The sequence below is a fragment of the Mus musculus genome, chromosome 4 (assembly GCF_000001635.26).
Source record: "Mus musculus strain C57BL/6J chromosome 4, GRCm38.p6 C57BL/6J".
In the NCBI taxonomy this organism is placed as follows: Eukaryota; Metazoa; Chordata; class Mammalia; order Rodentia; family Muridae; genus Mus; species Mus musculus.
In genome coordinates this window covers 143,759,173-143,831,261 of record NC_000070.6, presented here as the reverse complement: position 1 = coordinate 143,831,261, position 72,089 = coordinate 143,759,173, and the positions used below count along the sequence as shown (strand labels likewise).

Here is a 72,089-nt window from a genome sequence, read left to right as displayed (position 1 = left end):
CAATTTGTATCTCCTTGATCTCCTTTTGTTGTCTAATTGCTCTTGCTAGGACTTCAAGTACAATGTTGAATAGGTAGGGAGAGAGTGGACAGCCTTGTCTAGTCCCTGATTTCAATGGGATTGCTTCAAGCTTCTCACCATTAATTTTGATGCTGGCTACTGGTTTGCTGTAGAATGCTTTTATCATGTTTAGGTATGGGCCTTGAATTCCTGATCTTTCCAAGACTTTTATCATGAATGGGTGTTGGATTTTGTCAAATGCTTTCTCAGCATCTAACGAGATGATCATGTGGTTTTTGTCTTTGAGTTTGTTTATATACTGGATTACATTGATGGATTTCCGTATATTGAATCATCCCTGCATCCCTGGGATGAAACCTACTTGGTCAGGATGAATGATTGTTTTGATGTGTTCTTGGATTCGGTTAGCAAGAACTTTATTGAGGATTTTTGCATCAATATTCATAAGGGATATTGGTCTAAAGTTCTCTATCTTTGTGGGGTCTTTTTGTGGTTTAGGCATCAGAGTAATTGTGGCTTCATAGAATGAGTTGGGTAGAGTACCTTCTGTTTCTATTTTCTGGAATAGTTTGTGAAGAACTGGGATTAGATCTTCTTTGAATGTCTGATAGAACTCTGCACTAAACCCATCTGGTCCTGGGCTTTTTTGGTTGGGAGACTATTAATGACTGCTTCTATTTCTTTAGGGGATATCGGGCTCTTTAGATCATTAACCTGATCTTGATTCAACTTTGGTACCTGGTATCTGTCTAGAAACTTGTCCATTTCATCCAGGTTCTCCAGTTTTGTTGAGTATAGCCTTTTGTAGAAGGATCTGATGGTGTTTTGGATTTCTTCGGGATCTGTTGTTATGTCTCCCTTTTCATTTCTGATTTTGTTAATTAGAATGCTTTCCCTGTGCTCTCTAGTGAGTCTGGCTAAGGGTTTGTCTATATTGTTGATTTTCTCAAAGAACCAGCTCCTCTATTGGTTGATTCTCTGAATAGTTCTTCTTGTTTCCACTTGGTTGATTTCGCCCCTGAGTTTGATTATTTCCTGCCGTCTACTCCTCTTGGGTGAATTTGCTTCCTTTTCTTCTAGACCTTTTAGGTGTGTTGTCAAGCTGCTAATGTATGCTCTCTCTAGTTTCTTTTTGGAGGCACTCGGAGCTATGAGTTTTCCTCTTAGAAATGCTTTCATTGTGTCCCATAAGTTTGGGTATGAAGTGGCTTCATTTTCATTGAACTCTAAGAAGTCCTTAATTTCTTTCTTATTCCTTCCTTGACCAAGGTATCATTGAGAAGAGTGTTGTTCAGTTTCCACGTGAATGTTGGCTTTCTATTATTTATTTTGTTATTGAAGATCAGCCTTAGTGCATGGTGATCTGATAGGATTCCTGGGACAATTTCAATATTTTTGAATCTGTTGAGGCCTGTTTTGTGACCTATTATGTGGTCAATTTTGGAGAAGGTACCATGAGGTGCTGAGAAGAAGGTATATCCTTTTGTTTTAGGATAAAATATTCTGTCGATATCTGTCAGATCCATTTGTTTCATAACTTCTGTTAGTTTCACTGTGTCCCTGTTTAGTTTCTGTTTCCATGATCTGTCAATTGGTGAAAGTGGTGTGTTGAAGTCTCCCACTATTATTGTGTGAGGTGCAATGTGTGCTTTGAGATTTACTAAAGTTTCTTTAATGAATGTGGCTGCCCTTGTATTTGGAGCATAGATATTCAGAATTGATAGTTCCTCTTGGAGGATTTTACCTTTGATGAGTATGAAGTGTCCCTCCTTGTCTTTTTTGATGACTTTGAGTTGGAAGTCAATCTTATCAGATATTAAGATGGCTACTCCAGCTTGTTTCTTCATACCATTTGCTTGGAAAATTGTTTTCCAGCCTTTCATTCTGAGGTAGTGTCTATCTTTTTCTCTGAGATGAGTTTCCTGTAAGCAGCAAAATGTTGGGTCTTGTTTGTGTAGCCAGTTTGTTAGTCTATGTCTTTTTATTGGGGAGTTGAGACCATTGATATTAAGAGATATTAAGGAAAAGTAATTGTTGCTTCCTGTTATTTTTGTTGTTAAATTTGGCATTCTGTTCTTGTGGCTGTCTTCTTTTAGGTTTGGTGAGGGATTACCTTCTTGTTTTTTCTAGGGCTTTGTTCCCGTTCTTGGATTGGTTTTTTCTGTTATTATCCTTTGAAGGGCTGGATTCATGGAGAGATAATGTGTGAATTTGGTTTTGTCATGGAATACTTTGGTGTCTCCATCTATTGTAATTGAGAGTTTGCTGGGTATAGTAGCCTGGGCTGGAATTTGTGTTCTCTTAGTGTCTGTATAACATCTGTCCAGGCTCTTCTGGCTTTCATAGTCTCTGGTGAAAAATCTGGTGTAATTCTGATAGGCTTGCCTTTATATGTTACTTGACCTTTTTCCCTTACTGCTTTAGTATTCTATCTTTATTTAGTGCATTTGTTTTTCTGATTATTATGTGTCGGGAGGAATTTCTTTTCTGGTCCAGTCTATTTCGAGTTCTGTAGGCTTCTTGTATGTTCATGGGCATCTCTTTCTTTAGATTTGGGAAGTTTTCTTCAATAATTTTGTTGAAGATGTTTGCTGGTCCTTTGAGTTGAAAATTTTCATTCTTATCCACTCCTATTATCCGTAGGTTTGGTCTTCTCATTGTGTCCTGGATTTCCTGGATATTTTGAGTTAGGATCTTTTTGCCTTTTGTATTATCTTTGATTGTTGTGCCAATGTTCTCTATGGAATCTTCTGCACCTGAGATTCTCTCTTCCATCTCTTGTATTCTGTTGCTGATGCTCAAATCTATGGTTCCAGATTTCTTTCCTAGGGTTTCTATCTCCATTGTTGCCTCACTTTGAGTTTTCTTTATTGTGTCTACTTCCCTTTTTAGGTCTAGTATGGCTTTGTTCATTTCCATCACCTGTTTGGATGTGTTTTCCTCTTTTTATGTAAGGCCTTCTACCTGTTTGGTTGTGTTTTCCTGTTTTTCTTTAAGGACTTGTAACTCTTTAGCAGTGTTCTCCTGTATTTCTTTAAGTGAGTTATTAAAGTCCTTCTTGATGTCCTCTACCATCATCATGAGATATGCTTTTAAATCTGGGTCTAGGTTTTGGGGTGTGTTGGGGTGCCCTGGACTGGGCAAGGTGGGAGTGCTGGGTTCTGATGATGGTGAGTGGTCTTGGTTCCTGTTAGTAAGATTCCTACATTTACCTTTTGCCATCTGGTAATCTCTGGAGTTAGTAGTTATAGTTGACTCTGTTTAGAGATTGTTCTTCTGGTGATTCTGTTACCGTATATCAGCAGACCTGGGAGACAGATTCTCTCCTCTGAGTTTCAGTGCTCAGAGCACTCTCTGCTGGCAAGCTCTCTTACAGGGAAGGTGCGCAGATATCTTGTGTTTGGACCTCCTCCTGGCCGAAGAAGAAGGCCCAAAACAGGGCCTTTCTCAGAAGCTGTGTTGCTTTGGCAGGTCCCAGAAGCTGTCAGCTTCTGTGGTGCAGACTCTCACCTGTGCAGACTAAATTCCTAAGTTCGGTGGAGTCCCGGAACCAAGGTGGCGCTCGCTGCTCCTGAGGCTGAGGCCTTCCGAGCCAGGAGGACACCTGTCCTCTGGTCCAGACGGTGGCCAGCAAAGGGTGCTGCCTCAGCGGCTCTGTGCCTCCGCCTGTCCCAGAAGCTGTCCGGTTCTGTGGCGCACCCTCTCACCTGTTCAGACTAATTTCCTAAGTTCGGCGGAGTCCTGGAACCCAATTTGTGTTCTTCTACATGATAACTGCCAGTTGTTCCAGCACCATTTGTTGAAAATGCTGTCTTTTTCCCTTGCCAAAGATCAAGTGACCATAGGTGTGTGGGTTCATTTCTGGGTCTTCAATTCTATTCCATTGGCCTACCTGTCTGTCGCTACACCAGTACCATGCAGTTTTTATCACAATTGTTCTGTAGTACAGCTTTATATCAGACATGGTAATTCCACCAGAGATTCCTTTATCGATGAGAAGAGTTTTTGCTATCCTAGGTTTTTTTGATATTTCAGATTAATTTGTCAATTGTCCTTTCTAATTCCTTGAAGAAATGAGTTGGAATTTTGATGGGGATTGCATTGAATTTGTAGATTGCTTTCGGCAAGATAGCCATTTTTACTATATTGATCCTGCCAATACATGAGCATGGGAGATCTTTGCATCTTCTGAGATCTTTGATTTCTTTCTTCAGAGACTTGATGTTCTTATCATACAGATCTTTCACTTCCTTAGTTAGAGTCACACCAAGGTGTTTTAAATTATTTGTGGCTATTGTGAAGGGAGTTACTTCCCAAATTTCTTCTTCAGCCTGTTTATGCTTTCTGTAGAGAAAGGCCATTTATTTATTTATTTATTTATTTATTTATTTATTTATTTATTTATTTGAGTTAATTTTATATCCAGTTACTGCACTGAAGCTGTTTATCAGGTTTAGGAGTTCTCTTGTGGAATTTTTAGGGTCACTTATATATGCTATCATATCATTGGCAAATAGTGACTTTTTCCTTTCCAATTTGTATCCCCTTGACCTCCTTTTGTTGTCGAATTGCTCTAGCTAGGACTTCAAGTACTATATTGAACAGGTAGGGAGAAAGTGGGCAGCCTGTCTCGTCCCTGATTTTAGTGGAATTGCTCCAGCTTCTCTCCATTTACTTTGATTTGGGCTACTGGGTAGCTGTAGATTGATTTTATTATTTTTAGGTATGGGTTTTGAATTCCTGATCTTTTCAAGACTTTTATCATGAAGGGGAGTTGGATTTTGTCAAATGCTTTCTCACCATCTAAGGAGATGATCATGTGGGTTTTGTCTTTGAATTTGTTTCTATAGTGTATTACGCTGATGGATTTACATATATTAAACCATCCCTGCATTCCTGGAATGAAGCCCACTGGGTCATAATGGATGATTGTTTTGACATGTTCTGGGATTGCTTCTATTTCTTTAGGGGATATAGGACTGCTTATGTCATTAATCTGATTCTAGTTTAATTTTGGTACCTGGTATCTGACTAGAAATTTGTCCATTTCATCCAGATTTTCCAGTTTTGTAGAGTATAGCCTTCGTTGTAGTATCTGATGGTGTTTTGGATTTCCTCAGGATCTGTTGTTATGTCTCCCTTTTCATTTCTGATTTTGTTAATTAGGATGCTGTTCCCGTGCCTTCTAGTGAGTCTGGCTAAGGGTTTAGCTATCTTGTTGATTTTCTCAAAGAACCAGCTACTGATTTGGTTGATTCTTTGAATAGTTCTTTTTGTTTCCACTTTGTTTATTTTGCCCAGTGTTTGATTATTTCCTGCCTTCTACTCCTCTGGGTGAATTTACTTCCTTTTGTTCTAGAACTTTTAAGCGTACTGTCAAGCTGCTTGTGTAAGCTCTGTCTAGTTTCTTTTTGGAGGCATTCAGGGCTATGAGTTTTCCTCTTAGGACTGCTTTCATTGTGTCCCATAAGTGTTGGTATATTGTGGCTTCATTTTCATTAAACTGTGAGTTCTTTATTGTTTTTACTTCCATTTTTAGATCCTTGATGATTTTGTCCAATTTCATCACCTGTTTGGTAGTGTTTTCCTGTAGCTCTCTAAGGGATTTTTGTGTTTCCTCTTTAAAGGCTTCTAGCTGTTTACCTGTGATTTCCTGTATTTCCTTTTTAAGTCCTCCATCATCATCATGAGAAGTGACTTTACATCCATGTCTTGCTTTTCTGGAGCGATGGTGTATCCAAGACTTCCTATGGTGGGTGAGTTTGGTTCTGATGATGCCAAGTAACCTTGGTTTCTGTTGTTTCTGTTCTTATGCTTGCTTCCTGCCATCTGATTATCTCAAGTGCTTGCTGCCCACAATATATCTGATTGGAGCCTGTCCTTCATATAATCCCAGTTGATTCAGGACTCTTCAGAGTCCAGCTTTCTCTGTGATCTTTTAATTGTGGGCTCCTGTGAACCTGAGATTCTGGGTGTGTTAGAGTTCTTGGCAGTCAAGCTCCTCTGGGACCCTGAAATGCTAGTGTGACCTAGTGCCTGTTATCCTGAGATCCTGTTGTCCTAAGATCCTGGGTGTGTTACTGTGCCTGGAGATGGTGTCTCATTTGCGGATCATGGAGCTGTCTGGTCTGTTCAAAACCGAGGTAAACCAGAACTCATCAAAAGGAACCTGAGCCTCTGGCCACAAAGGGCTCTAGTGTCCTTGTTCCTGCTGTCACAGGCCCCTCACAATTGGATTGGAACTGATGTTGTGTTCTGCTCACCAGTGATCCTAAGATGCTGTGCAGAGTCTTGTAGGGACCATGGGGGTGTCGGCAGACTCTGTGCCCAAGGTGACTCAGTGCTGGAGCTGACCAGAAGGGACTTGTGCCCCTAGTCCTGCCAGTTTTCTGCTTCCCTAATGCTGTGTCAGGTCCCAAGCAATTAGATTGGAACCGACATTGTGTTCCGCTCACCAGTGATCCTAATATCACGTGGAGAGTCCTCTAGGGACCATGGGGGTGTCTGCTGAATCAGTTCCCAAGGTGACCCAGTGCTAGTGCCGACCGGAAGGGCTCCTTTTCTTTCCAGTGTCTTGGCTGATCCTTTCCCTTAATTTATGGTGAACCAAGGGCAGATTCAACTCAAAACCACCCTTATTTGTCTTGGTGTGGTTTGACCTAAGAATAGAAGAAATGATATTCCTTAGCTACACCTATCCTCAAGCTTGCTGTGTAGCTGAGGATAACTTTGAACTGATCCTTCATCATCCTCCCACTTCAGCCTTCGAAGAGCTGCTACAGCTAATGACTGACAGCATACACAGCTCAGCTGTGAACTTCAGAACAGCCACAGTCCAGACAAAATATTTCAGCTGTCTTGTCTTAGATTTCCTTTTTTCTTTTTTTGTCTATTATCAGGCACAGATTAAATCCTGAACTGACTCATACCTAGATCAATACTAGGCACAAATGTATAAAATTTAGGCAGCTCTATGTTTCTTTACAATAGTCATCCTTCTTTCTGGGAAGACAAACTAGGAGGATTGCTGAGAGTCAAAATCAAGATTATATATAGAGTAAGACTCTGTCACAAAATAAAATATGAAGCCAAGTGCATAAGTAAGAAAATAAATGTAAATAAACAACAAAGTGAGCCTGACAGTTGTAGCACAGGCCTTTAATCCCGACACTTGGGGTGGGGCAGAAACAGGTAGATATTTGAGCTCTTGTCCAGACTGGTGAGTGTGTTCCAGTATGTCCAGAACAACACAGAGGAACCCTGTCTTGAAAACAAAAATATAAATAAAAAACAAAAAAACAAAACGCAAAATGAAAGTTAAAATTCAATAAACGAACTCTATAACTCTGCATAGATGGACTCTGGATATTCATTTGGGTTTTGGGATGATTGCCTGTTTGCTACTTCTTCCATGAATGTTTAGTTTAATGAGTATTGAGAAAGATGACTCACATAAGATCAAAGGATTTGAGAAAAGTCATTAGGTGTGCTGAATTTTTTTGATGCTGGTACAGCTGCTAAAGATGACAGGAAAAAGGTTTGCAAAAGTGTTCTAGGAGCTACATTCAGGGCTTTGTATCCATAGGGACTGCCTAGACCTTCTGGGAATAGGAATCTGTCACCAGTGTCCAGACCAGATAAGTCCTTCACCTTCATCAGGACATTACAATTGATTCAGAGACAGTTTAGACACAAGACAGCACAGCAATCCTTATCTAATCTAATGTGAAGTAACAGGAAAGAGAAGAGGACAAGGCATAGGGAGTACATAGATCTGTATAGTTGCCCAGGTATTTTCTGTTTTCAGATCTGAGAGAAGTGACACCAGTCTGCTCTGATTCCTATAAGTAAAATGTTCATTTTTGAGCCTATGAGCTGAGTGGATGGGAAATGTTGAAAACTGGGCATGAGATTCAGGGTCTGGGTGACTAAGGAAGAGCTGCAGAGGGTGTGACAGAGAGTAAATGACAATGCAGGAGGCACCTGACATACAGTCATGTGGGTCTCATATTGCTTCTTCTTGAGTGCCCACTTAGCCTAATGGGCATCTCTGGGTCCCTGCTTTGTACTGAAGAGTGGTCATGGTCATTATGTCATAACCTGGTTCCACCCTGATGGAATAGTCAATAATGGTGTGACTTGAATAATCAGACTTTATCAAAACAACTTCCCAGGACCAGCAGAAAGGCCAAGCTTCTGTAATGGAGTAGCCAGAACAGAGCATAGAACATTCCATATGAACTACCTCAGGAGTGCTGGCATCCCAGTTGTGTCCCACCATAACTGTTGTACTTGTTTTCCTGAAAAAGGGCCTTCCAGCTAGTTCACAATATTCCAGACTAAGTACCAGATTGAAAGAGAGCTCAAACGTGAGCAGGTGAGGTAGAGTTCTTAATTATGGGATCATAAGGCTCTCTATTGTCTCTACTGAGGATGTTTGTTGTTGCTGTAGAATCTCTTCTGTCCCAGTCTAGATATGGACATTCTATGGAGCAAAACTAACCTTGGTCTTCTGATTATCCAACCTCCTCTTCTCAAATGCAGGAATTAGAGGGGTATGCTGCTGAAGACCCCCATATTGAGATTTGGGATGAACTTTGTGACCACAGTTCACCTGTCAAAAGTAGCCTGGAGGTATCACAGTGCCTCTTGCACTCTAACTACCTACCTCAGACAGGGACATTAGACAGATCCAAACAAATAGTTTCACTGTTGGATGTGAGGAATCCACTCCTAGCCACACTCAAGCGTTCATAGCTTGAGGATGAAATGTTCAAGACTAGTTTCAGCTGGGTGGCTCTCCATCAGACTTTGCTCTAATAATTTATAAAAAAGAAGAACACATGGGTGGGAGATCAGGCTGCACTACTGTAATCTGCCTTAGTAGATTACAGTATCAGAGATCTGGATTCACAGTCTCAGGCCCATGCCAGATAGACTTGGGGGTGGGGTAAAATAGAAGATGCAGGAGGAGGTGCTTTCTATGGACAACTTCCTCATCTCTGTGGTTAGGTTACTCTTTGAGTCACACCATAATCTGTAAGCAACTGGGAGTTATAGGAAGATAAGAAGTACCTGCCTAGCATGATGAACCTGGTTAATGTCCCCTCCTCTATAAATAAATGGACACTGCAATGCAAAAGACATTAAAGGCATGCTCATGAAATTGACTTCACTTCCTATGAACCATTTGTTCTATGTGACCTGACCTCAATTAAGTGACATATGAAAGTACTTTGATGGTAGGGAAAAATATCTTATCAGGCATGAGGACCTGCTACATCCATTCCAGTAGTGACTCGTGTGACAGCCCTAAAAATCTGGATGCAGTCCTGAGGCAAAAAGTTAACAGAAATGTAGTGTCCTGGAACCTTGGCATTCCCATAGCACAAATGCTCCAAATTTGTCCCTGTGATAATGTGGAGGATCTTGCATGCTTTTTTTTTTAATTTTTATTTTTTTATATTTTTTATTACATATTTTCCTCAATTACATTTCCAATGCTATCCCAAAAGTCCCCCATACCCTCCCCCCTACTTCCCTACCCACCCATTCCCATTTTTTTGGCCTTGGCGATCCCCTGTACTGGGGCATATACAGTTTGCATGTCCAGTGGGCCTCTCTTTCCACTGATGGCCGACTAGGCCATCTTTTGATACATATGCAGCTAGAGTCAAGAACTCCGGGGTACTGGCTAGTTCATAATGTTGTTCCACCTATAGGGTTGCAGATCCCTTTAGCTCCTTGGGTACTTTCTCTAGCTCCTCCATTGGGAGCCCTGTGATCCATCCAATAGCTGACTGTGAGCATCCGCTTCTGTGTTTGCTAGGCCCCAGCATAGTCTCACAAGAAACAGCTACATCTGGGTTCTTTTCGATAAAATCTTGCTAGTGTATGCAATGGTGTCAGCCTTTGGAAGCTGATTATGGGGTGGATCCCTGGATATCGCAGTCTCTAGATGGTCCATCCTTTGTCACAGCTCCAAACTTTGTCTCTGTAACTCCTTCCATGGGTGTTTTGTTCCCAATTCTAAGGAGGGGCATAGTGTCCACACTTCAGTCTTCATTTTTCTTGAGTTTCATGTGTTTAGCAAATTGAATCTTATATCTTGGGTATCCTAGGTTTTGGGCTAATACCCACTTATCAGTGAGTACATATTGTGTGAGTTCCTTTGTGAATGTGTTACCTCATTCAGGATGATGCCCTCCTGGTCCATCCATTTGGCTAGGAATTTCATAAATTCATTCTTTTTAATAGCTGAGTAGTACTCAATTGTGTAAATGTACCACATTTTCTGTATCCATTCCTCTGTTGAGGAGCATCTGGGTTCTTTCCAGCTTCTGGCTATTATAAATAAGGCTGCTATGAACATAGTGGAGCATGTGTTCTTCTTACCGGTTGGGACATCTTCTGGATATATGCCCAGGAGAGGTATTGCTTGATCCTCCAGTAGTACTATGTCCAATTTTCTGAGGAACCACCAGACTGATTTCCAGAGTGGTTGTACAAGCCTGCAATCCCACCAACAATGGAGGAGTGTTCCTCTTTCTCCACATCCTCGCCAGCATCTGCTGTCACCTGAATTTTTGATCTTAGCCATTCTGACTGGTGTGAGGTGGAATCTCAGGGTTGTTTTGAATTGCATTTCCCTGATGATTAAGGATGTTGAACATTTTTTCAGGTGCTTCTCTGCCATTTGGTATTCCTCAGGTGAGAATTCTTTGTTCAGTTCTGAGCCCCATTTTTTAATGGAGTTATTTGATTTTCTGAAGTCCACCTTCTTGAGTTCTTTATATATGTTGGATATTAGTCCCCTATCTGATTTAGGATAGGTAAAGATCCTTTCCCAATTTGTTGGTGGTCTTTTTGTCTTATTGACAGTGTCTTTTGCCTTTGCATGCTTTTTAAAAGTATTTTACTGAATAAGAGTTAGAAATCTCAGGGCAAGCTACTCCCATATGCAAGAATTTACCATGGCCTAGGAAGAAGGAAGGTTGTGGTCTAAGAAGGAACTAGAGTAAATACTTAGAACTATACATAGCTGAGCCACTACCATACATAGGGATTTACAGTGGCCTAGTGGGAAGGTGGACTATACAATAGACTAGAATTGGAACTATAGCATTGCCCCTGGCTTCTAAAATTAAGCTGACCTTAGGTGGGGCTGCTTTTGATCCCAGTTGTTAACATTGATTTTATCCCAGTTGGTTCCTGTTAGCTTTTAGTACACTGTCATCTGTTTGGTTGTAAAGGTAATTTTGTATCAGATAACGTCAATGTACCTTGGATGGTCTTAATGCATCACTTAACTTCTTTGTTTTCTCTAATATATAAGACTGATGCTCACTTTGACAAAAATTGCATTCAGATACAGCTCACTCCCTTGTGTCCTTGTGTGTTTGTCACCTTTCTCATTGCCAACTCCTGTCCACATGTCTGGAGCCCTGATTTCTCCTGAGGATTGAGGGGGGCCGACTGAGGCTGGTCCACAGCAGGGACTAGTGCCCTCAATCTCAGAAAAACAGAAGCAGAGAACAGCAGATTACTATGACTTCTTATGCCGACTGGTCATCAAAGCATATTGCAGAGAAGCCAAGACTACATAGTAAAACATTGTCTCAACAGAAATATGGAGATAGAGGTTGTGCTAATTGATGATTCATCCTTAACGAGCTTGTCTGCTCTTTCAACTGCCCCTGTATCCCATGCCAGCTTCAATTGTATGGTTAGAGAATTCTATAACACCAGTGACAGTTACCTTTTTCTGGTCTCCACTGGTATTGTGGAGATAGGAAACAAAGGATAAGTGAAGGCAAAACTCTCAAACACATGCAGAAAAAGTTATGTGTTTTCATTTATTTCTTCCTGAGAAATAAATACAGCCTATGGATATGCATGTGATGTAGATAATATCAAATTCTGATATCTAGTTGATATCAACTTCAAGTGGACTCTGATTCAAGTGGTCCTATACCAGCTGTCACTTCTATTTAGGGCATTCCTACTGAATATTTCCTACAAAGAACTGTTTCATAGTCACCAGATAACAACAGTGACCTTGAAGCAATGGAGCCACTAGTCTATATTTTCATAAACATACCAATGATGATCAAGAAGTATGTATTAATTGTTTTGTTACTACTGGTGATGGCTACAAATGGAGTGCAGAGGTTAGCTTGGCAAAATGTTACCAAAACAAAGACAGAAGTCCCAAAAGAATAGTGACAACTCAGGTTTGAACAGAGTAAAGGCTGTAGAAAAGGAAAAAGAAATTTTTCATCTACTAGTGTCCTTTGAATACAAGATGATCTCTGAAGAAATATGGCCCCATAAGCATGTGCTGAGCATGCTGGGGATGGTAGTAGAACACTCAGTGACAGAAAGTGGATGAATGGGGATCTCAAGTCCCATCTGGGACACAGGAGAGAATTTTTGAAAAGCAATTTAAAGTGTAAAAGAAGCAGTAACACTCTCTGCTTTGTTCTATTGAATCTTTCTCTGAGATGTTGAGTCGTTCAAAGGACCAAATTGAAATTCCAAGTCATATCAGCTCACAATCATCTAAAACTACATACCCACAGGGTTCTACTACTTTAGCTTCTGGAATTTCCATCTATGTTAACCTTTCTCATTAAAGACACACACATACACATATTTAAATATGAGAAAAAATTAAAGTGTGACAAATGACCTTATCACCCCCAAAATTGAAAATTGAATGAATATATATATATTTATTTATATTTATATTTGTATTCATAAAATTGAATGAATATATATATATTCATTTACATTTATATTTATATTCATAAAATTGAATGAATATATACTCAAATATATATATATATATATATATATATACACATATATATATGATTTATGTCTAGCATACTGGAGTGATCATGTGATTAAATATTCACAAATGCTTTTCATTTAAAAGGTTTTTTTTTCTTATTTTGGCTAACTTGGTTTTGGCCTTCTTTGTTTCTTTCCTTTTTTAAATTTTTTTTATTTGTTAGTGTAGTGCTGGCTGTACTTGAAATTGCTCTGCAGAAAATGCTGGCCTGAAACTCAGAGATCTCCCTGCATCACCTCCTTACTGAAGTAGAGACTTGTAGTTTCTTTGGAAATTTAGTTATAACATATGATGTTTTCCTGGGGTATACAGCTGAAAGGATGCCTCAGACAAGAAAGACTGTTTTCCTGAAGCAGACACAGGTGAAAGGATGCTTCAAAATACTGGACAAGTAAAGGATGCTTGATAAAGGAGTAAATATGGCCACACAGATAGTTGGAGACCAGCAGTGCGCTTTGGTTTGTATTGCTCTAGCCCACTACTTTTCACTAACTGCACCCATGTACTGGTTTGATTTGAGCTAGACTTGTGATAATGCTGCTATTAAGATTAACTTGTCAAGAACAACTTGTGAATTTCCTATGACAGCTTGCCGCTTCTGTGGCGTCTCCTGAATCCAATTGGCAACCCTAATGGATTCTACAGGATTGAATACAGCTGCAGATTCCTGCCTAATGTCTTCCTTCTGAGAGGACTGGACTGGAGCTGATTGTTGCTGTACCTTGGGCTGCCTTTAGTTTCTGTGTATCCAGGAGCTCAGGACGTCATTCAGCACACCTATCCACAGGGACATGACTGAGTCAGAAAAGGTCTGATAAAGCACTAAGTTGCCATATATTCATGCATTGTCCTAGGAACTGTAAATCTTCCCCATTCCAGAAACCACCAGAAAGCCAGAGTCCCTGATCTGCAATGCAGGAGAACTCATGGTACCTTGTTGTATTCTCTAGGGGTCTCAAGTCCAAACACTCAGCAATCTCAGTATATAGAGGCTCTCATACGGAACCGAGATATAATTAACTTTTTTCTCACGAGGTAACAAAACATGTTCCTCTGAATCTCATTTCCCGTTAGAAAGGTTATTCAGGAGAAAGCAATGTGACCAGCCTCTTGTCATGGCAAAATGACACTGATTATCTATTAAGGCCCTCAAAAGAGGCAACACTACTGTCATATGCCTAACAACATAGGTTCTGCCTTCCACAGATTGAGTCTGCCAAGGACAGACTGAGGAGAATCTGTGAAATATATGGCATTACTCTTTAATTTGAAGTTATTATAATATCCTGTGTGGCAGTGGGCTTTATTATACTAAATTAGAAAATAAGGTAGGTCTGTGAACTGGTGACCACCTGGCTGCAGATCCAGGCTGTGTCTGAAATTTAAAAGTGATCCAAGACATTCAAATTTTCTCTATGCAGTTCTGGAGCCATGTAACGACATAAGACTACCCTGAGAGACTGTGAATCTGAGATAGAAATGCCACTGAATCCTTCACCTTGTATTGCTTTCCCTCCTGCCCTTTCTCCTCTCATATCCTTTCTGTGGAAGCTGTGGAATTTCCACACTGAGACAGAATACTCTACACTTCAAGACAAGTCTGGGCTGTATGGTGAACTCAGTATCAGAAATCAAAGAAGAAGTCTTCCAAACCAAATGAATGTTGAGAATAACAACTTGGTCTTTTCCATCTCATTTTCCATGAAGTGCTGGAGAATGGAGGAGGAAACCCAGGAATCACTGAGCTGAGACTGGGACAAGGATGAGAGTTTATGTGGGATGCAAGAGACCTTCTTGCACCATGTTGATCTTGTACGGCCATTGCTGTGGTTTCCTGCCATGCCCTGAATCCTGTCCATGCTGATACTCACAGGCCTCAGACTAGCATGCTATGAATAGTGTGGGCAAAAACTAGAAATTCATGTCCTGGGTGTTGACCTCAATATATAGTGAGTATGAGTTTGGATAAGAGCTATATGCTTGGAGTCTAACCATGGTTTTGAATTCTGAGATCCACCTGTCTCTGCTTTATTTGTTCATCATAATTGCTGTGATGACAGGCATGATGCAAACTACTTTGCTTCAATAGACCAGTTCTTGACTCTGTCTGGCCTAAGAATCTTCCTGTGTATGGATCTGATTCAATGTACCTACACCATCCAAATCTGAAAATGAGCAAGAGGGTAGAGACTCAACTATTGATCCAGAGGCTTCTTTTGACTCAGAGGGTGTGGCTACAAAGGGATGGTTCAGCTGAAAACTATATAAAGAGTCAAAGCAGGCATAGAAACGATCAGTTTTTGAAACCGGGAGTTGCAGCTTTCCCCTGCCTGAATATGATGATGTGTAACCATTGTCCAGATCAAGTAAGTCCCTCAGCTCCATAAGGATGCTTATCTCACACAACCTAGTCTAGCCTTGTCCTCACTTGAAATTTGCTCATATAATGCATTACTTGGTTCTTTTTTAAAATGAGTTCCCTCTAAGAAAGTTTGCCTGACCTGTATCCTAGGTATTTTGTACTCTTTGACTTATATCTACTTAACAATAGGTACATGACATGCATGATATTTTGGGTCTGCATTACCTCACTCAGGATGGTATTTTCTAGTTCTGTCCAATTGCCATCAAATTTTTTGATGTCCTCATTTTTTGTTACCTGGATTGTTTTCCATTGTGTAAATGAACTATATTTTCTGTATCCACTCTTCAATTGAGCGCTATCTACATTGTTTCTAGCCAGCACGTGGCTATTACAAATAAGGCTGTTATGAACATAGAGGAGCAAGTGTCCTTGTGGTATGATGGGGTGTAATCTGGGTATAAAACCAGGAGTGATATAGCTGGTTTGTCAGGTAAAAGTGTATCCAGTTTTCAAAGAAACAACTAGATTGATTTCCAGAGTGGTTGCATCTGTTTGCAATCCCACCAGAAATGGAGGAGTGTTTTCTTCCTGCACATCCTTACGGTCATGCACAGTCAATGGAGATTTTTTTTATCTTAGCCATTCTGATTGTTGCAAGGTGGAATCTTAAGGTCATTTTGATTTGTGTTTCCCTTTGAACATTTCTTTAAGTGCCTCCTGTTCATTCAAGGTTTTTTTCTAGGTTTGAATTAGGGGAAGGGTTGAAGAAGCTGAAGGGGAGGGTGACCAAATAGTGATTCTACCAATCTCAACAACCTGGATGCCTGGGAGCTCCCAGAGACTGCGCATACACAGGCTTGTGTAAAGCACCAAGTCCATGTATAGCAGAGGACTGCCTGGTCTAGCTTCAGAGGGAAAGACTTGAGGACCTCAAGAAGGCAGATGCTGGAAGGGTTGGTGGGGGAAGGAAAGCACCCTATTGGAGGAAAGGGGGAGTAGAAATTATATTAGGAACTATGGAAGGGGCAGTGCCTGGAATGTAAACTAAAAAGAAAAAAAATTGCTGGGCTTTAAAATAACAAAGATTCTCCTACCACAAACACCTGAGGGCTGCTTACCCAGAATATCCAAGTGTGTTCTCAATTACATCTGATTATTAATTAGGTCATAGTGGTTTCTGTAGGATATTTTAGTTTTGTTTTTTGTTTTTTGAGACAATCTCATTAAGAATGTCAGGGTGACCTTCAATTCTAGGCACTCTTGGCCGAGTGTCAGATGTAAGTTACTCGAGTGTCTTGAGTACTGATGTTTATGTCACTTTAAGCCTGGTATTATTTGGTGGGCTTTTAATCCCAGCAACAGGAAGGCAGAGGGAGGCTGTGAGTATCAAAATATCCAGATATTATATATGTCTTTTAGAAAGGCAAAACAAGGGGATAGAGAGATGGCTCAGTGTTTAAGAACATTGAGTGTACTTAAAAAGGTACTGTGCTCAATTCCCAGTAATTACATGGTTGCTCAAAACCGTTCATGATGGGCTCTGTTGCCCTCTTCAGGAGTGTCTGAGGACAGGGACAGTGTACTCATATATATTAAATAAATAAACAAACCAATAGATACATCACTAAATAAATAATGAAAAACTAGCAAACAAACACAAAATACCAAAAAAGAAATGGTATTTGCATCTGCTCAGTAATAGTCTCTTATTTAGTGAACTCAGAATGTCCTCAAATTTGGAGGAAGAAAGCCGTATATACATTCATACGAATGTTTGTATATATAGTATATGTACATCTATATGTATATATGTGTGTGTGTGTGTATAAAAGACATTATATCACAATCACAGTCTCACTCCCTCCTCTCCTCCTGTACTCATACTTGACTCCAACAGGAAGGGGTGTGTAGTCTCTAAGTTGGGTGGCAGCCTAATTTAAATAGTAAGTTTCAAAGAACTGTGGGTAAGATCATGTATCAATGAAGCAAAACAAAACAAACCAACAAACAAAAGCAAGCAAGGCATTTCTATATGCTGAAGGATACATGGCCTATTCTTTATAGGGAACCTATCATGTGTTTGAAAATTCAGGAAGAAGCTAGCATGTTTTTATTAAGTATTCAATGAAAAATCTTATTATAACCTAAACTTAAAATTTATGCCCTCTTTTCATTTATTTTTTGGCTGTCCTTTTGTTTCTGCAGGTCTTAGGCTAGATTTCCTAGTACAGTTGAAGTAACCAATTATGTTATTGAACTAATGAGTCTCCTGACTTTAGCATGTGAATTGTAATCTAAACCTAATAGCCTCTTCTTTAAGGATGCTTTATAAAGAGTTAGAGACCATGTTAATGGCTACTGAAGGATTACTGACTTTAGTGTTTTACCACTCTATTTAGCTTTGTAGTTTGCAGACCTCAAGCTTGGAACTTTGTGAACACCTTCTCCAAATGATTTGTATGGTCACAATCAAAGATTGATGTCAATAACTAATTATGGGAATGTCAAAGGTGCTGTGACTTATTCCATGCAGGGTAGCTGGATAAATAGAGATTGTAGTTAACTTGTAAATTGATTTTCTTTCTTTTCTTTGAGGGACAGTAGAGCTAAACACAGTCTCTTCATCATCCAACACCTGACTGAGGCTTCAGAGTTTCTGGTGATCCCTTCCCAGTGGGATGTATTCACCCCAGCTGTGGCTACAATTGGATGTGTTCTTTGGGAACTAGGATATTTTGGAGATACATCTTAATGCAAGAAAGAAGTATAGCTTTAAAAACAGCACAGGCCAGATCAAACAGTTCTGGATTAGACATATTATGGTGGCACAGACTGAGTAGTGATGGAACACACATGTAATCTCAGCACTTGGCAGGCACAGGCAGGCAGTTCTCTGTGGAGTCCAGGCCAGTGTGTTCTATAAGTAAGTTTCAGGACAGCCAAGGATATAGGTAGTTGTGTAAAGACATTATCTCAAAGAACAAAGAAAAAACAACTGAGTGTACTCAAATTGGTAAACCGAGTATTCCATCTTCATCACTAGTGATCCAAGCCCCATATTTACCTGTCTGGGATAAAAGACTTGCTAAATTTCTTGTCATTAATGATATTTTTCCTGGCTTCCCTAGCATGACTCTTTAGAAGAAGACAGAATGAATTTCTACTCGCCACCCACTCTGATGGAGCTAGCAATACAGCGTCTACTGAGGGATGAGTACTTGGCCATTTCTGCTCTCAAGGACCTGCCCAATATGATGTTCCCAGTGATGTTTAAGGAGGCATTTATTGATGGACGTACAAAGATCTTGACCGCCATGATACCTGTGTGGCCCTTCCCATACCTTTCTGTAGGAACGATGCTGAAGAACCTCAACTTAGACACTTTGAAGGCTGTTCTTGAGGGGATAGATATACTGATTTCAAAACCAGTTCTTTCCAGGTAGGGAGGATCACTTGGGGTTGGTGGAAGTTTACCTGAGTGCTGAGAATGAACAATTAGGGACAGAGAATATTTGGACAATTGTGGATCAGAGGCTTCTGATTTCAATTTTTTCTTCACTCCATATTCAGGATTATTCTTCACTGTATGTAGAGGGTTAGAGGGGTACAGAGGCTTGAGAACAGTCTTGGCTATCTGGGCAAATAATGGATAATGCAGAAGACAGAAAAGAATAGGCAAACTCAGTGAGGAATGGACATTTTCCTGCATCCCAAAAAGGTTCAAGTGAAATGAAAATGGAATTAAAGGGCTTGGAATGAAGGGAAGTATGACAGGGCTAAAGATGGCCTTTGTGCAAAGAATATTATTAATTTACTCAGTGTGAGGCTCATGGTTTCATTCTAGGCACAGGAATAAGCAAAGTTTTGGAAGAAAAAGCTGAAGTGTGAAATGTGAAAGGTAATCAAACGATCAAATGTGTTGTCCTTTACCTTCTCAGAATTATACTCATTTCTCCCACAGTAGGTGCAAGCTCAGAGAGATCACTTTGAGCCATGATTTGGTTGTGGTATGGGCTGGATCCCATGAAGTCGAAGGCTTACCAGAGTTCATGGAACAGGAGAAGCCAGTTGAGAATAGTCCTGGCTATGGGACAAAGAACAAATTGAAAGTGACAACAGAACTCCAATTCATGGAGGGCCACCTTGATGAATGTTCCACTTACTTGTTGCAGTGGGCCTACCAGAGAGAAGATTCCATTCATCTACACTGTAGAAAGCTGAAAATTTATGGCTTAACCAAAGCCACAGTCATAGAAATGTTCAAAATTGTACATGCAGAATATATAGAAGATCTGGAACTATCTTGTCTTTGCCTAGAAGATTTGGATTTTCTTAATCCCTACCTGAAACAGATGAGCAATCTACTCTCACTCACACTAGATGAGATCATATATACCCTCAATATAGATGATTATAGAAATATTAATGAGGAAAAAGTGATTACAGTGATTTCTCATCTTCCTACATTCCACCATCTCCAGGAACTCTATGTACATGGTGTCATTTTTATAGAATGTCTCAGGTAAGGAAGGATTGAAAGAGTCCAATAGACAAGAGAAGACACCTCTCTTCTCTTTGCTTTTCTATTTTCTAGTTGTTTTTCTTTTGCTTTGTTTTACAATCTTGGTAGTCCACGATGGTCTGGTCACCATAAACCTAGCAGTAATAGAGACATAGCATATATGAGCAAATGAACTATGTGATAAGATATATATGGCCGGATATAAGCGTGGTTCTTATTGTTCATGTTTAGAGCTCAGAAATAGGTTGAGTAGATGAGAAATATGTAACACTGAGGTTCATGGTGAAGAAAGGATCATGGACCTTGGAGGCACAAAACCTCTGAGAACTTTTAAAAATAGCAATAGGAAGTTGTTTAATTTTATTTGAGTTAGGTATTTCTTCCTACATACACCAAGTTGGCCTGATATATCCATTGGTGTGCTTTCTTGCCAGGTCCTGAATCATGTTGCTATAGACAGGACTCAGACTAGAATGATCTGAGTTGTGTGAACAGACAACAGAAGGCAATGTCCTGGGTGGGGTTTGACTTCAATGTATTGACAGACTGAGTCTGTGAGAAGTGTCATCTGCTTGTCTGCAAATCTATCAACCGTGATTGTCACAATTTTCCAGAAAGCAATCATTTCTTCTCTTTCCAGGTGCCTAAGGAAGCCCTTGGAGGTACTTTCGTTCACTGACTGTGACCTCTCACAGTCAGACTTGGATTACCTCCCCTATTGCCTGAATATTTTTGAGCTCAGATCTCTCCACCTGACTGATGTACGTTTAAGTAATTTACTTCTTGAGCCCCTTGGGTTTCTCCTTGAGAGAGTTAGACATACCCTGAAATCCCTGCAATTAATGTCATGTGAAATGGGGGAAACTCACTTCAATGCCCTGCTGCCTGCCCTAAGTCAATGTTACCAGCTCACAGTAGTTAATTTCTATGGTAATGAACTCTCTCTGCTTTTCCTGAAAAAACTTCTACACCACACAGCCAAGCTTAGCCAGCTAGCTGATGAGCTGTACCCTGCCCCTCAGGAGTGCTATGATAACAGGGATGTAGTACTATCACACAGATTAGAACATTTTTGTTCTGAGCTCCTGGATATACTCAGGGCCATAAGAGAGCCCAAGAAAGTCACCTTTGGTACAATCAAATGCTCCAAGTGTGGTGGGTCCTATGTTTATGATCTGGAGACCCAATGTTGCTTTTTTGAAAAGAACCCTCCCTGGGCTTGATTTTGGAAGAGAAAAATGGTAGCATACTATTGGGAATTGATATCCTAAGTGAATGTCCCTTGCTGGAAGGAGCATAGATGTGTCAACCACCTAAATGTCTGAGACACACTGAAAAGAAAGGAATGTCCTCAGAGCTGGTAAAGAGTATTGCATCTATAAAAGATGTTAAGCACTATTTTATTCTCTAGGATTATTGTAGTTTGTGTGTGTTACAATACAGGCATCCTTGCATGAAAATGTTGTTCCCGTCTGTTGACTGCATACAATAAATGTGTTGACTTTCTGGGGTGCTGGTATGTCTCTATCAGAGCACAGAGCCTAATCATTCCCAGGATCTATAGCTCTGTCTTGTTTCTTCATTCCTCATAATCATAATTAGTTCAACCTCAGATATGTGCAGCTTCTTGAATCTCAGGAACAGTTCTCATGAATTGGACCCAAAGCACAGGGCTTCACAAAGTGTTCAACATTTGGGAAACAGATTTGTATGTAGTACATTCAGATAACAAGTGACTTAGATATGGAGAAAAATGGGGTGAACAGGGTTTTTCAAAAGTCAAGAAAATGAGGACCAAGTGAATACCAAGCAGGCATAAGTCAGGAACTATTTTCTCCTATTTGTCATTTGCGGGAAGATATTATATGCAACATATGAACAATCAGAGACCTGATATCAAAATGAGAAGGACATGATGATGTGACCTTAAGCTATCTAATGCTTTATTCTTCCAGAACAGTTTATATGTTGTATAAGAAGAGTTTCTAACACCATCCCCTGATTTCCTGTGACTGGTTCTCTTGGGGGTCTCCAAAACTTCATGTGTAGTACAGCTTCTTTAAGATAATGAGGTGATTAAACAGCAGGCTGCTAAGATTTCTCTATGGAACGTATCTCAATCTCCTTACTCACTTTAGTTCATCTCTTTAACATCCAGGCTGGCCACTGGACCTGTACCTAATTCCATGGAGCTCTGCCTCACTTGCTTGTTATGGGGCTTATTGTTCTCTGTAGAGTCCCTGGTGAGCTGAGATTAAATATGTGCACATCCACGAGAGGCAATTTTCTTTTTTAAAGAAAATGTACCAAGATTTTCTTCATGAGAGTCTATGAATAGCCTTACACAATTTAAAACTGTGAGTTTTTGGGAAGGATGCCCATAGAGAATGAAAGATGTTTCTGGCTAGAGTTAGGAATGAACAATAATGTAGGTATACTCAGAGTCAGCCCAAAACACCATCAGACCATGTTCTCAGCACAAAGGAGATCTATGTGCTTCAGAGGGACAAAGGCCAAGGGATAAAAGACAATGACAGGAGATAGAAGACAAAGTAGAGGGGAAGAGAACAAGGGAGAGGGTAAAGTGGTATTCGTGTTTGGGGACATGGCAGGATCAAAGGACTACCTCTGGATAGAAAGAGAATACCTAGCCTATAGGTCAAAGGCATGTTATAGAGGTGAAAGGTAAACCCCATGTGAGCATAAAGTATTTAATTTTAATTGGAGTAGGTAATTACATAAGCCAAAAGAGACTTTTCATTGCTAGACTTGAAAGCTTAGTCTTGGTAGTGACTCTCAAGAAGAGGAAATATTCAAATAAAGGAAGGGACTTTGGGGTCTACCTTGAGAAATGAAATATAATGGTTTTTTAGGAAGGCACAAGGATAGGGAATAAGGACCAGGCCTGCCAGGACCATGTTTGCTGTTGTCAGGCTGGCAATGGTCACATCACTGGGGCAGAGGATTTGAGAAAGTAGGAGTTTCAAATTAATCTGCATATCAAGACCATGCATCAAAAATTATTCAAAAAAACAAAAAAATCTAACCCCAGAACAAACTACATACATAGCACCTCACTCAATTTACTAGTACATGACTAAATAAATAAGACTCTGCTGTGGGAAATAATACACTGAATGGGCGTCCAGAATTTCATGCTTGTGTGAATTCTTTAGCTTTCACAAAGAGAACTGCAACAATAAAGATAATGAAAATAGTCCCTGACAACATCTGTTTTGGACACAAGCAACCAATCAGAAGGCAAGTTTTGGTTTTAAGGTGGAACAAAGAGGGAGAACAGTGAGGGTTTAATGAGCCTGGTTCTCATTTTTCATACACATTGCACTGTGTTAAAACCTAAGATACTATGAGTGAGTTTTTTGTAAAATTTTACTACTTTCCATAGAGAGATGGGTGCAGAGGATTTATTTTTACAGAAATAATGTGAAATACTGTAAAAATTAGGTTGAGAGTACTTTATACATACAGGGAAGAAAAGGAAGTTATTTTCCATTATGAAACACACATGAATGTTTAGGTATAAGGTGAACAGAAAGAAAGATTTATGTCAAAAAAGACAAGAAAAAAGAATGAAAATTGATCAGAAGGATTTGAAACTGTCTTACATTCTAGGAGGGGTAGCACATGCCATTAGTTCCATTATTGTTCAGGAAGAAGCATGGAGATTTCAGTGGGTTGGGAGTCAGCCTAATCTAAGTAGTGAGTTCTGGCCAGGGATATTTCAGTGAGGTCTTTTCTGAAATGACAGCAGCAATAACAACAACAACAACAAATACAAAACACTGCAATTACAATCAAAACCATGTCTTCATCCAGTTCTTCTTAAAAGTCTGAACTTATGCTCTTCTGTCCCATCTCCTTTCTAATGATTCTAGATCTGATGGAGCACCCCAGTGGAGGAAGGTGATCTACAGGCAGTGAGGGCTGATTGGGAGAAACTAAACCCAGGACCCGGCAGTGAGTCTCATATTCTCTCCTTCCAGAGTCTTCTCTGATTCTGAAGCAGTGAGACACCTGTCCCTCATAAATCTCCCTTCCAGATCTACCTGCAAAGTTAAAACTGCCAGTTTATTGGATGCCTGAGTCCTACCAAATAATACATATATTTCATTTACTGTCTAAATGGATGATGTTCCCTCTATGAAATACCAAGTACCTGAGAATTGCTTGAACTTCCAGAGCCCAATTATTAAATCCCTGCACAACACTGGTTTATTTTACTTACTTAGTTGCTACTTTGTTTCTTAGTCTTAGATGTATCTTTGAGACAAAGTCCATTTTTTAGGCTTAGATCGATTTCAAGTCTCCGGAATTCTCCTACCTCAGCCTTTTTCCTGCGAGGACGACAGTTTAGAATAAACCCACCAGGCTGAGTTCTATTTGCCTGTGTCCCACATAATTCTGAGTGTAAGGCAAGTTGGTGTTACTTTATCTTTGATAGTAGGGACATCCACAGCAAACCTCCTGGAAAACATCTTCAGAGAACCTTGTAGAAACATCTTGTTGCAACAGTGAAATCTGTTCTGAAATATAGAATACCTAATTGGGAGCTCTGTCCGTCATCTGCTATGTTAGTGACTGAAAAGTTTGAGACAGGAGGATGGCTTACATCTATTAATACTAGGCAATGGTTCTAAATATGTAGCAAAGAAGGAAGAGTTTTTCAAAAACAATTATAAGCTCAAGGGTCACTTTCTCCAAATTGGATATGTTTAAATATGCCTGTCAACCCAGAAAAGAACTGAAGTGAGTAGTAGACAGTGATAATTTCCATAGAGAACATCCTCTTCTCTGCAACCTGCTGTGAGTTAACTCAGTACCTTAAAGAAGCTGCACTACACATGAACGTTGGAAGTCCCATGGGAAGGAACTGTCAGAGGGAACTAGATGACATTATTAGGACTATTTCTCTGTCTACAAAGTGAAGTTCTTCTTAACCAACATATAAACGGTTCTGGAAGTATAAGAATTAAGCACCTTAAGGTCACATAATGTACTTCTCATTTTGATATCAGGTCTCTGAGTATTAAAATGTTGCAATTATTGTCTTCCAGCACAGGTTAAATACAGAGATATAGTTCCTGAAGTGTGCCTGTCTTGGTATTCACTTGGTCTCATTTTCTTTATTTTTTTTAATTAGGTAATTTCTTCATTTACCTTTCCAATGCTGTGCCAGAAGCCCCCATACCACTCCCACTCTCCTACCCTCCCACTCCCACTTCTTGGCCCTGGCAGTCCCCTGTACTGAGGCATAAATAGTTTGCAAGACCAATGGGCCTCTCTTTCCAATGATGGCCAACTAGGCCATCTTCTGATACATATCCAGCTAGAGACATAAGCTCCAGGGAATACTGGCTACTTCATATTGTTGTTCCACCTATAGGGTTACAGATCTCTTTAGCTCCTTGGGTACTTTCTCTAGCTCCTCCATTGGGGGCCCTGTGATCCATCCAATACCTGACTGTGAGCATCCACTTCTGTGTTTGCTAGGCCCCGGCATAGTCTCACAAGAGACAGCTATATCAGGGTCCTTTCTTCTAGTGTATGCAACGCTGTCAGCGTTTGGAGGCTGATGATGGGCCAGGTATGGCAGTATCTAGATGGCCCATCCTTTTGTTTCAGCTCCAAACTTTGTCTCTGTAACTCCTGTTATGGGTGTTTTGTTCCCAATTCTAAGAAGGGGCAAAGTGTCCAAACTTTGGTCTTTGTTCTTCTTGATTTTCATGTGTTTTGCAAATTGTATATTGTATCTTGGGTGTTCTAAGTTTCTGGACTAATATCCACTTATCAGTGAATACATATCATGTGAGTTCTTTGTGATTGGGCTACCTCACTCAGGATGATATCCTCCCGTTCCATCCATTTGCCTAGGAATTTCATAAATTCATTCATTTAACAACTGAGTAGTACGCCATTGTGTAAATGTACCATATTTTCTGTATCCATTCCTGTGTTGAGGGGCATCTGGGTTCTTTCCAGCTTCTGGCTATTATAAATAAGGCTGCTATGATCATAGTGGAGCATATTTCCATTTTACCAGTTGGAACATCTTCTGGATATATGCCCAGGAGAGGTATTGCAGGATCCTCCTGTAGTACTATGTCCAATTTTTGGAGGTACTGCCAGACTGATTTCCAGAGTGGTTGTACAAGCTTGCAATCCCATCAACAATGGAGGAGTGTTCCTCTTTCTCCACATCCTCGCCAGCATCTGCTGTCACCTGAATTTATGATCTTAGCCATTCTGACTGCTGTGAGGTGGAATCTCAGGGTTGTTTTGAGTTGCATTTCCCTGATGATTAAATATTCTGAACATATTTTCAGGTGCTTCTCAGCCATTCAGTATTCCTCAGGTGAGAATTCTTTGTTTAGCTCTGAGCCCCATTTATTAATGGGGTTATTTGATTTTTTGGAGTCCACCTTCTTGAGTTCTTTATATATATATTGGATATTAGTCCCCTATCTGATTTAGAATAGGTAAATATCCTTTCCCAATTTGTTTGTGGCCTTTTTGTCTCATTGATGGTGTCTTTTGCCTTACAGAAGCTTTACAATTTTATGAGGTCCCATTTCCGATTCTCGATATTACAGCACAAGCCATTGCTGTTCTATTCAGGAATTTTTCCCCTGTGCCCATATTGTCGAGGCTTTTCCCCACTTTGTCCTCTATAAGTTTCACTGTCTCTGGTTTTATGTGGAGTTCCTTAATCCACTTATATTTGACCTTAGTACAAGGAGATAAGAATGGATCAATTTTTATTCTTCTACATGATAACTGCCAGTTATGCCAGCACCATTTGTTGAAGATGCTGTCTTTTTTCCACTGGATGGTTTTTGCTCCCTTGTCAAAGTTCAAGTGATCATAGGTGTGTGGGTTCATTTCTGGGTCTTCATTTCTATTCCATTGGTCTACTTGTCTGTCACTATACCAGTACCATGCAGTTTTTATCACAATTGCTCTGTAGTAAAGCTTTAGGTCAGGCATGGTGATTCCACAAGAGGTTCTTTTACTCTGGAAAAGAGTTTTTGCTATCCTAGGTTTTTTTGTTATTCCAGATGAATTTGCAGATTGCTCTTTCTAATTCATTGAAGAATTAATTTGGAATTTTGATGGGGATTGCATTAAATCTGTAGATAGCTTTTGGCAAGATAGCCATTTTTATTATATTGATCCTGCCAATACATGAGCATGGGAGATCTTTCCATCTTCTGAGATCTTCTTTAATTTCTTTCTTCAGAGACTTGAAGTTCTTATCATACAGATCTTTCACTTCCTTTGTTAGAGTCACACCAAGGTGTTTTATATCATTTGTGATGATTGAGAAGGGAGTTGTTTCCCTAATTTCTTTCTCAACCTGTTTATCCTTTGTGTAGAGAAAGGCCATTGACTAGTTTGAATTAATTTTATATCCCGCTACTTCATTGAAGTTGTTAATCTGGTTTAGGAGTTCTCTGGTGGAATTTTTAGGGTCACTTATATATACTATCATATCATGTACAAATAGTAATATTTTGACTTCTTCCTTTCCAATTTGTATCCCCTTGATGTCCTTTTGTTGTCGAATTGCTCTGGCTAGGACTTAAAGTACTATGTTGAATAGGTATGGAGAAAGTGGGCAGCCTTGTCTAGTTCCTGACTTTACTGGGATTCCTTCCAGCTTCTCACCATTTACTTTGATGTTGGCTACTGGTTTGCTGTATATTGCTTTTATCATGTTTAAGTATGGGCCTTGAATTCCTGATCTTTCCAAGACTTTTATCACGAATGAGTGTTGGATATTGTCAAATGCTTTCTCTGCATCTAAGGAGATGATCATGTGGTTTTTGTCTTTGAGTTTGTTTGTTTTTTCTTTTTTTTTTATTACGTATTTTCTTCAATTACATTTCCAATGCTATCCCAAAAGTTCCCCCCCCCTCCCCCCCACACTCCCCTACCCACCCATTCCCATTTTTTGGCCCTGGTGTTCCCCTGTACTGGGGCATATAACGTTTGCCTGACCAATGGGCCTCTCTTTCCAGTGATGGCCGACTAGGTCATCTTTTGATACATATGCAGCTAGAGTCAAGAGCTCTGGGGTACTGGTTAGTTCATAATGTTGTTCCTCCGATAAGGTTGCAGATCTCTTTAGCTCCTTGGATACTTTCTCTAGCTCCTCCATTGGGGGCCCTGTGATCCATCCAATAGTTGACTGTGAGCATCCACTTCTGTGTTTGGTAGGCCCCGGCCTAGTCTCACAAGGGACACCTATATCACCGTCCTTGCAACAAAGGCTTGCTAGTGTATGCAATGGTGTCATCGCTTGGAGGCTAATTATGGGATGGATCCCTGGATATGGCAGTCTCTAGATGGACCATCCTTTTGTCTCAGCTCCAAACTTTGTCTCTGTAACTCCTTCCATGGGTGATTGTTTCCAATTCTAAGAATGAGCAAAGTTTCCACACTTTGGTCTTCGTTCTTCTTCAGTTTCATATGTTTTGCATATTGTACCTTATATCTCGCTATACTAAGTTTCTGGGTTAATATCTACTTATCAGTGAGTACATTTTATTTGAGTTCTTTTGTGATTGGGTCACCTCACTCAGGATGATGCCCTCCAGGACCAAACATTTGCCTAGGAATTTCATAAATTCATTCTTTTTATTAGCTGAGTAGTACTCAATTGTGTAAATGTACCACATTTTTTGTATCCATTCCTCTGTTGAGGGGCATCTGGGTTCTTTCCAGCTTCTGGTTATTATGAATAAGGCTGCTATGAACATAGTGGAGCATATGTCCTTCTTACCGGTTGGGACATCTTCTGGATATATGGCCAGGAGAGGTATTTCGGGATCCTCCAGTAGTACTATGTCCAATTTTCTGAGGAACCGCCAGACTGATTTCCAGAGTGGTTGTACAAGCTTGCAATCCCACCAACAATGGAGGAGTGTTCCTCTTTCTCCACATCCTCGCCAGCATCTGTTGTCACCTGAATTTTTGATCTTAGCCATTCTGACTGGTGTGAGATGGAATCTCAGGGTTGTTTTGATTTGCATTTCTCTGATGATTAAGGATGTTGAACATTTTTTCAGGTGTTTCTCAGCCTTTCGGTATTCCTTGGGTGAGAATTCTTTCTTCAGCTCTGAGCCCCATCTTCTAAGGGGGCTATTTGATTTTCTGGAGTCCACCCTCTTGAGTTCTTTATATATATTGGATATTAGTCCCCTATCTGATTTAAGATACGTAAAGATCCTTTCCCAATCTGTTGGTGGTCTTTTTGTCTTATTGACGGTGTCTTTTGCCTTGCAGAAGCTTTGCAGTTTCATGAGGTCCCATTTGTCAATCCTCGATCTTAAAGCCCAAGCCATTGCTGTTCTATTCAGGAATTTTTTCCCTGTGCCCATATCTTTGAGACTTTTCCCCACTTTCTCCTCTATAAGTTTCAGTGTCTCTGGTTTTACGTGAAGTTCCTTGATCCACTTAGATTTGACCTTAGTACAAGGTGAGAGAAATGGGTCGATTCGCATTCTTCTACATGATAACAACCAGTTGTGCCAGCACCATTTGTTGAAAATGCTGTCTTTTTTCCACTGGATGGTTTTAGCTCCCTTGTTGAAGATCAAGTGACCATAGGTGTGTGGGTTCATTTCTGGGTCTTCAATTCTATTCCATTGGTCTACTTGTCTGTCTCTATACCAGTACCATGCAGTTTTTATCACAATTGCTCTGTAGTAAAGCTTTAGGTCAGGCATGGTGATTCCTCCAGAGGTACTTTTATGCTTGAGAAGAGCTTTTGCTATCCTAGGTTTTTTGTTATTCCAGATGAATTTGCAGATTGCTCTTTCTAATTCATTGAAGAATTAATTTGGAATTTTGATGGGGATTGCATTAAATCTGTAGATTGCTTTTGGCAAGATAGCCATTTTTACAATGTTGATCCTGCCAATCCATGAGCATGGGAGATCTTTCCATCTTCTGAGATCTTCTTTAATTTCTTTCTTCAGGGACTTGAATTTTTTATCATACAGATCTTTCACTTCCTTAGTTAGAGTCACGCCAAGATATTTTATATTATTTGTGACTATTGAGAAGGGTGTTGTTTCCCTAAATTCTTTCTCAGCCTGTTTATTCTTTGTGTAGAGAAAGGCTATTGACTTGTTTGAGTTAATTTTATATCCAGCTACTTCACCGAAGCTCTTTATCAGGTTTAGGAGTTCTCTGGTGGAATTTTTAGGGTCACGTATATATACTATCATATCATCTGCAAAAAGTGTTATTTTGACTTCATCTTTTCCAATTTGTATCCCCTTCATGTCCTTTTGTTGTCGAATTGCTCTGGCTAGGACTTCAAGTACTATTTTGAAGAGATAGGGAGAAAGTGGGCAGCCTTGTCTAGTCCCTGATTTTAGTGGGATTGCTTCCAGCTTCTCACCATTTACTTTGATGTTGGCTACTGGTTTGCTGTAGATTGTTTTTATCATGTTTAGGTATGGGCCTTGAATTCCTGATCTTTCCAAGACTTTTATCATGAATGAATGTTGGATCTTGTCGAATGCTTTTTCCGCATCTAACGAGATGATCATGTGGTTTTTGTCTTTGAGTTTGTTTATGTAGTGGATTACATTGATGGATTTTTGTATATTAAACCATCCCTGAATCAGTGGAATTAAATTTACTTGGTCAGGATGGATGATTCTTTTGATGTGTTCTTGTATTCGATTAGCAGTAATTTTATTGAGTATTTTTGCATCAATATTCATAAGGGAAATTGGTCTGAAATCTCTATCATTGTTGCGTGTTTCTGTCGTTCAGGTATCAGAGTAATTGTGGCTTCATGAAAAGAATTGGTTAGAGTACCTTCTCCTTCTATATTGTGGAATAGTTTTTGAAGAACTGGAATTAGATATTGTTTGAAGGTTGATAGAACTCTGCACTAAACCCATTGGTTTCTTGGCTTTTGTTTTGGTTGGGAGACTATTAATGACTGCTTCTATTCCTTTAGTGGATATAGGACTGTTTAGATCATTAACCTGATCCTGATTTAACTTTGGTACCTGGCATATGTCTAGGAATTTGTCCATTTCATTGATGTTTTCAAGTTTTGTTGAGTATAGCCTTTTGTAGAAGATCTGATGTTGTTTTGGATTTCTTCAGGATCTGTTGTTATGTCTCCCTTTTCATTTCTGACTTTGTTAATTTGGATGCTGTCCCTTTGCCCTCTAGTGAGTCTGGCCAAGGGTTTATCTATCTTGTTGATTTTCTCAAATAACCAGCTCCTGGTTTGGTTGATTCTTTGAATAATTCTTCTTGTTTCCACTTGGTTGATTTCGCCCCTGAATTTGATTATTTCCTGCCATTTACTTTTCTTGGGTGAATTTGCTTCCTTTTGTTCTAAAGCTTTTAAGTCTGTTGTCAAGCCGCTAGTGTGTGCTCTCTCTAGTTTATTATTGGAGGCATGAATTTTCCTCTTAGAAATGCTCTCATTATGTCCCATAAATTTGGGTATGTTGTGGCTTCATTTTCATTAAACTCAAAAAAGTCTTTAATTTCTTTCCTTATTCCTTCCTTGACCAAGTTATAATTGGGAAGAGTGTTGTTCAGTTTCCATGTGAATATTGGCTTTATATTATTTATGTTGTTATTGAAGATCAGTCTTAGTCCATGGTGATCTGATAGGATGCATGGGATAATTTCAATATTTTTGTATCTGTTGAGGCCTGTTTTGTGACCAATTACATGGTCAATTTTGGAGAAGGTTCCTTGAGGTGCTGAGAAGAAGGTATATCCTTTTGTTTTAGGATAAAATGTTCTGTAGATTCTTTCCAGCTTCTGGCTATTATAAATAAGGCTGCTATGAACATAGTGGAGCATGTGTTCTTCTTACCGGTTGGGACATCTTCTGGATATATGCCCAGGAGAGGTATTTCGGGATCCTCCGGTAGTACTATGTCCAATTTTCTGAGGAACCGCCAGACTGATTTCCAGAGTGGTTGTACAAGCTTGCAATCCCACCAACAATGGAGGAGTGTTCCCCTTTCTCCACATCCTCACCAGCATCTGCTGTCACTTGAGTTTTTGATCTTAGCCATTCTGACTGGAGTGAAGTGGAATCTCAGTGTTGTTTTGATTTGCATTTCCCTGATGATTAAGGATGTTGAACATTTTTTCAGGTGCTTCTCTGCCATTCGGTATTCCTCAGGTGAGAATTCTTTGTTCAGCTCTGAGCCCCATTTTTAATGGGGTTATTTGATTTTCTGGAGTCCACCTTCTTGAGTTCTTTATATATATTGGATATTAGTCCCCTATCTGATTTGGGATAGGTAAAGATCCTTTCCCAATCTGTTGGTGGCCTTTTTGTCTTATTGACGGTGTCTTTTGCTTTGAAGAAGCTTTGCAATTTTATGAGGTCCCATTTATTGATTCTTGATCTTACAGCACAAGCCATTGCTGTTCTATTCAGGAATTTTTCCCCTGTACCCATATCTTCGAGGCTTTTCCCTACTTTCTCCTCTATAAGTTTCAGTGTCTCTGGTTTTATGTGGACCCAGATGCCCGTCAACAGAGGAATGGATACAGAAAATGTGGTACATTTACACAATGGAATACTACTCTGCTATTAAAAAAAATGAATTTATGAAATTCCTAGGCAAATGGATGGACCTGGAGGGTATCATCCTGAGTGAAGTAACCCAATCACAAAGGAACTCGCACAATATGTACTCATTGATAAGTTGATATTAGCCCAGAAACTTAGGATACCCAAGATATAAGATACAACTTGCCAAACGCATGAAATTCAAGAAGAACGAAGACCAAAGTGTGGACACTTTACCCTTTCTTAGAAATGGGAACAAAACACCCATGGAAGGAGTTACAGAGACAAAATTTGGAGCTGTGACGAAAGGATGGACCATCTAGTGATTGCCATATGCAGGGATCCATCCCATAATCAGCTTCCAAATGCTGACACCATTGCATACACTAGCAAGATTTTTCTGAAAGGACCCAGATATAGCTCTCTCTTGTGAGACTATGCCGGGGCCTAGCAAACACAGAAGTGGATGATCACAGTCAGCTATTGGATGGGTCACACGGCCCCTAATGGAGGAGCTAGAGAAATTACCCAAGGAGCTAAAGGGAACTGCAACCCTATAGGTGGAACAACAATATGAACTAACCAGTACCCGGGAGCTCTTGTCTTTAGCTGCATATGTATCAAAAGATGGCCTAGTCGGTCATCACTGCAAAGAGAGGACCATTGGACTTGCAAACTTTATATGCCCCAGTACAGGGGAACGCCAGGGCCAAAAAGGGGCAGTGGGTAGGTAGGGGATTGGGGGGGGTATGGGGGACCTTTGGGATAGCATTGAAAATGTAAACGAGAAAAATACCTAATTAAAAAAAAAAGAAAAAAATCTTCTGTAGATAGCTGTTAAATCCATTTCTTTCATAACTTCTGTTAGTTTTATTGTGTCTCTGTTTAGTTTCTGTTTCCACGATCTGTCCATTGATGAAAGTGGTGTGTTGAAGTCTCACACTATTATTGTGTGAGGTGCAATGTGTGCTTTGAGCTCTACCAAAGTTTCTTTAATGAATGTGACTGCCCTTGCATTTTTAGCATAGGTATTCAGAATTGAGAGTTCCTCTTGGAAGATTTTACATTTGATGAGTATAAAGTGTCCCTCCTTGTCTTTTTTGATAACTTTGGGTTGGAAGTCGATTTTATTCGATATTAGAATGGCTATTCCAGTTTGTTTCTTCAGACCATTTGCTTGCAAAATTGTTTTGCAGCCTTTCATTCTGAGGTGGTGTCTGTCTTTTCCCCTGAGCTGGGTTTCCTGTAAGTAGCAAAATGTTGGATCCTGTTTGCAAAGTCAGTCTGTTAGTGTATGTCTTTTTATTGGGGAATTGAATCCGTTGATATAAAGAGATATTAAGGGAAAGTATTTTTGCTTCCTATTATTTTGGTTGATAGAGTTGTCATTCTGTTCTTGTGACTGTCTTCTTTTATGTTTGTTGATGGATTACTTTCTTGCTTTTTCTAGGGCATGGTTTCAGTTCTTGTGGTGTTTTGGTTTTTGTTTGTTTGTTTTTTCTGTTATTATCCTTTGAAGGGCTGGATTCGTGGAAAGATAATGTGTGAATTTGGTTTTGTCGTGCAATACTTTGGTTTCTCCATCTATGGTAATTGAGACTTTGGCTAGGTATAGTAGCCTGGGCTGGCATTTGTGTTCTCTTAGTGTCTGTATAACATCTGTCCAGGATCTTCTGACTTTCATAGTCTCTGGTGAAAAGTCTGGCATAATTTTTATAGGCCTGCCTTTATATTTTACTTGACCTTTTTTCCTTACTGCTTTTAATATTCTGTCTTTATTTAGTGCACTTATTGTTCTGATTATTATGTGTTGGGAGGAATTTCTTTTCTGGTCCAGTCTATTTGGAGTTCTGTAGGCTTCTTGTATGTTCATGGGCATCTCTTTCTTTAGGTTTGGGAAGTTTTCTTCTATAATTTTGTTGAAGATATTTACTGGCCCTTTAAGTTAAAAATCTTCGTCCTCATCTACTCCTATTATCCGTAGGTTTGGTCTTCTCATTGTGTCATGGATTTCCTGGATGTTTTGACTTAGGATATTTTTGCGTTTTGCATTTTCTTTCATTGTTGTGCAGATGCTCTCTATGCAATCTTCTGCACCTGAGATTTTCCCTTCCATCCCTTTTATTCTGTTGCTGATGCTCACGTCTATGATTCCTGATTTCTTTCCTAGGCTTTCTATCTCCAGCGTTGCCTCACTTTGTTTTTTCTTTATTGTGGCTACTTCCCTTTTTAGGTCTAGTATGATTTTGTTCATTTCCATCACCTGTTTGGATGTGTTTTCCTGTTTTTCTTTAAGGACTTCTACCTGTTTGGTTGTGTTTTCCTGTTTTTTGAGGACTTGTAACTCTTTAGCAGTGTTCTGTATTTCTTTATGTGAGTTATTATAGTCCTTCTTGATGTCCTCATCATAATATATGATTTTAAATCTGGGTCAAGCTTTCGGGTGTGTTGGGGTGCCTAGGATTAGCTGAGGTGGGAGTGCTGGGTTCTGATGATTCTGGATGGTCTTGGTTTCTGTTAGTAGTTTTCTTTTCGCTATCTGGTAATCTCTGTAGTTAGTTCTTTTAGTTGTCTCTGGTTAGAGCTTATTCCTCTCATGATTCTGTTAGCCTCCATCAGCAGACCTGAGAGATTAGCTCTCTCCTGAGTTTCAGTGGTCAGAGCACTCTCTGCAGTCAAGCTCTCCTCTTGCAGGGAAGCTACACAGATATCTGGCATTCGGACCTGCCTCCTGGCAGAAGATAAAGGTCCAAAACTGGGCCTGTCCCAGAAGCTGTTAGCTTCTGTAGTCCGTGTCTCACCTGTGCAGACTAGTCTCAGAGGGATCCAGGAACCAAGTTGGCTCCCCCAAGTGCTCTGGCAATCCCCCCTCCCAGGCGGGGCAAACACCTCTCCTCTGGCAGGGAAGATGCCCAGATGTCTAGAGACAGAAATGGGGTCTGCCTCAGAAGCTGTTTTGCTTCTGCCTGTCCAAGAAGCTGTTAGCTTCTGTAGCCCACACTCTTACCTGCGCAGACTAGTCTCGAAGGGTGCTCTCATTTTCTTGCCTGCAGATTAAACCAATCCCTTCATCCCATATTTATCCATATCTAATTCAATTGCTGTAATCTAAATATAATACACATGAATTTCTTTTGCAAACATTGAGCTGTATGGGAAGCCATGATCTTTGTGTCCCATTAATGAGGCCTTTTCCTGGGATGAAATGAAATGCACAAATCTAACATTGACCTAATTATGGTGATGAAGAAAGAAGAAACAAGACACAGGTACAGAAATGTTGGGAAAGATTAGGCTCTGTAGTCTGATAGGGACATATATGCAACTCAGAAAGTCAACACATTTATTGTACACAGAAAACAGATTGGGCCAGTTTCATAAAATGGTGCCTCTATTGTAACACACACAAACTACAAGTGCTTGATACTTTCTGCAGATGCAACATCCATTCACCAGCTCTGAGGAAGGTATTGACTTTCCTATGTATCTCAGACTTTTAGGTGATTGACATTTTCATGCTCCATTTAGCAGTGGACGTTTACTTAGGATTTCATCAGTCCCCAATACTAAGTTTCCATTTCTCGGTTTCGCAATCAAGCTAATAGTAGTTCCACAAAATGACAACATTGGGTCTCCTGGTCATAAATGTAGCACCCACCACATTTAGAGCATTGGGTTGTTTCAAAGGAGACACTTTGGAGCTGTCTTTTGGCTTTGAGTATATCCAGGAGCTCAGGACAAAAACTTTCTAATCTGTGTGTTAGTATTACACCACTGTCATCATAGCACTCCAGAGGGGCAGGGTAACACTCACTGATCAGCTGACTCAGCAGGGCTGTGTGGTGTAGAAGTTGTTTCAAGAAAGGCAGAGAGAAATTATTATCATAGAAAGTGACCTCTCTGAGGTGAGAACATTGGCTTAGGGCAGGCAGCAAGGCACTGAACTGAAAGTCCACTATACAACATGACTCCAATTCCAGGATTTTCAGGGTATCTCCAACTCTCTCAAGGAGAAACCCAAGAGGCTCAAGGAGTAAATCACGTAGACATATATCACTAAGATGCAGATGTTTGAGTTCACAAATATTCAGGCAATAGGGCAGGTAATCCAAGTCTGACTGTGAGAGGTCACAGTTACTGATGCAAAGTGTCTCCAAGGGCTTTTTCAGGCACCTGGGGAGAGAAGAAATGATTGCTTTTTGACAAATGTTGAAAGGGTTGATATAATTGACAGCTAAGCAGATGGCACTTCTCCCAAACTCATTCTGGCTACACTTTGAGGTCAATTCTAGGATACGGCCTTGTGTTATCTGCTCTCACAACTCACAGTATTCTAGTCTGAGGTCTGTAGTTATCACTATAGGCATGATTCAGGGCATGGCTGGAAAACACAGCAATGGATATATCAGGCCAGCATGGTGCATGTAGGAAGAACTACCTACCTCAAACAAAATTTAACACCTACTAGGGCTGTTGTTAAGAGTTCTCAGAAGTTTTATTCCTCCAAAGGCCATGATCCTGTCTTCATCTTGAAACCCAGTGTTGCATATAGCACATCTGCTCAACCTGTTTCTGAACTGAAAACCTTTCACACATGAGAAATAAGAGGCATGCTTATGCCTCATCATACATATCTTAGCACACAGCTCATTTGCTCAGATATGCTGTTTCTAACAGTGCTAGGTTTATTGTGGCCAGATTATCAAGGACTCCCTAGCTTAATAAAACAAAAGAAGAAAAAAGCAAAAGAAAAGTGATGTGTTTTCTCTGGTCTTACTGGACCCTCTCAGTCCTTCCTTACCTGAGGTATTCTTTCAGGTTGCCTTTTATAAAAGGGACATCATTTACATAGAGTTTCTGGAGACAGTGGAGTGTGGGAAGTTGAGAAATCAAGCTGAATATTATCTCCTCATCAAGCTTTTCAGAATCACCAAAACTGAAGGTACCTATGATGTGATCTAGTGTGAGTGTGAAAAGTCTTTTCATCAGTTTCAGGTAGGGATTAAGAAAAGCCAACTCTTCTATGCAGATACGTCTTAGGATAAGCTCCTGTATACAGTCTGCGTGTACAGTTTTGAAGATTTCTATCACTGAGGCTTTGGTTAAGCCTTCAATTACTAGCTTTCTGCAGAATAAATTAATAGAATCTGTTCTCTGCTGGGCCCACTGCAACAAGTATGTGGTAGATTCATCAAGTCTGCCCTTCATGCGAAGGACTTCAGTCATCACCTTCAATTCTTTCTTCACCTCACAGCCAGGACTGTTCTCAATTGGCTGCTTCTCTGTAGTGAATTCTGATAAGCCTTCACCTTCATGGGATCCAGCCCATAAGTTCAAGTCATGATCTCTCCAATTAATTACTCTGAGTTTGCACCTACTGTGAGAGAAAATAGTATAATTATCAGAAGATAAAAGAAGACACATCTTACACTCTGATTCTCTTCACATCTCATACATCAGCTCTTTCTTCCAAAACTTTGCCTTTTCCTTTGCCTAGAATTAAACCCCAAGTGTCACATGCTCAGTAAATGCATAACATTCTTTGCAAGAGGGGCATCTTTAGCCCTGCCTTCCTTCCCTTGATCCCAGGCTCCTTAATCACAAGCTCTTGTACCTTTGAGGGATGCAGGAAAGACCCATTTCTCACTGGCTATGTCTACTCTTCTTCTGTCTTCTGCATTAGCCATTATTTGCCCAGAGAGCTGAGACTGAGCTTAAACCGCTACACCCTTATAAGCTTCTATACCCAGTGAAGAACAATCTTGAATGTGGGGCAGAGAGAAAATTGAATATCAGAAGTCTCTGATCCATGGTTGGCTAAATATTCTCTGTCACTAGTTGCTTCTTCTCAGCACTTAGAGAACCTTCCTCCAATCCCAGTTGCTTTTGCCTACCTGGTTTGAACCTTTTGTGCAAGCAGTATATCTAGTCCCTCAAGGATAGCCTTCAAAGTCTCCAGGTTGCAATTATTTATCTGCTTTCCTAAAGAAAGGTATGGGAAGGGCCATTCAGGTATCATGGCCTTCAAGATCCCTATATGTCCATCAGTGAAGGCCTCCTCAAAAATTACTGGGAACAGACTCTGGGGCAGGTCCGTGAGAGCAGAAATGGCCAAGGCCTCATCCCTCAGTAGACTCTGAATTGCCAGATTCTGGAGGGTGGGTGGGGAATAGCATTCCTCTGTGACTTCTTCTAAAGACTCATCCTAGGGAAGCAGGTAAAAAATACACCATTAATGAAAAGCAATTTAGGGAGCCCTTCTGCCCACACAGGGAAGTGTGAGGGCTAGATCACTACCAATTAGGATAGAGAACTCAGTTTACCAATTTGATCACCCTCAAATTTCTTTTTTTGGTTTTAGAGACAGGGTCTTTATAGAACTACCTGTATTCTGAGCAGTGTTGCAATTTGCTTTATAGACCACACTGGCCTAGACCTCAGTGAGACTTGCCTGCCTGGGCCTCCAAATTGCTAAGATTATTTGTGCGTTCCACCACTGCTCAGCAGATGCCACCATAATATATCTAAACCAGAACTGCTTGGTCTGCCCTTTGCTGGTTTTAAAGCCACAATTCTCTCTGGTGATATGAAAATTCTCCCATGTATCCTAGTTCCCAAAGGCCACATCCAAGTTTAGCCACAGTTTGGATGAATACATCCCACTGGGAAGGGATCACCAGGAACTCTGAAGGCTCGGGCAGTTGTTTGATGATAAATAGACTATGCTTACATTTATAGGTCTTCAAAGAAAACAAAGGAAAACAGTTTCCAAACTTCCACAATCCCTATTCAGCTACACTGCACAGAACATGTCTTTGAAATTTCTATCACTAATTATTGACATTAATCTTTGATTATTACTCATGATGGCCTTTTGGGGAAAGTGTTGGGGAGGCTCCAAGCTTGAGTACTGCAAGCTACAGAGCTAAAGAGATTAGGAAAAACTACACTACTATAATTAAACCTTCAGTAGTCATTGGCACAGTATGTAACTCTTTAGAAAGAATCCAGAAAGAATAAACGATGAAGTGGAATTTAAAATCCACATGCTGAAGGCAGGAGGTTCACAACCTCAATGCCATAATTTGTACCTTCTACAGCACCATAACAGCTTTTCTTGACCTGCAAAAACTAATTAAAGACCAAAAATGTAAGAAAAAGGAGTGGAAATTTTAATTTCAGGTGATATTCAAGTTTTTCACTAGAACACTAAATAAAAATAGGCAGGATTGTTTCTGAAAATTTGAAGACATCCTGGCTTCCTTGAAAATAATAAACCATGTATCAATCAGCACAAGGAAATACCTTGTTTTTTGTTTGTTTTGTTTTGTTTTACTTCTTCCAGACTTGTTCTTATCCATGGCTGTTTTGAAACTTGCTTTATAAACTTGGCTGGTATCAAACATAGATACCATTTACTTTCTGCCTTCCTGTTGCAGTAAAGTGAGGGTATGAGAGGATAGGAGCGACAAAGGCTATGATTGGGATATGGGATATAATATCTATTAAAGACAAGCACACACAAACACACACACACACACACATATATATATACATGTACATATACATACACAATATATACCCAAACATATTTGTATATATATATGTGTGTGTGTGTCTCTCTCTCTCTCTCTCTCTCTCTCTCTCTCTCTATATATATATATATATATATATATATATATATATATATATATATATATATATATATATATATATATGCAGGTTTCTTCTTCCAAGTTTGGGAACACCCTGAGTTCCATAAAATTAGAGACTATGTATCAGTTAGAAGCAAATACCATTTGCTTGGTTTGCCCTTTTTTTTTAAATTATGTATTGCTTTATTTCTTTAATGAATAGGAATATACTCTTTCTGTCTTCAGAAAGCTACAAAGAGGGCATTTGATCCTGTTACAGATAGTTGGGAGCCACCATGTAGTTAATGGGAATTGAACACAGTACATCTGGAAGAATACTTAATGTTCTTAACCACTGAACTATCTCTCGAACCCCTTGTTTTGGTTTTAGAGACTAATATAATACATAGCTGTTTTGGCACTCACAGCCTCCCTCTCCATTCCTGTTACTGAGGTTAAAAGCACACCAAAAAATGCCAGTGTTAAAGTCACATAAAGATCAGTAGTGAAGGGACTTGTGTAACTCATATCTGACATTCCAGGCAAAAGTGCTTTGATTTCAAGATCACCCTGACATTCTTAGTGAGACTGTTCAAAAGACAAAAACAAATCTATATAAAACAAAATATCCCACAGAAATGACAATGGCCCATTTAATAATTGGAAGTAATTGAGAACACACTTGGATATTCTGATTCAGCAGCAGCCCTCAGGTGGTCTAGGTAGAAGAATCTCTGTAAGTTTAAGGCCTGCCAATCTTTTCTTTTTAATTATATTCAAATTATTGCCCCCTCCCACAGTTCCTTATCAAATTCCTCATCTTCCTTGTCTCCAAGAGGGTAGTCCCATTCCTGTAGAGCTTCAAGTCTCTCTAGGATTAGTCTCACCTTCTCCCACAGAAGCTGGACCAGAAAAATCCTCTGCTATACATGTGCCTGGGCTTCGGACAAGCCTATATATGCTGCATGGTTGGGTAGCTCAGTCTCTGGGAGCTCCCAGTTGTCTAAGAAAGGTGAGGCTGGTGGTATTCATATGGGGTCATTCACCCCTTCAGCTTCTTCAATCCTTCTCCTAATTCAACCATAGTAAAATCTTGAATGGTCAAAAATCACTTAAAGAAATATTCAAAGTCCTTGGTCATCAGTTAAATGCAATTCAAAATGACCTTGAGATCCCACCTTACAACACTCAGAATGGCTACGATCAAAAACTCTGGTGACTGCACGTGCTGGTGAGGAAATGGTGGATAAAGGAACACTCCTCCATTGCTGGTAGGATTGCAAACTGGTGCAGTCACTCAGGTAATCAATCTGGTGGTTCCTCAGAAAATTGGAAACATCTCTACCTGAAAAGCTAGCTATACCACTCTGGGACATATACTCAAAAGACATCCCACCATACTACTAGGAGGCATTCTCTACTATGTTCAAAACTGCCTAATTTGTAATAACCAGAAGCTGGAAACAACACAGATAGCCCTCAACCAAAGAATGGATACAGAAAATGTGATTCATTTACACAATGGAATACTATTGCACTGTTAAAAAACAGAACACCATGAATTTTGCAGGCAAATGTTAGAACTAGGAAATATCATCCTGAGTTAGGTAACTAACTCTCAAAATGACATGCATGGTATATACTAACCAAAAATGGATATTAGCCAAAAAGACAGAATATCTAGGATTGAGGCCAAGCAATCTTGCCTAGAAATAACTGATCTCAAAAAATAAACAAATAAAACAGCAAGTAATATGGTATATAAACAAAATGTCAAGTGAGAACAAGGCTAGACTAGGTTACATGAGATGAGGTATCCTGATGGAGCTGAGGTACTTACCTGATCTGGACAATGGCCACAGATCACCATATTCAGGCAAGGGAAAGCTGTGACTCCAGGCTCCAAGAGACCTAATCTATACTTCCTCTCCCTGCTATGAATCAATATATACCTTTCCGCTGAACCCTCCCTTTGTAGCCACACCCTCCCAGCTAAAGTCAGCCGCTGGTTCAATAATTGAGGCTCCATCATTGAGTCTCCATTCACCTGCTCATTTTCAGATTTAAATAGTGTAGGTAAATTGGACCAGATCTGTACACAGGAAGAATCTAAGACCAGACCCATAGTCAAGAATTGATTTATTGAAGACAAGTGGTTATGCCTGATGCCCTTACTCACATTACTTGCAAAGCCGAGTTAAGTGGATCTCTGAGTTCAAGACTCTACTGGTTTGTGTATGTATGGCCAATGACTCACCTTGTAGAAGTTGAAGTAGCATTGTGGGTGTGGACTTTAATCCCCTTTTCCTAGCTTCCTTGGAGCCCTTATTCTGCTAGCAGCTTCTGGAGTTCAAGGCTGAGCCTGATGATCTGTGAGTCCTCATCTGTGCTAACTTGAGAAGACTGAAGTGGGAGAATGCCAAACAAATCAGTTTAATTTCACCTTCAGCTACACAGTAAACTTGAGGAGAGCCTAAGATATTGGTCATCATCTCTTCTAATCGTATGTACATCCAAACCAAAATAAAGAAAGTTCGCTACAAGGGAAAAGCTGGCCTTCATTTTTCAGAAGGGAATGGTGTTAGAGAAAGGATTATCCAGTCTACAGTGTCTGCTACATTCTTTAGGACTGGTTCCAGACACCTCTTCCTCTCTCTAGTTCTGTCTGTCTGTCTGTCTGTCTGTCCCCTTCACCCCTTGTTGCGGCCAGCCAGTGGCTCACATATCTGAGTTCTAGTCTTGAAGGCATCTTGGAAACCTGGAAGAGAAGAGGGATCTAGGTGGCTCGAGAGAGATGGAACCAAGACAACCATCTGATCAAGGTTCTATTTTACTATTCCCAACACTGGGTTATGAAGCAGGGGAAGGGGCCCATTCCCGCCAAATCATCCCTGGAGTCCAGTTTCAGGTGATCATGTGTTTGGCTCGGGAACAGATAGGTGGCAGGCAGCAGCAGTGGGAGTGACAGAATGATAGGACAGCAAGTTCTACCCCGATGCTCTCTTCATACTAACAGTGAAACTTGATCAGCCAGGTTTCAGGCTGGGGGGGGGGGGTTAGAACCTCTGCTGCACGTAAATTAAAGACAGGGGTGGGCTAGAAGGTGGGTGCTGCCCTGAAAAAAAAAAAGAACAAAAGAAATGTATTACCTGCCTCCCACCCCAAACCATGTGTCAATTCCTTTCCAACTAGGCAATAAAACAGGACTGTGAGTTCTGACCCCAGTGGATATAGAACTGTCACTATCTGAATTGTAATAAAATCTAAGCCCACTTTCTGTTTTCCTGTGATTCATCTCCCTCATATTCCCTCTTAAAAGAGTAAAGGTTGTATATCCAGGCACTGAACATGGCCTGACAGTCTCTTTGTTTGTGAATGAAAACTTATTTCCAAGAAATGCAAATGCATCTCAGGCTTCATCTCTAGTACAATTTAATTTGTGGGCTTATTGTTTTTGTCAGGGTCCACCTCCCTCTGCCTCTGGAGGGCTGGGGTTAAAGGCATGCAACACTGTGCCCACCTCCAGGGTCAGTTTCTAAGGGAAATAGCAATTATATGCTCATTCTGAAGGAATTCCTCTACCACAGCACCAAGCTAAGGCAGGTGATTCTGCAGCTGTACTCTGCCCACTTGAGGATGCAATGATGACTTGTGTTAAGGCTTTTTAGAACAAGTTCCCTGCATTTTTCTGAATTCCAGGATATATTATAGACTCTAAGCATACCAGAAAGTAAAGCTATTTTCATCTTACTTTACTCTTCAGAGAATTCAGTCTATACCATGGGAAGAGACACTGCTTTTAAGCATAACATGGCAGATGCATGACAAATATATTTATCTCTGTCTACAAGGTCAGAATATGTATGTTTATTCCATGCTCAGTATAACCTCCCATATCACACAGCACACATGTGAAGGGCCACAAGGAAAACACTGCTCACTTTTTATCTGACTCTCCTGAGAAATGTTACTCTGTAACTCACTCTTCCAGGTTGACCCTTCTGGTAAATACTATTTCATAGATCTCAAGGGTACCTAAATTTTATGCATCCATCTCCAAGGACCACAGAGAAAGTTATCTCCACAGATACAAAGTTCTAGATCAATCTTCTCTTACTGGGAGTAAGAGCAAATTGTTGGAGGAGCCGGAGCACAGAGCTGAGACTGGGATATCAGGAGCACAGAGTTATGATTTAGAGCACCCCTTGGACGACAAAGATGCTTATCACTGGGCTGAGGATCTGACTGATGCCCAGTGGTCTTGCTCTTGACCCCTCACTTCAGAGATAGTGACTCTGAGCACATTTGATGCCCCAAATGCTTAATGCTTCCATCTCCAGCTTAGATATGGGGAAAAGGCATGAACTCTCATTCCTGTGCAAGGCTGTACTGTGTTATTTCTACAGCCCTGTTTTTTACTGCATTTTAAAAATTCATTCAATACTTTATTTTCTTTATTAAAATAACTTATATGTGTACATGACTGTGTTTGTGTGCAAGTATGTGCAGGTAATCACAGAAACCAGAAGGGGCACCAGATTCCCTGGAACTGCAGTTAAAGATGGTTATGATCTACATAATATGGGTGCTAGAACCCCAACTCAGGATCTGTGCAAGTACAGTAAGAATGAGCAAACTATGGGTATCACTGCAGTCCAAACTTTTTTTGTTTTGTTTTGTTTTGTTTTGAGATTTAATTTCACTGGGCATCTCTGACTGTTTCAGAACTTACTTTGTAGACCAGGTTGGCCTGGAAGTTACAGATATCTGCATGCGTCTGTCTCTCAACACCTGACCTTAACACAGGTTCTCTGTATTCTCAGGAAACCCTTCCCAATAAATTTCACCTAATGATGTTGGTCTCTTCTTAATCACCACCAGTTTCTCCCCTCTAGCTGACCAGCAACAATTATCCCAGCAAAGCCAAAGTTTCACTTTAGTGATTATGGTAGCAAGTTAGATACAGGTGATTCTTCAGCTTCAGGTAACCAGGACCAGAGATATCTCAATTCAAAATTGCAAATAGTCCTGATAAAGCCATTAAATTTCCCTCTAAAATTTCACTGGACTGAGAATTTCAACATTCTCATCTTTTCTTTAAGATCCTTTAGAATTTCCCACTAAGCTATCAACACTCAATGACTTTTATATCCCAAAGTTCCAAAGTCAATGCAACCCCAAACAGGCTCAGGCCTATCTCAGCAATAGCCTACTATGCTGGTACTAACTTGTCTTACGGTTTCTATCGTTGTAAAGAAATTCCATAACTAAAAAGTAATGAGGAATCTGACTATCTCCCATATGTCATCAGTTAATTGATTCTAGATAGTAACCAGATGTTTTGTTACTCAGAGCACATTCCAAAAAGTTGTAAAACCATTAACCAGAGGTCTTAAAAAGAGAACGAATGATTTTCTATAGGTTCTAGGACTGAAGGTAAAATATTGACTGGATTTATCTATAGAAAACTTCACTAATAACTTAGTTGTGGGTTGTAACTCTCAAAAAAACCTGTGAAGATATGACAGCTGATGAATGTTTAGCCAGATAATTTCACCTAATTATTATGCATAGAAACATTCACTGTTGTAAACTTACTAGATTTATGATTTGACTTTGTGTAAATTTGTGATAAATTTTTTCACGTGGGTTCATGTATTCTGAAAGATGTCTAAGTGCTGAGGAGAAAAAAAAGTCACAACTGAGCTGAAGAGAACTTTTTAGAGAGAATACTTTCTTTTTCAGTTCTGAACAGAACGTTTTAGAACAGAACTGAGGATAATTTTTTTCAGTCAGGACATAAGAGAACTTTTTTGACAGAACTGAACTCAAAAAGATCTTAGAAGTAAAGGCATAGCATTCGGTGAAAAGGCATTGAGAGTAAGAGCGTTTTTGTGACATCAGAGCATGATGAGAGAGCAAGTTTAGAAGGAGAATGCAGAGTGAAGTAACTTAAAAACTATAGGTAACATAAAAAGTCAAGAGAGCATTGTTTGATCATGATCTGGGTCTACTTGTTTTGATTAAGTGATTTTAAAACTTTTGACACTTTTTACCTACTTTCCAAGGATTAAATCCATTATCTTATCTTTTTGACCTTGAACTGAGTTTCAGAACTTCTCAAGGGAATTATATGATTATTATTGAGCTAATTAGCCTTATTGCACATGATGGAAATAATGCTAAGAGCACAGCATAGTGGCACACAGCTAGAATCCTAACACAGGTGAGATAGAGACAAGAGAATAAGAAGGTCCAGTTCACCCCCAGTTGCACAGTGAGATTTAGAACACTTTGTGCTACTGAGACAATGACATATATTTCCTGGCCATTGAGTATGCCCAGCATACCTGGCACCGGGTTCCATCCTCAGCACTAAACAGCAGCTGTGAGCATCTAATCCCAGCATTTAGGGTACTGTTTCTAAACCTGTGGTGAGCAACTCACATGTGATTGCATGTCAGATATACTGTAATCAGTTATTTATACTACAATTTATAACAGTAGCAAAACTACAGTTATAAAGTAACAAAAATCATTTTATACCTGGAGATTATCACTACATACCTGGAACTCTCTTAAAAGGTTGCAGCATCAGAATTGAGGAGGAAAAAGTGGAGGTAGGGACATGGATCAGGAATTCAAGTTTACTCTTGGCCAGCTAGCAAATTTGAAGGTGTATTGGACTACAGTACATGCTGCCTTTGGGTGGGTGGGTGAGTGGGGTAATGAAAAGAAAATCAAGATTAGGCAGATTAATGTTGTCAATTTCTGGTTTTGGACTAGCTGAGATAACTTTTCATTTGCCTTGGTTATGATTAAACATGGAAATGATTTTTCTTTGCGTTTTTCTATTGTTTTATTTTTCAAGATGGTATTTGTGTGTGTGTGTGTGTGTGTGTGTGTGTGTGTGTGTGTGTGTGTGTGTGTGTGTAGCCCTGGCTGTCCTGGAAGAAGCTTTTGTAGACCAGGCTGGCCAGAACTCACAGATGTCCAATTGCCCCTGCCTCAGGTTGCTGGGTGGGATTAAAGGCCTACACCTGACAACTAGAGTGAAATCTCAGGAATCCATGTAACAGGGGAAAGTTCAAGATGTGCCTTGCAGTGACAGGCTTACCACTCCTACCTGACAACCAGATATTGCACAAAGCACAGGGACTGTATAACTTAGAAGGTTGTGCTTTGAGACAGGCCTTCACTATGTAGGCAGTCTTGGATTTTACTATGTAAACAAGGCTTGTCTTGAACTTCTGGATCTACCTGCCTTCTGAGTGCTAGAATTAGATTTCCAACCTACGCCACTACATCCCACTGGACAATTAAAAATGAAAGAAATTAAGCCAGTTGTGGTGGCACACACCTTTAATCCCAGCACTTGGGAGGCAGAGGCAGGCAGATTTCTGAGTTCGAGGCCAGCCTGGTCTTCAAAGTGAGTTCCAGGACAGCCAGGGCTACAGAGAAACCCTGTCTCTAAAAACAAAACAAAACAAAACAAAACAAAAAAAACAACAACAAAAGAAAAGAATGTTCAAAACTGCAGTAGCTAATCAGATGTTAGAGATAACTACTCTACTTGCACTTTCAGGCTTAGAAAGTTTAGTAGTATACTTTGCGATAACAGAAAAATTGCAATAGCTGTTCTGTTCAAGGTGCCAGCCAAAATGTCAGCAAAGCTTATTGATGAGGCTGGAAGACAAGCAAACACTTTACCCACCCACCAACAGACCTTCTCAATCCAGTAGAAGCTGCTGATATCCAACAGCAAATGCAAGTCTGCATATAACAAAGTCCTGTCTGAAACAAATCCAAATGCCATACAGGTAACATTGGCTACAAGGTGGTTTTCTGTGGAGTGAAGACATGAAGACATGGCTGTCTTCACAGAAATGTTTCTCAATGGCATATTTTTAGCCTTTTGTTGTCAAAGAATAATACTGAACGGTTTGTGGTCTTGTTATTATTATTATTATTATTATTATTTAGATTTATTTCTCTTTTGTATATGCTTTGGCTGCATCTATGTATGTCTATATGATATATTTGTTTCTGCAGAAGTGAGAATCAATTCTCTTAGAAGTAGAGTTAGGGAAATTTGTGAGCAGCCATGTGAGTGGTAGAAATTTAATCTGGGTCCTTTTGGAGGAGCAATATGTACTTTTAACCACTAAGCAATTTTTTCAGTCCTTATTTCTATTTAAGAGAAGTGGTTGGGTTTGTGTTTCTGTTGTTGTTGTTGTTGTTGTTTTTGTTGTAGTTGTTGTTGTTTTGGTGTGATTGGGTGTGTGAGTGTTTTTGTGTGTGTGATATTTTTTAATTTAATTTAATTTTTTCACCATGTGAGTCCAACTTCAGAAATCATGCTTAGAATAAAGTGTCTTTACCTGCTAAGACATATACTTGGCTCTGTATTTGATACAGGGTCTCATGTAACACAGGCTGGCCTCTCACTATATAGCTCAGGCTGTCCTTAAAATTCTATTCCTCTAGCTTTTAAATCCCAATTGTTAGGATTGCAGGCCAGTACCAGCATGTCCAGTGTTTATTGGTTTAGGTTTAGTTGGTTTGGTTTGGTTTTCCTCTTCAGTCTAGGTAAATAGACTAAATCCTTTGTTCTGTATTTTTCTTCCCTAAGGCCTAAGGCAGTACTCACTCACTGGGAAGTGTCAGTGTTTGTGGCCTGATTTCCCAAACGTTTTGACATTCGTTTGCATTTTACCCTTGAAGTTTAGTTTCCCTTTAAATTACTTAATACAAGGAAAAACAAACCTCCTTAAGAGGATTGCTGGGTGACACTCAAATGTCTAATCAGCTAGTAGCAGTTTGCATTTAGAGTCACAGATGTGAAGGGGAGGCCTGAGTAGTGAGGTGTTAAAACAGAGCCAGAGAAGACTCTGTCTGGGAGCTTAAAGTCATACTTGGCCTGGTTTGCATAGAAAGCTCTTTGTCCCATCTGGTGAGTTGCTCACTTCATTCAGACACTTCTGTTCACTTTCCCCCCAAATGAGGCTCTTGGTGGTGCTACCAAGAATTCAGCTCAATTGAGGTTGGAGGGTCAGGTCAGTTACTGAGCCAAGAAGTTTTAAGCTAGCCTGAGCAACATATCTAGGCTGCATGAGGTGCTGGAGGATCTCAACACTCCCTACAGCCAATTTCTGGTAGCTAAGTGTGTATACAGTTGATATGTTATGATCTTGATTCAGACTTTTAGATATATGGAATATTTTCTTAATTTTGTGACAAACTTGTTATGTATCCCTGGCTGACCTGAAATTCACCATGCATGCACTCTGTCCCACATGAATACCTGGAGGCTGTGAAGCCTAGAAGAGCCCTAGAACTGGAGCTGGGAGCCATCATGTGGCTGCTGAAAATTTGTTATGCCTCTAAGAATTCCTGAACCCCAAAAGACCTCCAAGGAAATTCTTCGATGTAGTGCCATTAGGGTTATTTTGGATTTTTTTTTTTACCCCAACAAAGCCCTGGATAGTCTAGAATTTCCTATGTCCATATGGTTTGCCTCAAAGACACAGGGACACATGGATTCGCCTACTTCTGCTTCCAGAGTGATGGAATTAAATGTATGGGCTATCACATCATGCTCACCACCCAGCCACAATTTCCTTTTCTACCTACTGTGCTGGCTGATCTTTTCCCTAACAACCCTAACTTCTGGGGAACCTAGGGAAGCTACACAAAACCATCTGTAGGGCCAATGTTCTGATGTTAGGCCTGGCCCCTGGTTAAAGGTTGGGGCCACTTACCCATCTCAATAATATTAACCCAGAATTTGTTCAGTCTAAAGGAAATACAGGGACAAAGACTTTAGCAGAGACTGAAAGAAAGGTCATCCAAGATTGCCCCCCCGGGGGATCCATCCCATATGCAACCACCAAACCCAGACTCTATTGCTGATGCAAGAAGTGCATACCTGATTTAGCTGTCTCCTGAGAGGCTCTGCCAGAGCCTTACCAATACAGGTGCAAATACTTGAAGTTATCCATCAGACTGACACTGGGAATTCAATGGAGGAATTGGGGGAAGGACTGAAGGAGCTGGAGAGGTTTCAACGTCATAGGAAGAACAATATCAACTAACCTGATACCCTCAATGTCTCCTAAAAGCTCCTAGGGACTAAACAACTCCCCGAAGAATACACCAGAGTGTCCCATGGCTCCAGCTGCATATCTAGCAGAGGATGGACTTGGTATCAATGGGAGGTGACACCCTTGCTTTTGTCAAGGCTCTATGCTCCAGCATAGGTGAATGCTAGGGTGGTGAGGCAAGAGGCGGGTAGGTGGAGGAACACCCTCTTAGAATCAGGAGGGAGGGGTGGGGTAGGGGATTTGTGAAGGGGAAACCAGGAAGGGGGATAACATTTGAAATGTAAATAAATAAAATAACCACTAAAAAATTAAAAACAAAAACATACAAACACAAACCAGAAAACCATCTCTATTTGTCTTGGTGTAGTTTTACGTAAGATTAGAATAAATGATGTTCATCAACGAAGGCTGTCCTCAAGCTTGCTGTGTAGCTGAGGGTGACTTTGAACTGATCCTTTATCATCCTCCCTCCTCAGCCTCCTCAGTGCTGCTACAGCTTCTGACTGACAGAGTACCCAGCGCAGCTGTGAACTTCAGAACAGGGTTATAGATCTGATAAAATAGTTTCAGCTTTGTTGTCTGAGTTTTCATACTTTTGATTACTATCAGGTGCAGATTACACACTGGGCTGGATCATACACAGATCAATAAGGGGCATACATGAATAAAATTTAGGCAGTAGTATGTTGGTTCATAATAGTTATCCTTCTTTCTGGGAAGACAAACCAGGAGAGTCAAAATCGAGATTATCTACAGAGTAAGACTCTATTGCAAAATCAAATATGAAGCCAAGTGCAGAAATAAGCAATTAAATATAAAATTAAAAAGAATAAATGAGCCTGACAGTGATGGCACAGGCCTTTAAACCCAACACTCAGGGTGGGGTTGGGTTGGTAGAACCACGTAGATATTTGAGTTCTTGTCCAAACTGGTCTACAGAGTAAGTTCTGCCTGACTGGTCTACAGAGTGAGTTCTGGGATGTTCAGGGCCACACAGAGAAACTTGGTCTTGAAAACAAAAAACCCCCCAAAAAATTGAAATTAAAATTAAATAAATGAACTCTGTGAATCCATAGATGGTCCCCCGATATTCTTGCAGGTTTTAGGATGTTTGTTTGTCTCTTCTTCCATGGAGCTTTAGTTTAATGTGTATCGAGAAAGAAGTTTCATGGAAGATTAAATAAGATGGGAAAATTCAACTCTGATGAGCTTTTGTGATGGTGGTACAGATGCAAAGGGGTGACAAGAGAAATGATTACAAAAGAGTCATTGGAGCCATACATAGTCAGGACTTTGTATCCAGAGGGACTGCCTCGAGCTTCTGAGAATAGGAACCTGTCACCATTGTCCAGATCGGGTAAGTCCCTCACATCCATGAGGACATGCCAATTGATTCATTGACAATGTAGAAACAAGATAGCACAGCACTCCTTATGCAATCTAATGGGAAGAAACAGAAAAGAGAATAGGGTATGGCATTGGGAGTACTTAGACCTGTACAGTTGCCCAGATCTGGAAGGACAGGCCACAATCTGTGCTGATCCCTATAAGTAAAATGCTTATTTTTGAGACTTTGAATGAGCTGAGTGTGGGAAACTTCGAAAATTGGGTTTGGGATTCAGTGTTTGGTGTGAAGAATGAAGAGCTGCACAGGCTGTGATAAGGAGTTAATGATACCACAGGAGGCACCATGAACTATGGTCATATGGGTCCCATATTCCATTTTCTTGAGGGCCCATTTATCCTAACGGGCACCTCTGGGTGCCTGATTATCACTGAAGAGTGGGAGTAGGTCAATCACATTGCCATGTGAAAACTAATCTCTTGTTCTTTCCCTAGGTACCCGAGGACCTCATTAGAGATCATTTTGAGCCCTCTCATCAAGCTTTTACATTCATACACGGAGTCATCTGCTCAATATTCTAACCACTGTCAGCTCAAACACCTGTACTTGAGAGGAGTCCTTTAAACTGCTTTTAATGTCATGTCTATCAAATTTTCCTTAAAGAGTGTTGCAGACACCATGAATACCATGGAATTGGAAGATTGTTGAATGGGGGGCTCTTGGCTCAGTCTCCTTGTGCCTTTCCTGATTCAATTTGTGCAGTTCACAAGAGTCAATTTCTTTGACAATGACATCTTCATTGCTACCCTAAAGGACTTCTGTATCACAATGCCAAACTGAGCCCTCTGACCATATAATTGTACCCAGCTCCTATAGAGCCTGTGATGATTGGACTTAGGGAGATTTCCCCACCTATGTATTGAAGTCATAAGCACACTCATTATTTATAATCTGCTTAAGTCATTTTTTGTAGTTGAACTTTGGCTACTTTGTGAGTTCTTTTCCCTTCCACTCTTGTTTGTTTGTTTGTTTGTTTGTTTGTTTGTTTGTTTGTTTGTTTGTTTGAGACCGGGTTTCTCTGTATAACCCTGGCTGTCCTGAAATTCACTTTGGAGACCAGGCTCTCCTCGAACTCTTAAATCTGCCTGCCTCAGCCTCCCACCACACCTGTCTTCCCTTCCACTCTTATCCAATCTTCCTACCCTCTAACCCTCTAACATAGGAGAGAAAAAAGGCTATAGGTGCTGATGTTCTCAGCAGATGACTTCCTGCTGATTAGGGATGTTGAGTTCTTTGGGGCCAGTTTGATATTTACCATCAGACCATCTAACTTCTTCTTGTTGTTGTTTCTTCTTTGTGCATGACTATTTAAGAAACTGTGACACACAGCAGCTAACCAACAACACATCCCTCCCTTGGCGTCTATCATTTATATACATTCTGCGTAGTTCCTAGAATTCTAAACATCACAGAATAGTCTAAATGATCTACGGCTTGAAAATGATGACCCTTCTAGAGTAAGAGGCAACTAATAATCTGCTGATGTGACCAATCATTATTAGCATCATATCACATACCTGGGGTTAAAACAGAAACATATCGCCATAATTTTCTGTGTTTTTAAAGAAATCAATATTCTCACAATTAATCTCCATTGTGACTAATGTCTGCTATGAATGTAGTTAGCATTTTTCTATGACCTTTGCCCTGGCTTCAGTAAATAGAAAGGATGTGCCTTCTGAGTTCTAAGAAATGAATGTCTATGGACTATAGTTTTGAGTATTGCTATATGTGACGGCAACACAATGTTCTGCAATGGAATCAGAGCAGTGTCTGACATTGATGAAGAACACAATGTGGCATGAGGTTAAGCGTCCTGTAGAGTGAGGAAAAGAGTTCTACATTTCAAATGTAGTTTCTGTCAAGACTGACTTGAAAAAAATTGCAGGATAAAATCTCAGCCCTAAAATGACAAATAGAATTAGAGGAAGAAGATCAGGACTTATTTAATCAGCTACAAGAATTAAAGAGCAGAAAGTTGTCTCAGAAGTGTGAAGCCACATGAAAAAATCCCCCAGGTCCTTGCATTCCTCAACACAGAGTCCAAAGACAGACCCTGCCCTCTGGCTTTGGAGAGGCTGAGGCATTCCCTGTATTAGAGATCACAGATGCTCAAGTGGTTACTTGGAGACATCACACAAGTTTCAATTCCCAAACCATTAAAGAATTAAAAAAATGCAGTGTCACTGTATGGTGTCACTGCTCCTTTTACTCTTGCAATCCTGGAACTGATATTCTGATTTTCTGGTTTTATTCATTGACTGATGACAACAGCAGGGAGGATTTTTGGTAATGCAGAGGCTGGGGTAGACTATGTGAAACAGATTAAGTTTGAAAATGTCAATCCTGCCTGCCAAGCAGCCATTAGACCCTACAGAAAGAAGACATGCCTCACTGGGTACATCTTACTCTGTTCTAACAAAGGGACCTCTTAACAACAGGGCTCAGCTATGGTGGCTCCCATGAAAGCCACTGATTGATAGCCATACAATCAGTAAGAGACTTCTTGGAAAGTAGAGACAAAAAGGCCTGTTTTAAGTGTGGCAAGCCTAGACATTTTGCAAAAGATTGCAGGGTAGGAAACCAGTCACCTCTGAGATGGCCCAGGAATCAGCCTGAGCTATGTATGGGTTCCAAACTCGGAAAACAATGGGCTAATAAGTGTAGATCCAAGACAGAAAAACAAGGGAAGACCCTTTTTCCTAATAAGGGAAATGGGAGCAGGGGCCAGCCCCAGGCCCCGAACCAACACAAGCCCAAACAGGTTTATGGGGTGGTCAGCTTCTTGCCAGCAAGCAACAACAACCCCTTTAAGAACTTAATCTAGCTACCCCAGAAATGGCAGGACTGGACCTCAGTTCCACCATCCACACAGTACCAACCACATCAATGGGATCTCAGTCCCTACCCACTGAAGCGTTGGACTGCTCTATTCAAATGTGTTTGGCCTGAGAGTAGGATTAAGCAGTGCTACCATGCAGGGACTACAGATTTTCCTGGTGTTATAGACAATGATTATCAAGGAGAGATTAAGGTAATGGCCAAGACAATATATAATATAGTCACCATCCCCACAAGAAGAAGGATTGCTCAACTATTGTTACTTCCATTGCTTCTTAGTAATCACAAATATGAGTCCTAAGAGAGGAGATCAAGGCTTTGGTTCCTCTGATGCATACTGAGTGCAACCTATAAATAACAAAAACCTGTGATGACAATATGGCTTGATAGAAAGGCATTCAGAGGCTTGGTTGATAAAGGGGCCAATGTGACTATTATAAACCAAAGTGATTGTCCCTCTACCTGGCCTCTGACACCAACCTTGAAAAATCTAAGGATTATTGGTCAAAGTCAAAATCCACAACAGAGTTCTAAGGTGCAGAAGTGAAAAGATAAAGAAGGAAATACGGGAAATATACAACCATATGTTATCCTTGGCCTTCTCATTAATCTCTGGGAAAGAGATCTGTTATCCCAGTTAGCATGTGTACCCACCATGATGTAATCATGGCTCAGATGAAAACTCTAGGTTTTCCCCAGGGAAAGGTTTAGGAAAAAAATGAAGATGGGATTACCTATCCCATTGAGGCCCATGGCAACACTGGAAAGATCAAGCTTGGAGTATTTTTGATGGGAGCTGTTGATTCATCTGCACCCTCATGGCATTGTGCCGATCCCATCACCTGGAAGGGAGACTCGCCCATCTGGGTGGATCAGTGGACCCTCACCACCAAAAAATTACAAGCTGCCCAATTACTAGTGCAGGAGCAAATATAGGCAGGGCATTTGGAACAGAGTAACTCTCCCTGGAATAACCCAATATTTGTCATCAAAAAAAAAAAAAATCAGGAAAGTGGAGATTGTTACAGGACTTGAGGGCTGTTAATGTGACAATGACCCTGATGGAAGCCTTGTAACCTCGGATGCCCACACCTGTGCCAATAACTTTGGGCTACTATAAAATAGTTATGGATTTAAAAGATTATTTCTTTACCATCCTCTTGCATCTTGAAGACAGAAAGTGCTTTGCTTTTAGTGTTCCTGCTGTAAACTTTAGAGGACCTATGAAAAGACATCAGTGGAAGGTATTACCTCTGGGTATGGCTAATAGCCCTACCTTGTGCCAAAAATTTGTGACCTCCAACATAGATGATGTTAGAACCATGTGGAAATAAATCTACGTGATTCATTACGTGGATCATATCTTAATAGCAGGAAAAGATGGAAGTCAGGTATTCCAGTGTTTTGATGATCCTAAAACAGCTTTTCAGACTGCAGGGTTACAAATAGCTACAGAACCCTTCCGGTCCACTCCAGCACCGGAGTTCCTTGCCCTCGGAGTCTCTGGACACCCGCAAGGACCCACACAGGATCCCCCATGGGATCTTAAGACCTCTGGTGAGTGGAACACAGCGTCTGCTCCAATCCAATCATGTGGGAACTGAGACTGCATTAACTAGGGAAGCAGATAACCCAACCTGATCAGGGGCACAAGTCCTATCCGGTTCACTCCAGCACCGGGGTTCCTTGCCCGCGGAGTCTCCAGACACCCTCAAGGACCCACACAGGATCCCCCATGGGATCTTAAGACCTCTGGTGAGTGGAACACAACTTCTGCCAGGAGGCAGATTCGAACACCAGATATCTGGACACCTTCCCTGCAAGAGGAGAGCTTGCCTGCAGAGAGTACTCTGACCATTGAAACTAAGGAGAGAGATAGTTTCCCAGGTATACTGATAGAGGCTAACATAATCACCTGAGGAACAGGCTCTAACCAGAGACAACTATAACAACTAGCTTCAGAGAATACCAGATGGTGAAAGGCAAACGTAAGAATCCTACTAACAGAAATCAAGACCACTCACCATCACATAAGTGGTTGCTCACAGTCAGCTATTGGATGGATCACAGGGCCCCCAATGGAGGAGCTAGAGAAAATATCCAATGAGCTAAAGAGATCTGCAACTCTGTAGGTGCAACAACATTATGAACAAACCAGTACCCTGGAGCTCTTGACTCTAGCTGCATATGTATCAAAAGATGGCCTAGTCGGCCATCGCTGGAAAGAGAGGCCCATTGGACATGCAAACTTTATATGCCCCAGTACAGGGGAACGTCAGGGCCAAAAAGTGGGAATGGGTGGGTAGGGGAGTGGGGGGGGGGGTATGGGGGACTTTTGGGATAGCATTGGAAATGTAACTAAGGAAAATACGTAATAAAAAATATTAAAAAAAAAAAGAAAAGAAATAGCTACAGAATAGGTACAGTTACAAGATCCCTATACTTGTTTAGGATTTCAGATTATTGGCCCACATATTATTTATTATTAATGGCCACTTTTAGAACTGATTCCCTTGAAATGCTTAATGATTTTCAAAAACTATTGGGAGATATCAATTCGATATGTCCATATTTAAAACTTATTAGAGAAGATTTGAAGCCTCAGTTTGCTATTTTCAAGGGAGATGCTGACCCTAAGTCTGACCAGACCCTAACAGAGGAGGGTCAGAAAGTTTGCAGAAGATTGAAAGTGCTATTTCATCCCAATTTGTAACTCATATTAATTATTCTAAGCCTTTATATTTTCTGATTTTTAACACCAAATTTATTCCTACTGCAGAGTTTTTTGTTTTTTTGTTTTTGTTGTTTTTTTTTTTGTTATTTTTTGTTTTTTATTTTATTTTATTTGGCAAACAGCACACATATTTTGGGCTCATCTTTTCTCATATCCTAAGAAGGTCCTTTATTCATACTATGTGGCTGTAGCTGATATTATTATATTAGGCAGAGATAATAGTCAGAAATATTTGGAAAAGTCTGTGATGCCATAGTGCAACCCTATATAAGGCATCAGGTTGATTGGCTTATGCAAAATTCTGAACTTTGGCCTATCACATGTGCCTCCTTTGCTGGACAGCTTGATAATCATTATCTGCCAGACAAATTGGTTCAGTTTTGTAATCGCCATGAATTCATTTTTCCATCTTGCACCACACATGCACCTATAGAAGAAGCAGTGCTAGTTTTCCCTGATGTTTCCTCATCAGGAACAGCTGTTTATGCCTTTAATGGTCAAGTAATCTCCTTTGCTACATCGTCAATGTCAGACCAATTGGTTGAATTGCATGCTGTTATTGCTGTGTTCCAAGCGTTTCTGAATCAAGCCATTAATAATTACACAGATGCTCATATTTAGCTCAGTCTGCCCCTCTGCTAGAAATAGCTGTGCAAATAAAATATTCCCCAGAAGCAGCTGATCTCTTTTTAAAGTGCCAACAATTAATTTTGAGGAGAAAGTATAAATTTTTATAGGACATCTGAGAGCCCACAACAGACTACCAGGTTCCATCTCTGAGGAAAATACCAAAGCAGATCTAGCCACTCATGTAACTTTGGTGACTTCATCAGATCCACCAGCTAACCTGGATAAGACCATAAGAGTCCATGAGTTATATCACTTCAATTCCCAAACATTGAAGATCATGTTTAAAATTACCAGAGAACAAGCTAGGTAAATTGTCAAATAATATCAGTCATGTGTTGTTACACCTTTACCTCATTTGGGTGTAAATCCAACGGGCCTAATACCAAACAGCCTCTGGCAAATGGATGTTACTCGTTATAATGAATTTGGAAACCAAAAATATATACATGTATATGTAGATACATACATTGGTTTCATTTATGTGACATTACAAACTGGAGAAGCAGGCAAACATGTAATCACTTGTGCTTGCTACATACACTGTATTGGGTGTGCCTAAACAGATAAAGACTGACAATGGTCCACATTATACAAGCTCAAGTTTCTTCCAATTTTCTAAGAAATTGACAATGCTACATAAAACAGGTATTCTCTATAATCCACAGGGCCAAAGTATGGTAGAAAGGGCACATCAAACCATTAAACATCAATTTAGAAAAAAAGGGGAGGAATGGTACCCTACCAAGGGATCCCCCAGAAATATCCTTCATCACACACTCTTTATTTTAAATTTTTTAACTTTCGATTCTGAATGAAAATCTGTGGCAGATTGGTTTTGGCATCCTGATATCAAAAAGAATTTTGCAACAGTCCTCTGGAAAGACCCAAAAACCAGAACCTAGATTGGGCCAGACCCAGTGCTTATCTGAGGAAGAGGTTCTGTCTGCATATATTCCCAAACAGCAGATGCCACATGCTGGCAGCAAGAGAAACTGATTTAAACAAATATACAATAATAACAGATCCAGGGATGATAAGCCCCCTGAGAACCCTGTTTCTTCTTTGCAGGGAACATGAAGATTCTCTACATCCCAATGCTGCTACTGTTCCTCACAATTGCCTTTAAACAGGAATGGATCAACCAGAATATGCTATATAACCTGACTTGGAAAGTCCTCAGTGCTAAAGGAGACATCATCACCAGCACCTACAAGGTGGCTCAACTGGACTCTTGGTTCCCCGATTTATAATTTAGTGAGGTCCATGTCTTTGACTGCATAAAGTGGGGTCAATACTTTGATATCACTAGGTTTATCTGTGCCCTGCAGAAAAAGCTCTAAGAGAAAATGTAGAGGCCCTGGCTCAGCATACTGTGCTGGATGGTACTGTGTATCCACAGGCCACATTTGGTGGTCCCCACCTATTATCCACAGAAAAAAAATAGAATTTGTGTTGAAAACTCTCTGGCCATTCAGGGATATTCCTCCTGTAATGCAGGAAAATGAAGATACCCAGCCTACTTGTTCTCTTGTCTCCAGGGCCCATAGTGTTCAAGAAACTGATGGCTTTTGTATAACAGCAGATAGATGCTATTCAAATGAAACTCATACAGGTCTGTTATCATAGGCTAGCAGTAGGGAAAATAAGATATCTGTCAACAAGACAAACTAGGAGTAGCTCCTAACTTACATGTTAAGCCAGATAGTCAATGACGGGTAAAGAAACACCTCAAGACCCCTGCCCCTAATTTGGAAGCCTTACCAACCTAAGATAGGAGCTTAAACAAAAACGAGTTATTGAGTGTCCAGATATGGGAAAGGGAGACTTAGGGTCCAATTTAAGACAGGCACAGTTTCCGTAAAGTTTCCCAGTCTTCTCTTAAAAATAAAAAATAAAAAGGGGGACCTGTTGGGAGTTGACTCTTAGCAGAAAGCAGCTGTCATCTCTGCAGCCATCTTGGGCTATTTACTTACAAGTTGGTACTTTTCCACACTGATGAGAGACTTGTTTTCCTAGCATGATGTTTTTGCAAGCAGCCCACCACAGCTGAGCACATTCTGATAACATCTTGTGTTTCTCAGACACATTCTGGACTTGTGGTTAAGTGTCTCAAGCTGCACTCCCTAGCTTGTGCTTAAATACCCATAGTTGTCTTTCAATAAATGAGACTTGATCAAGCAGCCTATCTTGTCTCCATTCTTTGAGTCTCTAGCCCCTCTATTCCTACTCTCTCCCTTGCAGACTCCATTGTCTGACCCAAGGGCGGAGTCATAAAACAAAGTGACTACAGCTATTCTAGGAGTAGGATCAGACCAGGAAAAGTGGGCTGGTGTGTTGATTACAGATCCTTGATTGCAGGTAGAAGTATGTGCCAGAAGATGGAGCTCCAAAAGCACTGGGCAGACCTCAGAGCTGCTGGGGTTCCTATGCAACCAGCAGGGACTGGGACATGGTTATCTCCCCTGGTTGTCCTGGGTGGGAAAAGGCCTCTCGATGCAGTTAGAGCTATGGGCTGGTGAGTCGGGTGCTGATCTGAAATTGCTAGAAGTGTGGGCCAGAAGAAAAATGGAGCTCTGAAAAGATGAGGCAGACCACATGGGCAGGGGCCCCACCCTACCAGAGTATAATTGGAGGAGGTGGGCAAAGGGACTCTAGAAACCTGGAAGCAGTCCTGAGGCAAAGAGTTTCACAGAAACTTAGCCTCTTGGAACCTTGACATTCCCACAGCACATATGCTCCAAAACCAGTTTCTGCATTAGTCTGGTGTATGGATCATGTGTTCTCTTTCAGTATTGTTTTATTATAAGTGCCTTGAAGGATTGATTTTGACATATAGCTAAGCCTCCACCTGTGTTCCAATGTCCTAGAAAGTCCTTGAGCCAACCCTGAGCTTGGAATTCACTAAGAATGTTACCTATTCAATAACATTCAAATTTACCTCTGGTAGAGACAGTGAAAATAATCAGGTATTACAATTTACTTGAATAAGAGCTAGACTACAGCCAGGTGTGGTGGTACACATCTTTAATCCCAGCACTCAGGAGGCAGAAGCAGGTGGGTTTCTAAGTTCAAGGCCAGTCTGGTCTACAAAGTGAGTTCCAGGACAGCCAGGGCTATACAGAGGAAACCTGTCTCAAAAAACAAAAACGAAAACAAACAAACAAACAAACAAAAAGAGCTAGAAAGCTCAGGGCTAGTCTACATAGTAATTAGAACAATAGCCAAGTCACACCCATACACAGGAATACACAATGGCCTAGGAAATAGGTGGGTTGTGGTTTTAGAAAGAACTTTATTATTATTTATGAAAGGGTTAGTAGAAGGGAATTCCCCTTGTGCACGTTTTTCACTAGTTCCAGAGGAAGAACATTATCAGGTATTTTCTAAAGGACACTTGCTGATGGGTTTAACAATAGACTAGCATTGTCTCAGACCACTCACCTGGCTTCTGTGTTTAGCTGATCTTAATTAAGGGTTGTTCCAGTTGTAAACACAGCCTGGCTCTCACTATCTTTTTATATATGCATTTTCTTTGTTTTGTGTGGATGTACCTTGGTGGGTGTATTCACCTGGCTTTCTTCTTTTTCTTCTGTATTAAAAGTCTGGTGTTGCATTCAGATACACACGCTCTCTGTGTCCATGTCTGTTTGTCATCTTCGCAAACTCCTTGCTAGCCTATAACTGGAACCTGAGCTTTCCTGTGGATCAAGGACCCAACTGAGGTCTACCTGCAGCAATTGTGGAGCCTACAGGAGATAGGGACTCCATAAGAAGACCAACAGAGTTAGGTAACTTGGAACATTGTGGGCTCCAAGAGACTGAATCACCAACCAAAGAGCATATATGGGCTGGACCTAGCCACACACACCCTGCTAGTTGCAACATATGCGCAGTTTGGTCTTCATATGTGTCCCACAAGAACTGGAGTGGGGGCTTACATTGACTCTGTTGCTTGCCTGTAGATCCTGCTTCCCTAAGTAGTCTGTCTTGTTTTTCCTCAGTGGGAAAGAATATACTTAGACATGTATTGATTTGAGGTTCCATGGTTGGTTGGTTTCCCAGAAAGGACATCCCCCTTCTCAAAAGTAAAAGTCAGGGAGTGCGGAACTGGCCATTTGAAGGGGAGAGTGGGAGGAGAGGGGCTCTTCAATCTGGATGTAAAGTAAGTAAGTAATTTAATAAAAAATAAATACAAAATTAGTTTATATAATTAATTATATTAATAAGTTTAATAACGTCATTTCAGAGGATGCAGGTGAACACTTGAGAACATTCACTCACCCTCTTGGGATATATTTTGTTTCATTTCAGTTTTAAGACAAGTCTTATGTAACTCAGGCTGCCTTCGAACTGGAATGTATCTGTAGATGTCCTTAAATTACTAATTGCCCTGCATCCACTCCTCAATTCTAGAGTTACAAGTATGAGTCATCACACCCTGCTTTTATAATTTTATTTTTAACCCTCAGCAAATAGAGATATAAATGACTCCTTGATATAAGAAAAAGATTTATTTGTGATATTATGAAAACTTCCTGGATGATGGTGACAGATATTACTTTTTGTTTGAGAAATTCAAAAGTCTTTTCTACAATATTTCTTTGCTCCCCCTCTTCATTAGTTCATTCATTTCTTCATTTTATATCCTGATCACTGCCCTCTCCCACTCCTCCTCTTAGAGAACCCCACCCCCATACCTCTCCCTTTCTCCCAACACCCATGAGTATGCCCCAACTCTGGCACATAATCTCTGCAGGGTTTACACATTCTTTCTCACTAAGACCAAATAAGGCATCCCAGTTTGGGGAACAGTATCCACAGACAAGAAACAACTTTAGGGACATTCTCTGTTCCAGTTTTTGGAGGACCTACATGGAGACTGAGCTACATATCTGTTGTATATGTACTGGAGTTCTCAGTCCAGTTTGTGTATGCTCTTTGGTTGGTCACTCAGTCTTTGAGAGCCTCCAAGTCTCCAGGTCCATTACTTTTGTTAATTTGCCTATGGAGTTCCTATCCCCTTCAGGGCCTTCAGTACTTGCTAGGAATTTGAAGCTAACAGGGACTACAGAGACCTGTTGTAAACAAACAAAAATCAATCAATTATATTTTTTCTCTGAATGATTCAGAAACCCTTCCACTTTAATTTCAACTCATTTTATTGCAATCATCTCTGCTCTATTTTATCCACACATTAAAAATCTATTCATGAGAATGTATCCAATATAGCTGGTTAGAGCTCCAGAGAGCAGACCCTTGAGTGTCTTTGAGTCAGGATCCGAAAATATTTTATTAAGGAGTGAGGGAAAAGACAGAATGGAATGAACCAAGAGATCTATACAGAAAGATCCTGAAAATACTGAGGTGAAGGATTCAACATCTCCTTGCACACTCAGGACTATGGGGGTTTGAAGGAGCTCTTTGGAAGAAATGCTATCATTTCTAAAAGAATAAATAGGGAAGTGAACTTTGCATCAAAAGATACTTCAGGGCAGGGAGTTGTATCTCTCCATTTTTACTTCAACCCATGGGATACAGAGGTAAATAGATTACTGAAAAATTTAAGGCTGCAAAAACTACACAGTGTTTCATGACAACCTGGTCTATGCAGTGAGTTCCAGAGTATCGTTGTCCATATGTGTCATAGACAAACTAGGACTACTGTGGTGGTTTTAATGTTCTTGGCCCAGGGTAAGACACTATTTGGAAGTGTGAACTTTTTGGAGTAGATGTGTCCTTACTGGAGTAGGTGTGGCCTTGTTGGAGAAGGCGTTGCCTTATTGTAGGAAATGTGAGGATAGGCTTTGAGAGCTCCTTCTTCTTCTTCTTCTTCTTTTTTTTTTTTTTTTTGCTTTCTTTTTTTATTTTTTAGACTTATTTTTATTAATTTTTCCCTATAGGATGCTTTTTTTTATTACGTATTTTCCTCAATGACATTTCCAATGCTATCCCAAAACTCCCCCATACCCTCCCCCCCCCCCCCCGACTTCCCTACCCACCCATTCCCATTTTTTTGGCCCTGGCGTTCCCCTGTACTGGGGCATATAAAGTTTATGTGTCCAATGGGCCTCTCTTTCCAGTGATGGCCAACAAGGCCATCTTTTGATACATATGTAGCTAGAGTCAAGAGCTCCGGGGTACTGGTTAGTTCATAATGTTGTTGCACCTACAGGGTTGCAGATCTCTTTAGCTCCTTGGATACTTTCTCTAGCTCCTCGACTGGGGGGCCTGTGATCCATCCAATAGCTGACTGTGAGCATCCACTTATGTGATGATGAGTGGTCTTGATTTCTGTTACTAGGATTCTTATGTTTGCCTTTCACCATCTGGTATTATCTGAAGCTAATCCTTCTACTTCTATTTTGTGGAATAGTTTATGCAGAAGTGGAATTAGATCACCTTTGAAGGTCTGGTAGAACTCTGCACTAAACCCATCCGGTCCTGGGCTTTTTTTGGCTGGGAGACTATTAATGACTGCTTCTATTTCTTTAGGGGATATGGGACTGTTTAGATCGTTAACTTGTTCCTCATTTAATTTTGGTACCTGGTATCTGTCTAGAAATTTGTCCATTTTGTCCAGGTTTTCCAGTTTTTTGAGTATAGCCTTTTATAGAAGGATCTGATGGTGTTTTGGATTTCTCCAGCATCTGTTGTTATGTCTCCTTTTTCATTTCTGATTTTGTTAATTAGGATGTTGTCCCTGTGCCCTCTGGCTTTGAGAGCCCCTTCTTAACAGCTTAAAGATTCCAGTCTTCTAATTCCCTTAAGAGGAATACCTAGAACACTCAGCTTGTGCAACTTGCCTGCCTGTATGCTGCCATGCTTTCACCTTGATGATAATGGATTGAACCTCTGAAGCTCTAATCCAGCCTCAATCAAATGTTGTCTTTATAAGAGTTGCCTTGACTGTGGTATTTGTTCACCACAGTAAAAGCTAAACTAAGACAGTGATCTAAAAAGTCCCTTGTCCTATCCAGCAGGACTTAGTTATTCAGTGGGTCGAGGAGGACGAAGGCCTGTAAGAGAAATGGACGGAGAAAGGGAATCGAGACCAAGCAAGGAGTTGTCAAGGTCTGTTTAATGGAGGCTAAGAGCCTGGTTATGAGCACACTATGAGAAAAAATAGGGAGGGTCAAGGGGGTATAATAAAATACAGAGAAAGGGATGGACATCTGGGGCAGATGCTGATGGCAGGTTTCAAACATCTTGCAGCTTATCTTTGAATGTCGGCCCTAAAATAGTCCCAGGCAGCCTTCAAACATTCTGCAGTTTATCTTGGGGTGTCAGCCCTAACTAAACAGTCCCAGGAAGCCATCAAACATCTTGTAGCTATCTTGGAGTGCCATAAACAGTCCCAGGCACCAAACGGAGACATGGAGGAGGAGGTGAAGCTGCCTTAATCTAAGCAGTTCTAGGCGCCAAGTGGATACATGAAGAAGGGAGTGAAGCTGGCAGTCCCACGTGCCAGGTGGAGACAATGAAGGAAGGGGGTGACATAATTCCCTTCAAAGGGTCAGCCGGATCTTCAGGGTGAGAGTAATTGTGGGTCTAACTTCCCACAGTTTGGTCTCTCACAGACCCTGACACAAACAAAACTTTTTCAGATTTTGTGTTGTTGCTGTTTTCTGATTTTCTGTAATTTATTTGTTGGTTTGTTTTTCTTTTGGTAGATTGAAAACCAAGACCACAGACAAGCTTCACAATTGGTTTACCAGGAGCCATATCAAAAATTCCCAAGCCATCACTGGCTATCTGAATTAAAACGTCCTCTTACACAATCAAGGTGTTATTTAGAAAAAAGAATGGCCTGGCAATGGGATCAACTACCAAGGAGAGCAGAAAGCCAGGTTAGCTCTGGAAAAGGCCAGAGCACAGAATATTATATATATACTCCCGTACACGTGATAGGGTCAAGAATGTTCCACCAATCATGCCATGCTAGTTTTCATGAAAGGGAGCTCCTGTGCAACCAGGCTTCCCCATGGCTCACAATTCTCCAGACCCAGCACCAGTGTGGCAGGGCACTCAAACCTTAGGTGGTCAGGCTGTCACTGTGTACCTGGGACACCATGCCTCTCCTTTGACTCCTGTGAGGTTTTTATTGTTTGTGAAGACTCCCATGTGTCCCAGTATGGACTTGATCTTACTATGCAGTAGTGAGACTAACTTGGATGATGATAATGACAACTTCTTCTTCTTCTTCTTCTTCTTCTTCTTCTTCTTCTTCTTCTTCTTCTTCTTCTTCTTCTTCTTCTTCTTCTTCTTCTCCTTCTTTTTCTCCTTCTTCTTCTTCTTCTTCTTCTTCTTCTTCTTCTTCTTCTTCTTCTTCTTCTTCTTCTTCTTCTTCTTCTTCTTCTCCTCCTTCTTTTTCTCGTTCTTCTTCTTCTTCTCCTTCTTCTCCTCCTCCTCCTCTTCCTCCTTTTCCTCCTCCCCCTCCTTCTCCCCTTCTCCTTCTTCTCCTTTTTTCTTCTTCCTTCTCTTTTTCTCCTCCTCCTTCTAATGTATGTATATGAGTGTCTTGTGTGTGTGTGTCTATATGTGTATACTTGTGAATGCAGTGCCAGAGGAGGCCAGAATATGGCTATTATCTTCTGGACTGGAGTTACAAAAAGAGTGTGAATCTTATCTGAGTGATGGGAATTGAACTCAGGTCCACAAGAGGAACAACAAGCACTCATGACCACTAAGCCACTGCTTCAGCCCTGGCTCTGCTTTTCATGTACATTTGAGGAGTGTGCCATTGGGTCCAGCCTTCAGTGAAGGTTTTAAAGAATTAAGAATTTGGGAACCACAGTTCTGCTGTCAGTCAGTATCTTCCAGTAGTTAGTGTGCATCTTGAAGTCTAACTATCCACAAACAGAAGACATAAGCAAAAAGCTCCAAAAAATAGTATCACTGTTTGCTGTGAGATTCCTACCCCAGGCAGCACTCAAGAGGTAGTGGCATGAGTATAAGAAGTCCAAGGCCAGCCTCAGCAACATAACCCTTTACAAACCAGGTTGTTCTACATCAGAATTTGTTTTATGAATGCTTTCAATATAAGAATAGCATGTGGAGGAGAGCAGAACATGTGATGGCTAGTACAGGAGAATGAAAAGAAATGATATAGGAGGACCATGTGGGCCATAATCTTTGTAACTGTGTGACAGGTCAGTACCCATTGCTATATCACCTACAGTATGATCTGTGTGACAATTTCCATAGACTGAGGCAATTGACCTCAAAAGGGCAAGACCTCCTGGAAACTGGTTGGGCAACTCTTCACCAGAGGAAAATTATTGAGCCATAGTTCTCATGGAAATTTATCTGTTTTCTCTTCTCTTATTCCTTTTCTTATTTACATGTTCCTGGTAGCCTAGGCCAAGGTCTTATGTGAGAATAATGTGTAAGAAACCATCCCTTGAGATGGGGTGACTGACATGACCTCATTCCCGGGGAAACCATCACTTTACTTTTTAAATCATTTACAAAATGATTATGATAAATAAAAACTTTCCCAACAAAATTTCATAAGGCTATATGTGTGTTATTGGAGTTGGGCTTTGTTGTATGGCAAAGAAAGCCTTAATTAGAAAGAATTAAAATAGTATAAATTTACACATTGAATATTTATAAAAAATAAAACATTAGATATTAAATAATAATTGACCATATATGGCTGAAAAGTTAGATCAGTGGTTAAGAGCACTGACCATAAAGATTTATTACCCTGCTCTTGGAAATATGCCACTAGACTTGGACATCTGCCCCCACTTAATACATCCTTTTAGAATTGTTATATTTTGATTATTTATAATGATGTTACCTGTTCTACTTGTGATTCACTGAATACATAGTTTCAGAGTTGTAATACTTGGATGATTTTTGTGCTTTACTGTGCCAAATGACTTTTGTTGGTATATGTGATTGTTTCACTGGATACAGTTTCTAAGAGTTGTAATGTTTGTTTGTTTGTTTGTTTGTTTGTTTTTTCATGTATAAAGTCACCTGCTTGAGAGCTGCATAATATACTCAGATTCAAACTGCCTCTGTGCTTGTTTCTGTTTGTCACTGCCGAATCCTTACCCATCTAGCTTCAAGGACCCTCATTCCAGGGACCCCCATACCCAGCTGGGGTGAACTGTGGCAACCCATGGTGCTATATGAGAGTATACGTACTAAAATCTGTATTACAGTCTGCCACAATCCTTAACTGGACATTCTTCCCTCATTGTCAAGCAAGACCCAAGTGATCATTAGAGGACCAGGGAACACACAGAAAGGAATAACCCAACAAAGATCTGGCACAATCCTTGCAGCACCCACTGAACAACTTACACACTCAGTACAACCTGTCTTTGTCCAGTGTTCCATGCCTTTGCAACTCCCTAACCTCACCAATACACATTCCTAACTACCTATCTCCTATCCAGGCTAAAAGTCATCAAAACTGGTAATAGTCATGCACATCTTTGATCTCAGCACTTGGAAGATAGAGGCAAGGGAAAATCTGTTAGTTTGAGACCAGCTTTTTCTACACTGGCTATAAGTTCCAAGATAGCCAGAGCAACAAAGCGAGACTCTATCTTGGAAAACAAAGCTGAATATAGCAACAGACAACTGTAATATTGACAAAAGGAAGTTGAGGCAAAAGAAATAAGGTGGTCAAGGCCATCTTGTGTCACATAATAAGAAGTCATTACAGAGACAAAGTTTTGAGCTGAGGCAAAAGTATGGACCATCTAGAGACTGCCATATCCAGGGATCCATCCCATAATCAGCCTCCAAACGCTGACACCATTGCATACATTAGCAAGATTTCACTGAAAGGACCCTGATATAGCTGTATCTTGTGAAACTATGCCAGGACCTAGCAAACACAGAAGTGGATGCTCACAGTCAGCTATTGCATGGATCACAGGGCCCACAATGGAGGAGCTAGAGAAGGGAGCTAAAGGGATCTGCACTCTTATAGGTGGAATAACAATATGAACTGACCAGTACCCCCTGGAGCTCGTGTCTCTAGCTTCATATGTATCAGAAGATGGCCTAGTCAGCCATCAGTGGAAAGAGAGGCCCATTGGTCATGCAAACTTTATATGCCTCAGTACAGGGGAATGCCAGGGCCAAGAAGTGGGAGTGGGTGGGGGAGGGTATGGGGGACTTTTGGGATAGCAGTGGGAATGTAAATAAGGAAAATACCTAATTAAAAAACAGAAAAACATAGTATCATTAATAGTGTGAGGGATTAGTGCCTATCCATGGGATGGGTCTCAAAAAAAAATAAAAAAAGAAAGAAGAGAAGAGAAGAGAAGAGAAGAGAAGAGAAGAGAAGAGAAGAGAAGAGAAGAGAAGAGAAGAGAAGAGAAGAGAAGAGAAGAGAAGAAACCATTCCTGCTGGATGATGGTGATACATGCCTTTGATCCCAACAATAGGGAGGCAGAGGCAAGTAGAGCTCCTAGTTGGAGGCCCTAACATCTACAGAGGTCCACAAAACAAGTTCTAGTATATCCAGCAATACCTGAACAAAAACCAAACCAACAAATAAAAACAACAAATCCAGCACATTCCATGGTGAGAATGCTTAGCAGATAATGGTACCTTTTCCAAGGGGCTGACAGTCTATGTTTCATCCTTCAGATCTACATAGTAGAAAGAAGTGAACTGACACCTGTTAGTTGTCCTCTGACCTCCAAAAGAGCTTTAGTTCTCCCTACACATTCCCCGGACATGCACAAAATAAATGGCTTATAATATAGTGATGAAGGTTGTAGCTGCTCTAAATCCCAGCACTGGAAGTTGGGACAAAAGTAAGTAGATTTCTGTCATTCAGAGTGGCGGCAAAGTTAAATGGATCTCTGTGAAATTGAGGCCAGCCTGTTCTGTAGGACAGTTAGGGCTACATAGAGAAACCCTATTTCAAAAAAAATAAACAAATAAAACAAAGTTAGGTGCAAGAGCCTAACTAGAGCAGTTAAGAACATTTGCTGTTCTTGGAAAGGATGTGGGTTCAATTCCCAGCATGCACATGGAGGCTCACCTGAAATAGTACCTGCGGATCAAATGGATGATGCCTTCATCTGATCATCAGTGGCATATGCTATACAAACACACAATCAGGATAGCACACATACACATAAACTATTAAAACTTCTGTATAGCAAATTTTCCCTATTTCTTCAAAAAGGGCAAACTTTAATGCATGCTCAAAGACTTCAGATATGACCATCATTAATAAGCCTACACTATTCAGGTATACTGCTTTTGATTAAATTATTTCATTAAAATAAATCTAATTATGAGAAAAGAAGTATGCAGGCTAGTCATAATTAAGAGATACTTTATTAGTCAAGATACAGCTTTATTAATTTAGAACTTGCCAGATAACACAATTGTTGGGCACAGAATCTCCTGCCCAGACATTATCACCTTGCCTATTTCAGCCATCTGCCAATGCCAGCGGTTGCAGTTTCCAGTTACCAAAGATCTTACATAGTTTTTCATGCCTCACATTCCATAGCCTGACTGAAAGATCTACTCTTTCCCTGAATCTCTTTTCTTCCTCCTGAGACCCAGAAGTCCCATCTTTACTCTTAGCCCAGCAGTTAGCTTCTGCCTTCTTTATTGACCAAATTAAAAACCAATTAGGGAAACAGTACCTCCCCATACAGATTATTATTTTGTAATTGTATTATTATTATTATTATTATTATTATTATTATTATTATTATTATTATTACAGAGACTAGATCTCTCTTCAAGGACACCCTGGAGTACTGAATGAGTTCCAGGACAGCCTGAACTTCAAAGAGAAACCCTATGCATGGGAGAGGGTGGGGTGGGTGTAGAGCTTTTTCGCTAGAAACAAGGCATGTTGGTCTCCAAATTTAATCCTAGGACTGGGGAGGCAAGCAGTTCTCTGAGTTCAAGGCTATCCTGGTCTATCTACATGAATACAAGTGAGTTTCCATTCTGCCAATAAAGTTTCCAATCTGACTCAGCCTAAGAAATAAGTACATACATGCATGCATGAATGCATACAAATATACATAATGCTGGGTATAAATAAATAAGTAAATTAGGCTGGCATTGTGGCTCAGTGATGAAGCAATTTCCTAATATGTACAAGGGTAAGATCAACCCAGTTCTATGAAGAGCCCTGGGTAGATGTGAACTAATTAATTGTCACGCTGAGTAAATAACTAATGGTGACATGGGACCTTCCCACAAAATTCCAACTTGGACAGCCAATGAACATATGGGATTTTTATATAGGATCATGTGTGAGAGGTTACTTACAGATACTTAGGTATCTCAGTCTCACTACAACATGACATCTCCATAATTGCAAAACTACTTTAGGTATTTGTTTTGTTTTGTTTATAACACTGTGCTAAAGTTTCTGCATTTTTCCTGTCTGAATCCTGAATTTGTCTGAACTTTCTGTGAGATATACAGAGTGAAACAGAAGCAAGTTTGTGTAAGGTAAATGTAACTCTTCAAGCTGTGCTGAGATGGTTTATTTGTGTGGAACCTGATGACTTGTGTTGCCATAGTAATTCTTCTATGTTTGAGTAGTGCTGAGGAATCTGAGTGTCAGAAGTTTTCTATGTGGTTGAGCAGGTGAGTACCTGTACACTGACACAAAAGCTTGTGATTTGTGTGGTGTCTAATTTGTCTGAATTTTAGAAACTTTATGCAAGATCTATAGAGCAGAATGAAAACTTGTGAAAGGGATGGGGAAGGAGAAAATAAAGGACAGAGAGAGTGCAACGTACAACTCTGGCTAGGAAACATTGTCTGAGCTCAACTTCTAGAGAGGAATGTCTGTGACAATCCCACAACCATTATCTCTAATATATGTCCCCTAAAGAAGTTTCTGTGCTGAAAAAATTATGGAAATATTCCACGCATTCCTTTTCATTACAGAATCGTGTACTCCTTTGCATATTAAAAGAGCAAACCCCTTCTGGTCAGGACCAGCACTTGGTCATCTAGGGTGCAGAGTCAGCAGACACCCCCATGGTCCCTAGAGAAACTCTCCACTCGATCTTACGATCACTGGTGAGTGGAACATAACATCTGTTCCAATCCAATTGTGCAGAACCTGAGACAGCAGAAGGGAAGACAAAAACTGGCCTGATTAGGGGCACAACTCCATTCTGCTCAGCATTGACTAGGGGCACAAGTCCATTCTGCTCGGCACCAGCACTGGGTAACCTTGGGAACGGAATCAGTGGACACCCTCACAGTCCCCAGAGGTCTCTGCATGTGATCTTAGGATCACTGACCAGACAGCTTTATGGTTCTCAAAGGAGACACCACTTACAGGCACTGTAGTACTTACAGGATCTTAGGACAACAGGATCCCAGGATAACAGGAGCTTGGTCACACCAGTATTTCAG

The 72,089-nt window shown here is 40.4% G+C and overlaps 2 protein-coding genes across 6 annotated transcripts; one reads left to right on the top strand and one right to left on the bottom strand.

Annotated features, from left to right (window-relative positions):
* The first annotated feature begins 15,168 nt into the window (after positions 1-15,168).
* Pramel26 (PRAME like 26) lies at positions 15,169-22,017 on the top strand. 4 transcript variants are annotated; one of them, NM_001347257.1, is made up of 5 exons: positions 15,169-15,243; positions 18,371-18,681; positions 19,204-19,764; positions 20,405-20,525; positions 21,923-22,017. In NM_001347257.1, exons 1-5 carry the CDS (start codon positions 15,214-15,216, stop codon positions 21,944-21,946), a joined length of 1,047 nt encoding a protein of 348 aa, NP_001334186.1. In that variant the 5' UTR covers positions 15,169-15,213; the 3' UTR covers positions 21,947-22,017. The 4 variants fall into 4 exon arrangements, with proteins under 4 accessions (NP_001334186.1, NP_001005371.2, XP_030109497.1 ...); NM_001005371.3 differs by lacking the exon at positions 21,923-22,017 and having other exon boundaries at positions 20,405-21,271; XM_030253637.1 differs by lacking the exon at positions 21,923-22,017 and having other exon boundaries at positions 15,175-15,243; positions 19,204-19,757; positions 20,383-20,987.
* Positions 22,018-35,676: 13,659 nt separating this feature from the next.
* Pramel25 (PRAME like 25) lies at positions 35,677-41,928 on the bottom strand. 2 transcript variants are annotated; one of them, NM_001007077.2, is made up of 4 exons: positions 41,831-41,928; positions 38,251-38,561; positions 37,158-37,733; positions 35,677-36,529 (listed from the first exon to the last, which is right to left on the bottom strand). In NM_001007077.2, the coding sequence occupies exons 1-4, from the start codon at positions 41,858-41,860 to the stop codon at positions 35,950-35,952; spliced, it is 1,497 nt and encodes a 498-aa protein (NP_001007078.2). In that variant the 5' UTR covers positions 41,861-41,928; the 3' UTR covers positions 35,677-35,949. The 2 variants fall into 2 exon arrangements, with proteins under 2 accessions (NP_001007078.2, NP_001334175.1); NM_001347246.1 differs by having other exon boundaries at positions 37,586-37,733.
* Positions 41,929-72,089: the final 30,161 nt, after the last annotated feature.

Bases quoted from the DNA above. Each gene is read 5' to 3' on its own strand.
- Pramel26 (XM_030253637.1), top strand. From the start codon at position 15,214: ATGATGATGTGTAACCATTGTCCAGATCAA. The intron at 15,244-18,370 runs GTAAGTCCCTCA...TGGCTTCCCTAG, and splicing joins GTAACCATTGTCCAGATCAA to CATGACTCTTTAGAAGAAGA. The intron at 19,758-20,382 runs GTCTCAGGTAAG...TTTTCCAGAAAG, and splicing joins TGGTGTCATTTTTATAGAAT to CAATCATTTCTTCTCTTTCC.
- Pramel25 (NM_001007077.2), bottom strand. From the start codon at position 41,860: ATGGTGATCTGTGGCCATTGTCCAGATCAG. The intron at 38,562-41,830 runs GTAAGTACCTCA...CTGCTTCCCTAG, and splicing joins GTGGCCATTGTCCAGATCAG to GATGAGTCTTTAGAAGAAGT. The intron at 36,530-37,157 runs GTAAGGAAGGAC...TTCTCTCCCCAG, and splicing joins AACCTGAAAGAATACCTCAG to GTGCCTGAAAAAGCCCTTGG.